At 49.9% G+C, this 69,257-nt stretch overlaps 2 protein-coding genes, 2 long non-coding RNA genes and 1 other non-coding gene across 8 annotated transcripts in view; 3 read left to right on the top strand and 2 right to left on the bottom strand.

The window, feature by feature from the left end:
• The window catches only part of LOC139034095 (uncharacterized), a 64,641-nt gene extending 48,190 nt beyond the window's left edge, over positions 1-16,451 (bottom strand). Inside the window, exon 1 of the long non-coding RNA XR_011486550.1 lies at positions 15,804-16,451. This is a non-coding gene — a long non-coding RNA (uncharacterized lncRNA). The remainder of the gene's footprint in view (positions 1-15,803) is intronic.
• LY6E (lymphocyte antigen 6 family member E) lies at positions 14,305-19,076 on the top strand. 4 transcript variants are annotated; one of them, XM_020892523.2, is made up of 4 exons: positions 15,113-15,259; positions 17,613-17,713; positions 18,041-18,160; positions 18,240-19,076. In XM_020892523.2, exons 2-4 carry the CDS (start codon positions 17,662-17,664, stop codon positions 18,458-18,460), a joined length of 393 nt encoding a protein of 130 aa, XP_020748182.1. In that variant the 5' UTR covers positions 15,113-15,259; positions 17,613-17,661; the 3' UTR covers positions 18,461-19,076. The 4 variants fall into 4 exon arrangements, with proteins under 4 accessions (XP_070320552.1, XP_070320551.1, XP_070320550.1 ...); XM_070464451.1 differs by lacking the exons at positions 17,613-17,713; positions 18,041-18,160; positions 18,240-19,076 and adding an exon at positions 17,389-17,606 and having other exon boundaries at positions 14,305-15,259; XM_070464450.1 differs by lacking the exons at positions 17,613-17,713; positions 18,041-18,160; positions 18,240-19,076 and adding an exon at positions 17,386-17,606 and having other exon boundaries at positions 14,305-15,259.
• Positions 19,077-44,595: 25,519 nt separating this feature from the next.
• LOC139029612 (uncharacterized) lies at positions 44,596-53,409 on the top strand. The gene is made up of 2 exons (XR_002311550.2): positions 44,596-45,219; positions 51,945-53,409. It is a non-coding gene; the product is annotated as an uncharacterized lncRNA (long non-coding RNA).
• LOC139034097 (small nucleolar RNA SNORA48) lies at positions 45,102-45,246 on the bottom strand. The gene has a single exon (XR_011486552.1). It is a non-coding gene; the product is annotated as a small nucleolar RNA SNORA48 (small nucleolar RNA).
• A 1,725-nt stretch (positions 53,410-55,134) lies between the features above and the next one.
• LY6L (lymphocyte antigen 6 family member L) lies at positions 55,135-58,116 on the top strand. The gene is made up of 4 exons (XM_070464286.1): positions 55,135-55,729; positions 56,077-56,166; positions 56,284-56,400; positions 57,452-58,116. Exons 2-4 carry the CDS (start codon positions 56,094-56,096, stop codon positions 57,676-57,678), a joined length of 417 nt encoding a protein of 138 aa, XP_070320387.1. The 5' UTR covers positions 55,135-55,729; positions 56,077-56,093; the 3' UTR covers positions 57,679-58,116.
• The last annotated feature ends 11,141 nt before the right edge of the window (positions 58,117-69,257 follow it).

The raw sequence follows: 69,257 nt of genomic DNA, 5'->3' as shown, positions 1-69,257 counted from the left end.
CTCTGGAGCAGCAAGCAGCCAGACCTGAGTTCAGTAACACATATGCACACACACAGCACACACACATCTGTCCAGATGCCCATATACAAACACATGCACATGTACGGATACACACAGAGATTCACACATTTACCTACACACACAGACACACCACACAAGGTGCACCTACGTGCAATCACTGACCCCTGCTGGCATTGGTCTCCTGGGATGTTTATAATCTTTGCTTTCTGAGTACAGGACTACCCCTCCCTCCTAGCCACCTCCTGACAGCACACTGCCTGGACTGCAGATGACATCTGGGGCTGTCTCAGCTATGTAAAATGCTTTTAACTTGTCATCTTTAAATCAGTTCATATTGACAATGACGTTTCAAAAAATAATAGTTTCTAGAAACACTTCCCTCATATTTCGCAAATGTTAACTTCTGTTAATAGAACCACAGCACCATGACCAAAACAGGAACTCCGCACCGGGGCCAGACCCTCAGGCCCGGCTGGAATCCCCTGCTGTCCCTCCGTCCTTTCCTTGGGTCCTGCACTGCAGCCCCATACTGTCTCCTGGTCTTCTCACCTGACACACCCTCCCCCCAGCCCCCCGCCATCCCAGAGGTTCCAGCTACTCCCAGCCTCCCAATGCCTATGGCTTACACTCCAGAGCTTTCTCTCCACCTTGTGCTGAGACCCTCAGATAATCATAACCTGCCCTGTTTGCCCTCCAGGTACCACCCACACTGAGGTCCCAGGTCCCACCCCTTTACCCCCCACCAGACAGCACACCCTGGGAATATCCGATTCTGCTGGGCCCTGGGATACAGGCCTGCACAGTGGCCACCTTGGGGCAGCTGGCTGACTCGAGTCTATCTATCCTGCTGGACCCGCTGCCCAGCCAGGAACAAGAGCCCACAGCCCTCTGCTCCTGCTCTTCTGTCCGGGGATGACTTCCTCATATCTCTCCATGGCCTGGATTCTGGTCACCCATGGAGAGAGCCTCCCACCATACAGGGCACTACAGGGAGCTGTGTGCTGTGTGCCTGTGTGTATCTGTGTGCCTGTGTGTGTCTGTGTGTACTGTGTGCCTGTGTGCTCTGTGTGCTGTGTGTGCTGTGTGCCTGTGTATGCTCTGTGTGTGTTGTGTGTGCTGAGTGCCTGTGTGTGGCTGTGTGTGCTCTGTGTGTGCTCTGTGTGCTCTGTGTGTGCTCTGTGTGTGCTCTGTGTGTGCTCTGTGTGTGCTGTGTGTGTGCTGTGTGTGTGCTCTGTGTGTGCTGTGTGTGTGTGTGTGTGTGTGTGCTGTGTGTGCTGTGTGTGCTGTGTGTGTGCTGTGTGTGCTGTGTGTGCTGTGTGTGCTGTGTGTGCTCTGTGTGTGCTGTGTGTGCTGTGTGTGCTGTGTGTGCTGTGTGTGTGTGCTGTGTGTGCTGTGTGTGCTGTGTGCTGTGTGTGCTGTGTGTGCTGTGTGTGCTCTGTGTGTGCTCTGTGTGCTCTGTGTGCTCTGTGTGCGCTGTGTGTGCTCTGTGTGCTTTGTGTGCTCTGTGTGCTCTGTGTGTGCTCTGTGTGCTGTGTGCTCTGTGTGTGCTCTGTGTGCTGTGTGTGCTCTGTGTGTGCTCTGTGTGCTCTGTGTGCTCTGTGTGCTCTGTGTGTTCTCTGTGTGCTGTGTGCTCTGTGTGTGCTCTGTGTGCTGTGTGCTCTGTGTGTGCTCTGTGTGATGTGTGTGCTCTGTGTGTGCTCTGTGTGCTCTGTGTGCTCTGTGTGCTCTGTGTGCTCTGTGTGTGCTCTGTGCTCTGTGTGCTCTGTGTGTGCTCTGTGTGCTCTGTGTGCTGTGTGTGCTCTGTGTGCTCTGTGTGCTCTGTGTGCTCTGTGTGCTCTGTGTGTGCTCTGTGCTCTGTGTGCTCTGTGTGCTCTGTGTGTGCTCTGTGCTCTGTGTGCTCTGTGTGTGCTCTGTGTGCTCTGTGTGCTGTGTGTGCTCTGTGTGCTCTGTGTGCTCTGTGTGTGCTCTGTGCTCTGTGTGCTCTGTGTGCTCTGTGTGCTGTGTGTGCTCTGTGTGCTCTGTGTGCTGTGTGTGCTCTGTGTGCTCTGTGTGCTCTGTGTGTGCTCTGTGTGCTCTGTGTGCTCTGTGTGTGCTCTGTGCTCTGTGTGCTCTATGTGTTGTGTGTGCTCTGTGTGCTGTGTGTGCTCTGTGTGCTGTGTGTGCTCTGTGTGCTCTGTGTGCTGTGTGTGCTCTGTGTGCTCTGTGTGCTCTGTGTGTGCTCTGTGTGTGCTCTGTGTGCTCTGTGTGTGCTCTGTGTGCTCTGTGTGCTCTGTGTGCTCTGTGTGTGCTCTGTGTGCTCTGTGTGCTGTGTGTGCTCTGTGTGCTCTGTGTGTGCTCTGTGTGCTCTGTGTGCTGTGTGTGCTCTGTGTGCTCTGTGTGCTCTCTGTGTGCTCTGTGTGCTCTGTGTGCTCTGTGTGTGCTCTGTGTGCTCTGTGTGTGCTCTGTGTGCTCTGTGTGTGCTCTGTGTGCTGTGTGTGCTCTGTGTGCTCTGTGTGCTCTGTGTGCTCTGTGTGTGCTCTGTGTGCTCTGTGTGCTCTGTGTGCTGTGTGCTCTGTGTGTGCTCTGTGTGCTCTGTGTGCTGTGTGTGCTCTGTGTGCTCTGTGTGCTCTGTGTGCTCTGTGTGTGCTGTGTGTGCTCTGTGTGCTCTGTGTGCTCTGTGTGTGCTCTGTGTGTGCTCTGTGTGTGCTTGTGTGCTCTGTGTGTGCTCTGTGTGTGCTCTGTGTGTGCTCTGTGTGCTCTGTGTGCTCTGTGTGTGCTCTGTGTGCTCTGTGTGTGCTCTGTGTGCTGTGTGCTGTGTGTGCTCTGTGTGCTCTGTGTGCTGTGTGTGCTGCTGTGTGCTCTGTGTGCTGTGTGTGCTGTGTGTGCTCTGTGTGCTCTGTGTGCTCTGTGTGTGCTCTGTGTGCTGTGTGTGCTGTGTGTGCTCTGTGTGCTCTGTGTGCTCTGTGTGCTCTGTGTGCTCTGTGTGCTGTGTGCTGTGTGTGCTCTGTGTGCTGTGTGTGCTGTGTGTGCTCTGTGTGCTGTGTGTGCTCTGTGTGCTCTGTGTGCTCTGTGTGCTCTGTGTGCTCTGTGTGCTCTGTGTGCTCTGTGTGCTCTGTGTGCTCTGTGTGCTCTGTGTGCTCTGTGTGCTGTGTGTGCTCTGTGTGCTCTGTGTGCTCTGTGTGCTCTGTGTGTGCTCTGTGTGCTCTGTGTGCTCTGTGTGCTCTGTGTGCTCTGTGTGTGCTCTGTGTGCTCTGTGTGCTCTGTGTGCTCTGTGTGCTCTGTGTGCTCTGTGTGCTCTGTGTGTGCTCTGTGTGCTGTGTGTGCTGTGTGCTCTGTGTGCTCTGTGTGCTGTGTGTGCTCTGTGTGCTCTGTGTGCTCTGTGTGTGCTCTGTGTGCTCTGTGTGCTCTGTGTGTGCTCTGTGTGCTCTGTGTGCTCTGTGTGCTCTGTGTGCTCTGTGTGCTCTGTGTGCTCTGTGTGCTCTGTGTGTGCTCTGTGTGCTCTGTGTGCTCTGTGTGTGCTCTGTGTGCTGTGTGTGCTCTGTGTGCTCTGTGTGCTCTGTGTGTGCTCTGTGTGCTCTGTGTGCTCTGTGTGCTCTGTGTGTGCTCTGTGTGCTCTGTGTGCTCTGTGTGCTCTGTGTGCTCTGTGTGCTCTGTGTGCTCTGTGTGCTCTGTGTGCTCTGTGTGTGCTCTGTGTGCTCTGTGTGTGCTGTGTGTGCTGTGTGTGCTGTGTGCTCTGTGTGTGCTCTGTGTGCTGTGTGTGCTCTGTGTGCTCTGTGTGCTCTGTGTGTGCTCTGTGTGCTCTGTGTGCTCTGTGTGTGCTCTGTGTGCTCTGTGTGCTCTGTGATGTGCTCTGTGTGCTCTGTGTGCTCTGTGTGCTCTGTGTGCTCTGTGTGCTCTGTGTGTGCTCTGTGTGCTCTGTGTGCTCTGTGTGCTGTGTGTGCTGTGTGTGCTCTGTGTGCTCTGTGTGTGCTCTGTGTGTGCTCTGTGTGCTGTGTGTGCTGTGTGTGCTGTGTGTGCTCTGTGTGCTCTGTGTGCTCTGTGTGTGCTCTGTGTGCTCTGTGTGCTGTGTGTGTGCTCTGTGTGTGCTCTGTGTGCTCTGTGTGTGCTCTGTGTGCTCTGTGTGTGCTCTGTGTGCTCTGTGTGCTGTGTGTGTGCTCTGTGTGTGCTCTGTGTGCTCTGTGTGCTCTGTGTGCTCTGTGTGCTCTGTGTGTGCTCTGTGTGCTCTGTGTGCTCTGTGTGCTCTGTGTGCTCTGTGTGCTGTGTGTGTGCTCTGTGTGTGCTCTGTGTGCTCTGTGTGTGCTGTGTGTTCTGTGTGTGCTCTGTGTGCTCTGTGTGTGCTCTGTGTGCTCTGTGTGCTCTGTGTGCTGTGTGTGCTCTGTGTGTGCTCTGTGTGCTCTGTGTGCTCTGTGTGCTCTGTGTGTGCTCTGTGTGCTCTGTGTGCTCTGTGTGCTCTGTGTGCTCTGTGTGCTCTGTGTGTGCTCTGTGTGCTCTGTGTGTGCTCTGTGTGCTCTGTGTGCTCTGTGTGCTCTGTGTGCTCTGTGTGCTCTGTGTGCTCTGTGTGTGCTCTGTGTGTGCTCTGTGTGTGCTCTGTGTGCTCTGTGTGTGCTCTGTGTGCTCTGTGTGCTCTGTGTGTGCTCTGTGTGCTCTGTGTGCTCTGTGTGTGCTCTGTGTGCTCTGTGTGCTCTGTGTGTGCTCTGTGTGCTCTGTGTGCTCTGTGTGTGCTCTGTGTGTGCTCTGTGTGCTCTGTGTGCTCTGTGTGCTCTGTGTGCTCTGTGTGCTCTGTGTGCTCTGTGTGTGCTCTGTGTGCTCTGTGTGCTCTGTGTGCTCTGTGTGTGCTCTGTGTGCTCTGTGTGCTGTGTGTGCTCTGTGTGTGCTCTGTGTGCTCTGTGTGTGCTCTGTGTGCTCTGTGTGCTCTGTGTGCTCTGTGTGCTCTGTGTGCTCTGTGTGCTCTGTGTGTGCTCTGTGTGCTCTGTGTGCTCTGTGTGCTCTGTGTGCTCTGTGTGCTCTGTGTGCTCTGTGTGTGCTCTGTGTGCTCTGTGTGCTCTGTGTGTGCTCTGTGTGCTCTGTGTGCTCTGTGTGTGTTCTGTGTGCTCTGTGTGCTGTGTGTGCTCTGTGTGTGCTCTGTGTGCTCTGTGTGTGCTCTGTGTGCTCTGTGTGTGCTCTGTGTGCTCTGTGTGCTGTGTGTGCTCTGTGTGCTCTGTGTGTGCTCTGTGTGTGCTCTGTGTGCTCTGTGTGTGCTCTGTGTGCTCTGTGTGTGTGCTCTGTGTGCTCTGTGTGCTCTGTGTGCTCTGTGTGTGCTCTGTGTGCTCTGTGTGCTCTGTGTGTGCTCTGTGTGTGCTCTGTGTGCTGTGTGTGCTCTGTGTGTGCTCTGTGTGCTCTGTGTGCTCTGTGTGCTCTGTGTGCTCTGTGTGCTCTGTGTGCTCTGTGTGCTCTGTGTGTGCTGTGTGTGCTCTGTGTGCTCTGTGTGCTCTGTGTGCTCTGTGTGCTCTGTGTGTGCTCTGTGTGCTGTGTGTGCTGTGTGTGCTGTGTGTGCTCTGTGTGTGCTCTGTGTGCTCTGTGTGCTGTGTGTGTGCTCTGTGTGTGCTCTGTGTGCTGTGTGTGCTGTGTGTGCTGTGTGTGCTCTGTGTGCTCTGTGTGCTCTGTGTGTGCTCTGTGTGCTCTGTGTGCTCTGTGTGCTCTGTGTGTGCTCTGTGTGCTCTGTGTGCTCTGTGTGTGCTCTGTGTGCTGTGTGTGCTCTGTGTGCTGTGTGTGCTGTGTGTGCTGTGTGTGCTCTGTGTGTGCTCTGTGTGCTCTGTGTGCTCTGTGTGCTCTGTGTGCTCTGTGTGCTCTGTGTGTGCTCTGTGTGCTGTGTGTGCTGTGTGTGCTCTGTGTGCTCTGTGTGTGCTCTGTGTGCTCTGTGTGCTGTGTGTGTGCTCTGTGTGTGCTCTGTGTGCTCTGTGTGTGCTCTGTGTGCTCTGTGTGCTCTGTGTGCTCTGTGTGCTGTGTGTGCTCTGTGTGCTGTGAGTGCTGTGTGCTGTGTGTGCTCTGTGTGTGCTCTGTGTGTGCTCTGTGTGCTCTGTGTGCTCTGTGTGCTGTGTGTGCTGTGTGTGCTCTGTGTGCTCTGTGTGCTCTGTGTGTGCTCTGTGTGTGCTCTGTGTGCTGTGTGTGCTCTGTGTGCTCTGTGTGCTCTGTGTGTGCTCTGTGTGTGCTCTGTGTGCTCTGTGTGCTCTGTGTGTGCTCTGTGTGTGCTCTGTGTGCTCTGTGTGCTCTGTGTGCTCTGTGTGTGCTCTGTGTGCTCTGTGTGTGCTCTGTGTGCTCTGTGTGCTCTGTGTGCTGTGTGTGCTCTGTGTGCTCTGTGTGCTCTGTGTGCTCTGTGTGTGCTCTGTGTGCTGTGTGTGCTGTGTGTGCTCTGTGTGTGCTCTGTGTGCTCTGTGTGCTCTGTGTGCTGTGTGTGCTGTGTGTGCTCTGTGTGCTGTGTGTGCTGTGTGTGCTGTGTGTGCTGTGTGTGCTGTGTGTGCTCTGTGTGTGCTGTGTGTGCTGTGTGTGCTCTGTGTGCTGTGTGTGCTCTGTGTGCTGTGTGTGCTCTGTGTGCTCTGTGTGCTCTGTGTGCTGTGTGTGCTCTGTGTGCTCTGTGTGCTGTGTGTGCTCTGTGTGCTGTGAGTGCTGTGTGTGCTGTGTGTGCTCTGTGTGCTATGTGTGCTCTGTGTGCTGTGTTTGCTCTGTGTGCTCTGTGTGTGTTGTGTGCTCTGTGTGTGCTCTGTGTGCTGTGTTTGCTCTGTGTGCTCTGTGTGTGTTGTGTGCTCTGTGTGTGCTGTGTGCTGTGTGTGCTGTGTGTGCTGTGTGTGCTGTGTGTGCTGTGTGTGCTCTATGTGTTGTGTGTGCTCTCTGTGCCTGTGTGTGCTCTGTGTGTGCTGTGTTCTGTGTGTGGTCTGTGTGCTATGTGGACACGTGTGCTCTGTGTTTGGTGCTGGTGTCCTGTGCACATGGTTGCTGCCCTCGTGTGTGCGTGCTGTGTGCTCAGGGGAGCTACAGCGCCGGGCATGCATGAGGGCATGGCCAGGGCAGCACTCCAGCTTCCCACCCTGGGCCTGGTCCAGCCTGGGCAACAGAGGAGAGGCAAGGGGCACCAAGAGGTGTGGGCAGTTCCTTTGGCCCCAAGGAAGCAAGTTAGGGGCTGGGGACCCTATGTGGGAGGAGCCACCCCTGCCCACCCAAAACAGGAAGATCTGGGCGAGATTCCCCACCCACCTTCCTAGCCACTCCTGCAGGCAGGGGCGGGGGCATCCTCCGAGGCAGGAGGAGGCAACACCTGCGCTGTGCAGGGAGAGCCAATTCCTAGGGTCGCCCTCAGGGTCACAGGGTCTGGTCTCTGCTGGCCCCTCCACAGCCTCCCTCCCTTGGAGGGAGGTGGCAGACGTGAAAACCCACTGGGAGCCGGGCAGCACTCACCCAGGATCCCTCGATCTCTGGTGAAGGGAGGGGAACCAGGGACTCCACTGCGACTGTGCAGTGAGGCTGAGCGGTCAGCCTCCCCCAGAAAGGGGCCGCCAAGCTCAGCCAGGACAGGGCTGTGGGGGAGGGAACTGGGCAGTGTAGAGGTGGGGCAAATTTGAAGGCCTGGACCCCCAGGAACTGAAGTTAGTGCCCTAACCATACTGGTGATAACAACTGAGTTGGGAAGTGGAATTAAAAGCACAGTCTCTTGCAAACTCAGAACACCCGTGTGTGTGGATTGTGTTGTTGAATCAGCATTCACCAGAGTGCAGTGTATACCACAGGCCATCCGCTAAGCTGAGAGACAGCAGAACTAGACAGGTCCTCTGCTCACATGGGTTCTCCAGATCCACAGTAACTGGCCCCTCACTTGACCTGCAGTGCTGACGCCAGCTCACCCCAAATTCACCTTGTAAAGGATTCAATGCCATCCCAAGTTAGCTCAGTTTTCAAGAGAGCATTCACCATGACCAGTTTTCTAAAGTGATTGTTCCAAGAAATGAGAGACAAGAAAGTTCCTTCCTTTCTTGCTCCAGGAAGAACAGGTTTTTGCCTTGTTTTGATGTGTGCCCCTTACGTGCGGAGAGCAAGGACTCTCTGCCTTCCTCTGTGCTTGTCCTACTCCTCAGTGCCATTCAAAGAAGGCAGGATCAAGCTCCCATCTAATTAAATCAAGTTCATTTCCACTTGACATGCCATTCCTTTTTGCAACTCAATGCTTTTATTACCTAAATAACTCTCTTTCCTATAGAGAGTTGTATTAATAATAAAGCATCTGAAAAATAAATGCCATGAACTGGGGCTTTGGCCTTAAAGCAGAAATGTATAGAATCAAAAATATCAAGTACCTGCCACACAGCAAGAATTTATATGTGTTGATCATAATGAAACCAACTGGTGTCATTCTAGAGGGCTCCGAAGCATGCCAGCTCCGTAGTCCTTTATGTCTCAGCACAGAAAGAATTCAGCAAGAGGCAAAGTAATAGATAAAAAGTGATTTATTAGAATAGGACACTTGTGAGGTTTGTAATGGGGCAGATGAGAAAAACAGCACCCTGAGAACTTACTGAGCTATAGTTCTATAATCAAAAGAAAAATATGGATGAGGCGGGGGTTGGCTGTGGGGGAAGGGGAATGGGAAGACCCTCTTTCTCTTGAGTAGACATCATGCGTCCATCATTAGCTCCTCCTCCAGGTTAGGCAGGACATTTTTCTCATCCCTACATGGTCATGGTAGGTCCACAAATTACTGTTTTTTATGTGTGCAGAGAGCATGGCCTAGGGGTCATTAATGTGCTGACCTCACAGGGCAGTTTGTGAGACTCATGCCACCATTATTTTCTTGTTTGGGAGGCATGTCTTGTGCTTCTGTTGCATGGTTTTGTTGTTAAGCAAGCCTGCTTGGTTTTGTGGTTAAGCAAACCTGCTTTCTTGAGTAATCATTAACTTACAGGGTCTCCCATAGAGAAAAACCTACTTACAATCCCCTAGTGGGATTAACTATGTAATCATCTACTTATCCCTTTACTGTAGCCCTAAGAAGCTGCTCCCTGGACTTGAAGTCCTAACATTCCCAGCAAATAAAATAACTCTCTACTGTCATGTTGCGAGTGTTTTTTAGTCAACAGTTTTGGTGACCACAAAGGGCCCGGGAGAGACTCCTCTGCCTGAGCTCCAAGAACAGCCGGAGTCTTGGGGTCAGCAAAGGCCCCCTGTGCCCATCTGCCTCCTCAGGGTCCAGACGGATGGACAGAGTCTCTCCTGGTTCTCAGACTTCCCATACTGACTGATGATCCCGAGTTTTGTTCGGTGGGCTAGAGCAATTACCTGTCCCACTCTGTTGAGTTTACCGAGGAATACAAAGGGCTCTGTTGAAATAAACCGAGTTTGCTCCACTGTAGGAGGCTGAACAGTCTAGGCTGAGTAGTTGGGTAAGGGCCTGATTTGACGCATTTCCTCAATTCATCTGCCTTAACAGAATTTGTTGGGATAAAAGTAAAGATATTCCATGAGAGCTTTGCTCTGAAGAAAAGGGACAACACTCCTGCCCTGCTGGTTATGGTTTTCCCAGGTGACTGAGAAATTCACGTGGGTGAAGACCGAGTCCTCAAGACATGCAGTGGTCACAGAGGCAAAGCCACTCATTAATTAAGACACTTGCCCGCCCTGGGGCTGCAAATAAGAACTGGCCATTCATTCAGCAATTTGAGCAACCATGGTGGTCTTAGACTGCCAGAGATAGACTCTGAGACACGTAAGATGAGCTACAAGGCCTCTGGGGTGACTCCTGGAAGAATCAAGCTCACAAGCAGCACACAGGTCCATAATCTCACCGGTAATTTTATCCCTGATGAATTCAACACAAAATGTGAAACAGATCAATATTGTTTCATAGTTGCAATAAACATACCATACTAAATCAGGAGGAAAAAAAAGTGAAACAGAATCTCTCAAAAACAAAGCAAGAGGCAGCAGAAAATCAACCTCTGACTAACATCCTAGCCAGAGTAATGCACAACGTATATGGAGCTCATACTTGCAAGTACCTAGTTGGTGGTGGTGGTGATGTTCAGTTGCTAAGTCATGTCTGACTCTTTGCAACACCATGAATTACAGCACGTCAAGGTTCCCTGTCCTTCACTAACTCCCAGACTTTCAAACTCATGTCTATTGAGTCAGTGATGCCATCCAACCATCTCATCCTCTGTTGTTCCCTTCTTCTCCTGCCCTCAATCTTTCCCAGCATCAGGGTCTTTTCCAATGAGTCGGCTCTTGGCATCAGGTGGCCAAAGTATTGGAGCTTCAGCTTCAGCATCAGTCCTTCCAATGAATATTCAGGGTTGATTTCCTTTAGGATTGACTGGTTTGATCTCCTTGCAGTCCAAGGGACTCTCAAGAGTCTTCTCCAGCACCACAGTTCAAAAGCATCAATTCTTCAGTGCTCAGCCTTCTTTACAGTCCAACTCTCACATCCATACATGACTACTGGAAAAACTAGCTTTGACTGTATGGAGCTTTGTTGGCAAAGTGATGTCCCTGCTTTTTAATATGCTGTCTAGGTATTTAATATGCTGTGTTGTCAAAGCTTTCCTTCCAGGGAGCAAGCACTTTTAAATATCATGGCGTCACCATCTGCAGTGATTTTGGAGTCCAAGAAAATGAAGTCTGTCACTACTTCTACTTTTTCCATGAAGTGATAGGACCAGATACCACGATCTTAGTTTTTTAATGTTTAGTTTTAAGCCAGCCTTTTCACTCTCCTGTTTCCACTTCATCAACAGGCTCTTTAGTTCCTCTTCACTTTCTGCCATTAGGTTGATATCATCTGCATATCTGGCTCAGTCTCTTGTGGGGGTCAGTGCTTCATTGCCTGGGTCCTGGTGCACACAAGGTTTTGTTTGTGCCCTCCAAGAGTTTCTGGTGGGCAAAAAAGGTCTTAATGATGCAGATAACCATGATGATGTGGTCACTCATTAGAGCCAGACATCCTGGAGTGTGAAGTCAAGTGGGCCTTAGGAAGCATTACTACAAACAAAGCTAGTGAAAGTGATGGAATTCCAACTGAGCTATTTAAAATCCTAAAAGATGATGCTGCGAAAGAGCTGCACTCAATATGCCAGCAAATTTGGAAAACTCAACAGAGGCCACAGGGCTGGAAAAGGTCAGTTTTCATTCCAATCCCAAAAAAGGGTAATGTTCAAACTACCGAACAATTGCACCTATTTCACACACTAGCAAGATTATATTCAAAATCCTTCAAGTCAGGCTTCAACAGTACATGAACTGGGAACTTCCAGATGTACAAGCTGGGTATTGAAGAGGCAGAAGAACCAGATATCAAATTGCCAACATCATTGGATCATAGAAAAAGCAAGGGAGTTTCAGAAAAACATCTACTACTGCTTCATTGACTATGCTAAAGCCTTTGATTGTGTAGATGACAACAAACTGGAAAATTCTTAAAGAGATGGGAATACCAGACCACCTTACCTACCTCCTGAGAAATGTGTGTGCAGGTCAAGAAGCAACAATTAGAACCAGACATGGAACAATGGACTGGTTCAAAATTGGGAAAAGAGTACATCAAGGCTATATATTGTCACCCTGCTTATTTAATTTCTATGCAGAGTATATCATGCAAAATGCTGGGCTGGATAAATCACAAGCTGGAATCAAGACTGCCAGGAGAAATATCAACAACCTCAGATATGCAGATGATACCACCCTAATGGTAGAAAGTGAAGAGGAACTAAAGAACCTCTTGATGAGGGTGAAAGAGGAGAGTGAAAAAGCTGGCTTAAAACTCAACATTAAAAAACTAAGATCATGGCATCCAGTCCCATCACTTCATGGTAAATTTTGTTGTTCAGTCACTGAGTCATGTTTGACTCTTTGCAACCCCATGGACTGCAGCATGCCAGGCTTCATTCACCTTCACCATCTCACAGAGCTTGCTCAAACTCGTGTCCACTGAGTCTGTGATGCCATCCAACCATCTCATTCTCTGTCATCCATTTCTCCTCCTGCCTTCAATCTTTCCCAGGATTAGGGTCTTTTCTAAGGAGTCGGCTCTTCAAACCAGGTGGCCCAAGTACTGGAGATTCAGCTTCAGCATCAGTCCTTCCAATGAATATTCAGGATTGATTTCTTTTAGAATTGACTGGTTTGATCTCTTTGCAGTCCAAAGGACTCTCAAGAGTCTTCTCCAACACCACAGTTCAAAAGCATCAATTCTTCAGTGCTCAGACTTCTTTATGGTCCAACTCTCACATCCATACATGACTACTAGAAAAACCATAGCTTTGACTAGACGTACCTTTGTCAGCAAACAATGTCTCTGCTTTTTAATATTTTGTCTAAGGTTTGTCATAGCTTTTATTCCAAAGAGCAAGTGTCTTTTAATTTCATGGCTGCAGTCACCATCTGGCAAATAGAAGCGGGGAAAATGGAAACACTGGCAGATTTTATTTTCCTGGACTCCAAAATCACTGTGGACAGTGACTGCAGCCATGAAATTAAAAGACGCTTGCTCCTTGGAAGGAAAACTATGACAAACCTAGACAGCATATTAAAAAGCAGAGACATCACTTTGCCGACAAAGGTCTGTATAGTCAAAGGTATGATTTTCCCAGTAGTCATGTATAAATGTGAGAGTTAGACCATAAAGAAGGCTGAGCACCTAGAATTGATGGTTTCAAATTGCGATGCTGAAGAAGACTCTTGAGAGTTCCTTGGACTGAAAGGAGATCAAACCAGTCAATTCTAAAGGAAATCAACCCTGAATATTCATTGGAAGGACTGATGCTGAAGCTGAAGCTCCAATACTTTGGCACCTGATGTGAAGAGCCAACTCACTGGAAAAGACCCTGATGTTGGGAAAGATTGAAGGCAGGAGGAGAAGGGGATGACAGAGGATGAGATGGTTGGATGGCATCACCAACTCAACGGACATGAGTCTGAGCAAACTCCGGGAGACAGTGAAGGACAGGAAAGCTGGCATGCTGCAGTCCATAGGGTCGCAGAGTCAGACACACCTAGCAACTGAACAATAACAACTACATACATAGAAAAGAGCTAAATTCCTTAACTTGGAATATCTGCTTTTCTTTAATTAAAAATAATCTTTTGAAGTTCAGATTACCTGCCCTTTGTTGCAAATTTCTATATAACATGGCACACACACACTCTTCGCCACCCTGGTGGAGTTCTCTCAGGGTTACTTGAGATGCAGACACCCAGGCTTCCTGCCTAATAAAACAGAACTCTCAACTTTAAGGTTGTGAATATCCTTTAAGTCCACAGGAGGGAGGGGAGAGGGAAAGGAAGCAGAGAGAGAGGCAGATGTATCTTCAGAATGACTAGATGCAGAAGTGGGAGGCACACACCTGGCCATTCCAGCAGCTGTCAAGTAGGCAAGCAGCAAGTCCCCAGAGCAAGAGGTTGAAAGAGGGAGCCTGAGTTGTCCCTGCCCCCGCCCCCCAGGGCTGGGTGAGCCTTTAGGAAAGCCCCCTGGCATAACTTTGGTTGATGAGCCTGGCTATACCAAGCCTAAGGATACCGGGCCTGGATACAAACCCAGAACTGCCATGGGTTCAAGGGCGTGTCTTTCTGAGTGCAGCAGGCTAATTAGGCCACCCCACCCCCACCCTATCAGACAAGTCCGACTGGAGTGTGGGCTGAAACCAAGCATCAAGCTCAAGGGAACCAGCTGGGCTCTTTGCCTCAGTTTTCAGGTTATGTTGGGTGTGGCCAGAGCTGGTGCAGTCCCTGCTCCCCAGACCTGAGACCCAGAAGGAGACTAACCAAGGGCCACGGCCTATGGCATGTGCCTGGGCCCCAGCGTTGTGTAGTTCCCAAGGATGTCATCATACCTGAACTGTGACATCTCAGGACACACAGAGTCTCACCTTCAGCCTCTAAGGAAAAAGCCCCAGAAGCCTCTCCAAGTTGATCTGTCCCACTCTCCTGTCACCTGGACATCACAGAAGACCACAGAAGCGGAGCCCCGGCAGAACTCTGCACACACAGCCCACTCACCAGGCAATCACACACACTCACGTCCACGCATAACCACATGGTGCCCAGGGTACCCCCACCCTGCCCACAGGACTGGGCCCCTCTTACAGGGTCCCTCTTCCCACCCTGCCCCATCCTGACCACCCTGCCATCCTGCCTCAGCCCCTCCCTCTTGCCACCTCTCTCCGCGGGTGAATGGTTAAGAAGCCACGTCTCCTGTGCCCTACCCCCACCCCCCACCCCCGTCACCACAAATGTCACCCAGAAAGGGTGTGAGAAAAGGTCAGGTGACCAAAAAAAAAAAAAAAACCAGCTCCAACAGGAAATGTGCTGTGAAAGTAAGAAGTGTGACTACTGGGGGCGCTCCACCTGCAGCCCCAGCGCAGGCAGGCAGGCGGTGCGCGGGTCTCCATCCGCCCCGCCTCCCCGCCCGCAGGAGAAGCAGGGGTTAGGGCCGGGGCAGCTACAGAAGCTGGCCTGGCTCACAGGCCCGGGAGGCGTCGGGCCAGGCCAGAGCTGCACACCGTGGATGCTCTGTGAACGGTTGTTGAAGCGCAGGCAGTTAATGGCACCTGAGACAGAACACCAGAAAGGCACTGACGCCAAACCCAGGAAAGCCCGCTTCATGAAGGATGGTCGGCGGCCTCTAGGCTCCGCTGGGAGGGTCAGGTCCGGCTGGCTTTGGGACCCAGCCCGCCCCAGCCGGCTGCAGCGGAGCACCCAGGAGGCTCACGAGTCCTCCTGGGCGGAGGGTTTAGACACGGGTGCGGCCGGGATCTCCAGCCGGTCCGCACTGTGGTCCACAACCACTGCCCCGAAACCCCCTCCTCCACCCCTGGATCCTCATCCTGTCACCTCCCCCCACCATGGGACGGCTGACGGCCGGCGCGGGGAAGGCCTCCTCTCAGCCTCCTGGCCGCCCGCACTCCACTTTGAAAAAGGGGTTCTGGGCACCGCCGCCTCGGCCTCCTCGGCCGCCTCCCCTCCCCTGTGCTCCACCGGAAAAGTGTCGGGCCACCTGTGGGCCTCCCCCACCCCTGCCCCGGCTGCCGCGGGTGCGCGCGACGCCTCCGCCCCCGGGACCAGACTGAACCTCGGCAGCTTGCGCTGCGCGGGGGAGAGGGGCCGGCGGGCGGGGCCTGGGCGCCAAGCCGCGCCCCCCGCGCTCGAGCACCGCCTCTCCCGCCCGGACTGCGGGCTGCGGCGGGCTCCGGCTACCGGGCAGTTTGGGCTGCTACGCCGCCAGGCCGGGTACCTGCGTCCGCCGGCGGTAAGTCAGGGCCGGGCCGGCCCGGCGGGCCGGGGCGCGGGTATGGGGCCCTCCCCGGCGCGGAGGGGGAGCGGGCGAGTGAGGCTCTGGGCAGGCTGGAGGAGCCTGCGGGAGGGAGCCTGGGGGTCGGGGTTGTGAGCGGCCAGGCCCCAGGGCTCGCCTGCCCGCCTGGCTCCCCCGCTCCCCGGCCCTCCCCAATATTTCTGACGGACGAGGGCGGGAGCGCACGGAGACTGCAGCGGGCTGGGTAGTCCAGGGTTGCGCAGGCGCCGGGGGCCCATCGCCCAACTCTAGGTTCCACGACCCCTCACGTGGGAACTGGGGAGAAGCAGCCTTCCAGACTTGAGAGGGCTGGGATCTTGGCGGCTGGCAGGAAAGAGAGAGTTAACTGCCCAGGAGGGTGACCACGGATACGGGAGCCCGCCAAGGGAAGAGGTGAAAGCACCTTGTTTGGCATAAATTATGCAAGCACTGGAGATGCCTAGGAGCCCACTCCCTGCGCTGGGCCGCCCTTCCTTCCCTGGGGCCCAGGACCAGCTCCTACCTCTCTTGCCGGTGCAGAGTCACTGAGTGCCAGGCTTCGCCAGAGATCAGCCCGGTCCGTGCGCCTGGCAGACAAGTACACAGTCCGCGATTGGCCGAACCCCACCCCCAAACTCACTGGCTCCTCTCAGGGCTCCTCTCCGCGTGACCCCACTAGTGTGGATACGTTGGTGTCCAGTGCCTGGACTCAGCCCGCTGGGGGGGAGGGGGAACCTGGCAGCAGTCAGTGGTGATGCTGGCCATGCCAGCCGGGGCCGGCGGCTGTGGGCACCAGAGCTTCCTTCAGGACCGCTCGGAGCGCCTCGGCGGAATTCTCACTTTATGGAGGAGGAGACCGAGACTTCTTCCTCCCTGAACTGCCTGGATCCGGGCACAGGCCCCAGGGGGGCTTGGCGCTGTTCTTGGACATCTGCGGCTCCTTCTCTGCGCCCCAGGACATCAGCCCTTGGGCAAGAGAGACCTGAAGCCCATTCTCGGGGTCTCCGCCAGCCCCTCCCAAAATCTGTCCTCTCCTTAGCATTCTCCTTCCTCCCAGTGCCTAGGGACTAGTGCCCTCCCCCACACACAGCTCTCCCCTGCAGAAAGCGCCAGACTGCTCCTCCCACACCTCGCCTGAAACAGAAGTCCAGAACCCCAGCTGGTCTCATTCTGAGAGCTTTCTCCACCCCCTGCTAAGGATCTTTGCCCAAAGGAGTGTCCTGGAACAGGCTTGCCCCCATCCGCCTGAGCCTGGGCCTGTTCCCACTGGGGTGACTGGTGGCACACTGCTGGGTCCCCATGAGCACCCCGCCCTCCCCTCCCCCCCCCCCCCCAGCCACCAAGAGCAGCAGATGCTTCTGTGGTCCTTGTCTTCAGTGCTGCCCCTGGACAAATGGGAGAGCCCTGTACTGGCTCCCCCAGCACAGATGCTGCCCGGGGGATGCTTAGCTAGATAAGCCCTGTGCCCCCAGTCTAGCTCTCGGACTCCATGGCAGGCATGGCACTGGCCCCATGGAAAGTTCTGGATGCTGGTCAGCTAATATTACCAGCCACCATCCCTCCAGGGCCCTTGAACTCGAGAAACTGATAAGAGACCAGATCAGAATTCCAAACAAGTCTTTACAGGTGCTGAAACTGCAGCACAAGGAAGCAAAAACAAGAAGCAGGTGCCCTCACCCGCTCCCCGAGAGGAGCTGCTTCCATCCTGAAATGGAGAGACAACAGGGGCAGGTCTGTGGGGGAGGCAGGAGGCATCGTTTAGGTGGTCTGTCCCCCTGCTTGGTGCTGTGGGGGGATCCTGAACACCACCCTGCTTGTGCTCCCAGCACCTCAAAAATGTAGTTTGTTTGTGGCTTCTTGTATCCTTTTGCCCAGGGGGTGCATAGGCATTGTGATTTTTAGTCACTTGTAGTTTCTTTGTATTGTGTTGCTCACTGGGACGTTTGTCCAGGTGCGAGCACTCTGGTAGAGGACCCCAGGTCCTAGCCCGTCTCACCCACACTGCCAGGACCACAGTCAGGGCCCTCTCCCTTTGTCTCCCTTTCTGGGGGATTCTGAAAGCCCTAATGACTTCCCTTATCTGACCTCTGTCCCCCCTCCCCCAGCAGCAAATGCCACAGACTTGAGGAAGGGTCTCAGCCAGGAGCCTATGCTGAGTGAGGGGTGGGTTCAGAATGGAGCAGAAAGACCCGTCTGCACTCTGGCCTTGCTTCTGGCACCTCCCGCCCCCCATCTACAAAGTGGGGTCACCAGCTGTCCCCCAGGGCCAACAGCTCTGACCCCGTTGGAAGAAGCAAGGCCCGCCCCCCAGCACACCATCTCTTTGGAGCAGGGCTGACTTCAGCTTCCTGAGAGCCCAGCCAGACGCCTGTCCCTCCAGAATGAAGGTCTTCCTGCCGTTGCTGCTGGCTGCCCTCCTGGGCGTGGAGCAAGGTGAGGTGCCCCAGGCCCCAGGCCTCCAAGACGGCTGTGGCCGTGTCACCGGTGCCACTCACTGCCTCCCCGCCGCCCATGAGGCATCACTCCTGCCCCCACCTCCCCTGGAGGCCTCAGGCCTGCCCCAACACTTGGACATCACTGGAACCCCTCCAGGGCCAGGGTCTGGTGTGTCCTTGTTCTTCCAGGTCTCCAGCCTGGGTCCCGTGTGCCATAGGGACCCCATCAGTGCCTGCGCAAGAGGGGGTACCCTCAAGCCTCTGGGTCGGGGCTGGGAGGGGGCACCAGAAGACCTCCTGGCCTGAGACCACGTCCTTCCTGCAGCCCACTGCCTGATGTGCTTCACCTGCCAGAATCAGAAGAGCAACTGGTACTGCCTGAAGCCAACCATCTGCTCCGACACCGACAGTTACTGCGTGACGGTCTCTTCCTCCGCCGGCCTGAGTGAGTGCGGGTGCAGGGCGGCCAGGCTCCCCCAGCCTCCCCCCCTCCTCCACTCACAGCCTCCTTTCCGGTGACACAGAGAACGTGATAGACTTCGGCTACTCCCTGTACAAGTCCTGCTCCCCGACCTGCAGCTCCTCGAGCATCAACATCGGCTTGGCGTCCATGGACATGTCCTGCTGCCAGAGCTTTCTGTGCAACATCAGCGCGGCGGACGGCATGCCGCGCGCCAGCACCTCCGTGCTGGGCCTGGGGCTTCTGCTCAGCCTGCTGGCGGCTCTGCTGTGGGCTGGACCCTGACTGCCCAGCCCAGGCTCCCAAAGCTCAGGAAGGAAGGAAAGCCCAGACCCAAGAGAATCTCAAAGCCGCCGCCTCTGACTCCTCACCCTGCTAGTCCCACCTTCTCGGCCCTGGGTCCCCACAGGCAGGCCTGGCCCCCTGTACCCACACCTGCCAGCTCCCCTTACTCCAGGTCAGCCTTGCCAGGGGAACCTGGGAATGGAGCCTGAGCGTCCGGGAGTCAGAACCGAGTCCCAGGGACACGCAGGGAGGGGCTCCTAATCCCTGCTCCCTCCCTGCCCCCAAGTGCAGAAGATGTGCTGTGTGGACAGGTGTGTGGTCCATGTGCCCAGCTAGGCATGTGTGAGTGTGTTTGGGGGAGGGGTGGGGGTCTGAAGTATGTCTGGAGCCCCAAGTGCCAGCACAGAGCCCCAGTCCCTGGTATCTCTGCATATGTCCTTGTCATTTCACTCACTTAGAGGGTGGCCCTTTGGGGAGACAGGGCTTCCCCTGTTCCCAGGTCTAGGCTACCAACCCAGGAATCTGCTCCCACCCCAGATCCCACAGCCGCCCACCCCCTCCCTCCACCCCACACTCCTGCTGCTTCATTGCCTCAAATAAACACATTTCCACCCTTTCTGGCTCTGGTGTGGCCCTCAGCTTGAGACCACCCCTCCCATCGGGGTCCTAGTAGGGGGGGCAGCAGAGATCCAGAGCCTCAGGTGTAGAGGGGTCTGACGGTTCCCTGTGATGAGCCCCCACCCTGAAGCCCACTTGGAGGCCCTGAGGGAGGGGTCACCCAAGTTCACAGCTAGCTGCCCTCAACTGGGTGGAATCATTTGATCCTCAGGACAGGACTGGAGTGGACAGGGAGACTGGGGCGGGGCAAGGGAGGTGGTCAGCCCAATTCTAGATGGGAGGCAGGACCCTACAGAAAGAGGGATGGGATTGGAAGGGAGGAGACCACCCTGCACATTCTGGGACTTGGGTAGGGCTACCTGGGCCAGTCGGGCTGCAAAGGACACACAGCATGGATGGGGGGGGAGGGGGCGTGCAGGAGCTGAGTAAGGGGGAACAAGGCCCCTGTCTCACGGGCATGTGAGAGGGACTCCCCTGGAGAAGGGCTGGGATGCTTCTCCCTGAGTGGCAGCCCTCCCTGCTCGTGCCTACTCCCCGGCATGCCCCACTGTGGTCTTCGGCCAGCCATGGACCCCTAGCGTCTGCTGTGGGGCCTGGGTTCTAAGCCAAGGGGATTCTTTGATTAGGTTGGTGGCCCAGGAGCAGCGGATCCAGGACTGCAGGGTGGCCCAGGCTGACCAGAAGCTCCCATGTGCTTGAGTCCAGAGTCCAAGGATCACTGTGAAGCAGGGCAAGACAGTGGTCACCGCGGGGCTCCGGTTCTGGCCCATGTCCTGGACCCTGGTCACAGGGTCGGTGAGCAGCTCAGCACAGATGGGCCCTGTGACACCACGAGTGCAGTGTCCTCATCACTGCCACCAAGGAAGACTCCAGCCTACACTTGAGGTTGGGGACCAAGGCAATGATAGAGTTCCAAGGAGGGACAAGAGGAGGAGTCTGCCCTGGGAAGTCAGGGTGGTCCAGCAGGATGAGGAGGGGAAGGAGATCCAGGCCCAGCCTATGTATTGTGGAAGGATCTAGAAGCACATTACAGCAGTCTGGTTGAGACTCCAGGGTGGTAAAAATGTTGAGATTTGAGTGAGTCATTTGAGTGGGTCAGACCAGCATTAAAAACCAAAATAAGAAGCAATTAAAGGAGAAGAAATCAGAACGTCCCCCAGGAATTCTGGTTACCCCTGGAGTCCTGAGTCCTGAAAGCAGAAAGTTCAAGGACTTCCCTGGTGGTCCGGTGGTTGAGACTGCACATCCATTGCAAGGGGCACAGGTTTGATCCCTGGTCGGGGAACCAAGATTTCACATGCTATGCGGTGCAGGGAAAAAAAAAAAGCAAAGCCAGAACACTGCTCCCCACCAGTCCTGCTCCACAAGGGTTAAATTGCAGCCCGTTGCAGCACAGGAGGAAGCCTTCTGTGTTTTGGATGCGCACTCTAGGTAGCGAAGATGTGGGTCTAAGGAAAAATTTCAATGACCCCCAATTCTTACATCTTCCCATATATAGAAAGCACTAAAATCATTAACATGAGATGTCTGTCTTTTGTGATTCGCTGTAATCTACCTGATGCGAAGAGCCGACTCTTTGGGAAAGACCCTGATGCTGGGAAAGATTGAGGGCAGGAGGAGGGGGTGACAGAGGACAGGACAAGATGGTTGGATGGCAGCACCAACTCAGTGGACGTGAGTCTGAGCACGCTCCAGGACACACGGAAGGACAGATGTGAGGTCACAGGCAGGAAGGCCAGGGGCCCAGAGGAGATAGGCCGCAAGTGTCGGACGCTTTGGGAGAAGGCAATGGCACTGCACTCCGGTGCTCTTGCCTGGAAAACCCCGTGGGCGAAGGGGCCTGGCGGGCTGCAGTCCATGGGGTCGCTAAGAGATGGACACGAGTGAGCCACTTGTCTTTCACTTTTCACTTTCATGCATTGGAGAAGGAAATAGCAGCCCACTCCAGTGTTCTTGCCTGGAGAATCCCAGGGACGGGGGAGCCTGGGGGGCTGCAGTCCATGGGTCGCAAAGAGTCGGACACGACTGAGCGACTGAACAGCAACACTTGACGACCTGTGTTTCCCAATCAGAAGGATTCAGGTAGATCCGAGCTCCTCCCTACCTTTTCGAGACGTTTCCTCAGAGCTACTGAGAGCCCGTCTCCCAGGCTAGAGTCCTGAGTACAGTCCTGGAAAAAGACTGAAACTGTGTAAGCAGATAGGTTAGGGAGTCCCTGGAGAAAGAGTCAGGAATGGCTTTCTTGACATAAGAAAAGCCATTTTGTGATCTAAGCCTGGTCACAGCGCTTGCCCTTGAACACTGTCAGTAATCAATGATCTTCAGGGGACAAAGGAATGCTGGGACAGAGGAAAAGCGGTCAAACAAGAGTACAGTGATAACATAAAGCAGGGTCCTAGTTCCTCCTCAAGGGAAATACATAATAATATGTCTCTGAGTTTTGTAGGGCTTCCCAGGTGCCACTAGTGGTAAAGAACCCACTTGCCAATGCAGGAGATGTAAGAGACTCAGGTTCATCCCTGGGTTGGGAAGATCCCCTGGAGAAGGGCATGGCAACCCACTCCAGCATTCCTGCCTGGAGAATCCCATGGGCAGAGGAGTCTGGTGGGCTCCAGTCTATGGGTCCCGAAGAGTCAGACACGACTGAGCAACTAACACTTTCACTTTGAGCTATGTCATCCTTTTAAAGCTTGTGCCCTGCCCACTTCCCTCCTGTTTTAAGACCAGCAGGGCTGGGCAGTGCTGGTGACAGGGACAGAGTGAAGAAACGAAGTAGGTGATTAAATAGTTACTCGCAGTAAGGGAGCATAAGTAAGGAAAAAAGTACGGGAGGCCTCGGTAAGTCAATGATCACTCAAGAAAGCAGGCTTGCTTAGCAACAAACCACGCAACAGAAGCACAAGACATGTCCCCAGACAATGGTGGAGTGAGACTCACATCCTGTTAAATCGACTTTTAAAAAATGCACAATGTGACAGTTTCAAGTGAGGTTTCATTTGGGGCAAAATGAGGACTGCAGCCCAGGAGAAACTGCTCCAAAGAGGCAGGTGGAGAAAGATCAATACATAGGTGATTTTGGTGAAGGGGAGTTCCTGCAATCAAGCACATATTTTTGCAGGTTTCGCTAGTTCATGAGAAGCAGATGTCACCATGATGGAATTCAGTGCTTTTCCAGATATGAGGAGACGCAAGAATTGGGTTGATAATATCAGCTCCTGAAAACATCTTACTGAAGATGGCAGTTTCCTGAGGGTACAGAATGCCTCATTCTTGATCTCCACCCTGAACTCCTTCAGGGAGTGTTGGAGGTCAGCAGCTGCAGCAGCACATGGTTTAATCCTTGTAGAGGGAGATGGCCAGTGCCAATTTGTAGTTGACAGCGACCACCTTTTTGGCCCTTTTGCACATTTCCATAGCACCAGGACAACCCCAGTTCAACAATGCAGAAACAAGAAGGCTTCTCTGCCAGACATGCAGGAGGAGCTGGTGAGGAAAGTTTGACATCTACTCAAGAATGAGTAAAAAGATGGTCTTTTTTCCCTTCCCAACTTCTTCTACACTATAAAAAATGACGCCCACCCAGCTTTCATGGCAAGGCTCCCTTACCTGTCCGCTAGTATCCCTCACAGTGTCCTACACTAACAAGCCTCTGCCCTTCCTGTCCCTCTGCCTCTCGCTGGATTCTTTCTGCACTGAAGACCCCACACTCGACTGAGTCCTGAAACACAGGCCAGGACAGAGGAAGATGCCCAGCTGGACGTGACCATCACAGTCAGGGGACACCGGGAGCCCGGGGGCAGACGGCAGCAGAAGGACAGCTGTGTAACCAATGCTCTATTCCTGCGCATGCTAACCCCAGCTTCTATATCTGTGCACTGACTATTTTGCAGGTGATAATAGTCTGTTATTACTCTACCCACAACTACACCGAGAGATGAAAAGCAGGGCTCAGCGCTTCGAAGCCTCCTGGTGACTGTGATCCTTGGAGACCTCCTGGGAGCAGCTGATGGCTCTCTCCATTCCTGTTGCCCCTCCCCCGTGTTGGGGGAGGCTAGGAGGCCCAGACTCTGCAGGAGCGGAGGGAGGAGAGGAAGTGGGGCTGGGCGGGGGAGGGGCGGGAGGAGGAGCCCAGGGCTCTGAGTTTCCATTTCCCACAGCCCGAGAGCGGGCAGGTAGGAAAGGGAGGGGCAGGGGAGCCCCAGGAGCGGAAGGGGAGAGGAGGGGAAAGGACGGCATCTCTCGGGCTCTGCTCAGGACTGTCTCTCCCCTTGGCATCTGCCCAGGCTCAGCTGTCCAGTCCAGGCACACTCTGGTCGGGAGTCGGGACTCCCCAGTCTCAGCGCTCAGGAACCCGTGTGAGGCCTGCGTTTCCCTGCAGCCAAACTCAGCTCCGTCCGGTCCGGCCCCGCCCCGTCGCCTGCCCCTCCCAGGGAGCCCTGAACCCGCTGGCCGCAGGGAGGCGGACAGTCCTGCCCAGCATCTGGCCTCCTCCCATGATGCATGTTTGGTGCCCACAGCCCAGGCCAGGCAGGACTCAGGGCCCCCTCCTCTCCAATCTTAGCATCACCTGCATTGCCCTGATGCTGCTCACCTGTGACTTCCAAGGGCCCAACCTGCTGGCTGGGGCGTCTCACTGGGGCTGTCTGATGACCCTGGATGCCCAGCAGTTATGGCCGGACCTGACTCTGCCCTGCCGTAGCTTTCGGAGTACCTCTGGCCCCTGCCTGGCTCTCCTGGTCTGGGGCAGGCAAGGTGGGACACTCCAGACCGTCCCCTGGGCTGGCGAATGAGCCACAGCATAGTGGGACTCCCCTGTCTGAGCCCAGACCACGGGCACTTTCTGAGACCTCTGAATAAAAGGGTAATAACCTCAGCAGAAAAGACCCTGATGCTTGGAAGGACTGAAGATGAAGGAGGAAACAGACAGAGCTGGACTCCATCTTAGGCCAGGCTGCGAACATTAGGCTACACGCATGGTCACCCTCCCAATGGACTCTGAACTTTGTGCCCGGTGTCTATAGAAATGGACATGTATATCTACCTTATTTACATGCTAGGCGGACAAGATCTGTGTTTCAATGGTATGAGTATGTCGATGCCTTATTCGTATCCTCTATAGGCCTTGACTAATTTCACAAAACAGGCCCTCCTAGATAGAACAAAAGCCATCCAAGCCTTAAATGAAGAGCAAATCCAAATGAGAAAAGCAGTAATTCAAAATAGAATGGCTTTGGACATACTCACAGCTGCTCAAGGAGGGACCTGTGCTATAATTAAGGTTGAATGTTGTGTATGCATTCCTGACTTATCTGGCAATGTATCAACTGCTTTAGATGACATGAAAAACCAGGTAAAAGCAATGTCAAATGAAAACATTCCTTTCTGGACTTCGGTCCTATCTTGGGTGAAGGGCGATTGGTGGAAAACTATATTTACCATTGTTATAGTTGCCTTGATAGTTCTGCTTTGTGGACCCTGAATTTTACAATGTATTATGAACTTTGTAACCCAAAGGTTGATGTCATTCTCCCAAATTGGCGGTCGGAGAGCCAGGGTGCAATATATCCCTATGAATGATGCTCATAATATGAGTTAAGAGCATCAAGAGGGGGAATGAAGGAGGAAACAGACAGAGCTGGACTCCATCTTAGGCCAGGCTGTGAACATTAGGCTACACGCATGGTCACCCTCCCAGTGGACTCTGAACCCTTTGCCCGGTGTCTATAGAAATGGCACACCAATGGGAAACCAGACCCCCCGGATAAAAGAGCCTCAGGACTTGGACTTAGACTCTCAGTTGCCTAAAAGAATATGCTAATTATCTCTGTAACAGAACAAAGTGGTAAATTCCATTATGTTTATCGGGATATGACCACAGGCCTATTGATAAATATCCACTGTTTATCTAGTCTTGTGACACATGAATCATGGGTTAACTTTGATCGTATCTCTCTTTTACCTTGTCCAGACTAGTTTCAAGGAATTTGGGGAGGTGGGTTTAAGCAGGCACACTTAGGGTATGTAAGGCTTTCACATAAACTGGTTGGGGTCCTTGGCTAAGAGGAGACTCTGCCTTGGGCCCACTGGTGTAGTAAACTGGACTCCACTCTCTGCATTGTCCTTCTGAGTGAGTTTGTTCCCCAGAACGCGTGGCTACAACAAAGGCAGGAGGAGAAGGAGACGACAGAGGATGAAATGGTTGGATGGCATCACCAACTCAATGGACATGAGTTTGAGCAGGCTCCAGGAGTTGGTGATGGACAGGGAAGCCTGGCGTGCTGCAGTCCATGGGGTCTCAAAGAGTCGGACACGACTGAGGGACTGAACAACAAGAAACCTCAGCAGAGGGTGCACTGTGGGAGGACATGCCCCTGGAGAAATGTGTGACACAATGAAGTCCTGGGAAGAAAGCGTTTAAGGTCTGGGTGCCAAGTGCCAGTGAGGGGTGCTCTAGGTGTGGGAGTCGCTGGGACATGGGTTAGCCCGAAGGTCCATCAAAGTAATGTCTCTGCTTTTTAGTATGCTGTCTAGGTTGGTCACAGCTTTTCTTCCAAGGAGCAAGCATCTTCTAATTTCATGGCTGCAGTCGCCATCTGCAGTGATTTTGGAGCCTGAGAAAATAAAATCTGTCACTGTTTTCATTGTTTCCCCATCTATTTGCCATGAAGTGATGGGACCAGATGCCATGATCTTTGTTTTTTGAATGTTGGGTTTTAAGCCAGCTTTTTCACTCCGCTCTTTCACTGTCATCGAGAGGCTCTTTAGTTCCCCTTCACTTTCTGCCTTAAGGGTGGTGTCATCTACCTATCTGAGGTTATTGATATTTCTCCTGGCAATCTTGATTCTGTTGCTGGAAGGAAGCCAATTCTGACTCCACATTGGAAATTGTTTCTTTGACTTGCTTTTTGTTGCTTTTGTTATTATAATGATACTTGATGGCTTGCCTGGAGGACCCTGCCAGCTGGCCAACTGTAAATGGAAGTGTCTGTTCAGCTCTAGGAGGGGCCCTGCTTATCTGAATAGCAGAGATTAACACGCCCCTCCAAAGGCAGGCCATCCCCTTGAAGACTGAAGACCCTTTCCATTTACTTCCCCGCTGCCTCGCCCTCCCTATTCCGCCTTTACTTTAGTTCCTTCCTGCTTCTTTCTCTCTGATCTATAAAACAGCCTGGCACCCAGACCCCAATAAGATGGCTATCTTAAGGTGCTAGCCTGCCATTTTTTCGGTCAGCTGGCTTTCCGAGTAAAGTCGTTTTCCTTGCCTCGACACCTCAGATTTATTGGCCTGTCGTGAGGCGAGCAGAGGGAGCCTGGACCTGGTAACACTTCTAATAGCTGGCTTCCTCCTGAGGGCTGGAGGGGTCGTCCCCCCAGGACCACCCCGTTTGCCTCTCAACCCTCAGGTCCTCTGCTGACGGCCCCCCCACCCACCTCGGGCCCCCATAGGGAGCCGAAGAAGCCACTGGGGACACACAGGTGGCCAGAGGAGCAGGCACCTGAGCCTGGGATCAGCTCTCACTGGACACACACTAGGTCCCAGGGTCAGGACTTGGAACACGGAGAGCCCCCAGGCCTGGGCTGGGGATGGGCAGGAGAGGGGCTCAGAGGCTGGAAGTGAAACCTATATATGGTGGTGCTGGGGCCAGTGTGAGGAAAGCAAGAGAGACTCCATCTTGAAGCCTGTCATCCGTCTTAAAGACAGGATGTGAACTGGGCCTGAACCCTGCCCAAGAGTGAGGAAACTGTTGCTAGTGAAAACCAGCTTTCCTGGAGCCTTCCCTCCCTACAGGTGACAAATGGTGATTGTAGTTGTCAGGCTGCCCATTAGGTTAACCATGGAGACATTCCCCCTTGATGTATAATCATTATTCCCCCCTTTAACCCTAATCGTTTGTTCTCCTAGCACCTACTTGTTGTAAAACTCAATCATATACAACAAAAAGTTGCTAACATGTAACCAGTCATGTAGTGGGGGGTATAAAACTGGGCCTCTCAGAAACATCAGGGTCCTTGTTGGGAACTGATTCCCCTTGGACCCGCTGGTGTAATAAACTGTACTCCACTGTCTTGAGTGTCCTCCGAGGTGTGTTTTGCGACTCCGGATTCCACAACGGTGTCATTTCAGGGGGACTCCGCAGAGCTCCAGTACCACAGTCTCTTAAGTCTCTGTAAAGAGATTCAGCGAGAGTAAAGTGGTAGATAAGTGATTTATTAGAATAGGACATTTGTGAGGCTTACGAGGAGGCAGGCAAGAAATGCCACACCCAGGAACTTAGTGGGCTACAGTTTTATAACCAAAGGAAAAGTGGGGAGGGGGAGAAGACCTTCTTTCTCTTGAGTGGACTTCATGCTTCCATCATCAGCTCCTCCTCCAGATTGAGCATGGGAGTTTTCTTGCCCTATGTGGTCAAGCTAGGTCCATGAATTCTTGTTTTTTATGTGTTCAGAGACCATGTCCTAGGCATCATTAACATACTGAGCTCATTGGGCCGGTCTCCTGCTGCCATTGTTTTATCTTCTGGGGGCAGGTCTCGTCCTTCTGTTGCATGGTTTTGTGGTTCAGCAAGCCTGCTTGGTTTTGTGGTTAAGCAAACCTACTTTCTCGAGTGATCATTAACTTATAGGGATGTCCCATATTTTTCTGGGCTTCCCTCATAAGTCAGTTGGTAAAGAATCTGCCTGCAATACAGGGGGGCCCAGTTCGATTCCTGGGTCAGGAAGATCCCCTGGAGAAGGAAATGGCAACCCACTCTAGTATTCTTGCCTGGAGAATCCCACGGACAGAGGAGCCTTGTGGGCTACAGTCCATGGGGTCACAAGGGTCGGACACGACTTAGCAACTAACTCACCACCACATTTTTCTACTTACAATCTCCTAGTGGGATTAACTATTTAATCGCCATCTCATCTTCTGTCGTCCCCTTCTCCTCCTGCCCCCAATCCCTCCCAGCATCAGGGTCTTTTCCAATGAGTCAACTCTTCACATGAGGTGGCCAAAGTATTAGAGTTTCAGCTTCAGCATCAGTCCTTCCAATGAACACCCAGGACTGATCTCCTTTAGGATGGACTGGTTGGATCTCCTTGCAGTCCAAGGGACTCTCAAGAGTCTTCTCCAACACCACAGTTCAAAAGCATCCATTTTTCAGGTGCTCAGCTTTCTTCACAGTCCAACTCTCACATCCATACATGACCACTGGAAAAACCATAGCCTTGACCAGATGGACCTTTGTTGGCAAAGTAATGTCTCTGCTTTCTTAATATGCTATCTAGGTTGGTCACAACTTTCCTTCCAAGGAGTAAGCGTCTTTTAATTTCATGGCTGCAGTCACCATCTGCAGTGATTTTGGAGCCCCCCAAAATAAAGTCTGACACTGTTTCCACTGTTTCCCCATCTATTTCCCATGAAGTGATGGGACTAGATGCCATGATCTTAGTTTTCTGAATGTTAAGCTTTAAGCCAACTTTTTCACTCTCCTCTTTCACTTTCATCAAGAGGCTTTTTAGTTCCTCTTCACTTTCTGCCATAAGGGTGGTGTCATCTGTGTATCTGAGGTTATTGATATTTCTCCCAGCAATCTTGATTCTAGCTTGTGCTTCTTCCAGCCCAGTGTTTCTCATGATGTACTCTTCATATAAGTTAAATAAGCAGGGTGACAATATACAGCCTTGACGTACTCTTTTTCCTATTTGGAACCAGTCTGTTTTTCCATGTCCAGTTCTAACTGTTGCTTCCTGATCTGCATACAGGTTTCTCAAGAGGCAGGTCAGGTGGTCTGGTATTCCCATTGTTATAGCCACGTGTTCCAGGAAATAAACTCACTCAGAAGGACAATGCAGATAGTGGAGTGCAGTTTATTACACCAGCGGGCCCAAGGCAGAGTCTCCTCTTAGCTAAGGACCCTGACCAGCATTTGTGAAAATCTTTTATACCCCATGTGTACGTGTCCAAACCCACCACCCCAAATCCCTTGAGGCTTACAAAGGAAGGGTAAATACAATCACAATAACCCCATCATTCACGTGTTATGTGTTCAAACAGTTAATAATCAATAAGCCCGCGGTTACATTCCAACCAGTTAATAACCGATAAGCCTGTGGTTACATTCCAATAGATACTGTCCAGAGGCAGGGGTGATTAGTGTCTGTTTTCTCTTAGGTGATGAGTAACCTGGATACGATCTTCAAGGTTCCCCTGTCCGGAGGGGGTCTTATCCTTCCATTGTCGTTCCCACAGGCACTAAGCAGAGAGTTCAGAGTCCACTGGAGAGGTGGCCGAGCACGATCAGCACGGACAGGCCTCAGATGGAGTCCAGGCCCTATGAATTCCTTCTTCATTCCCCCCTCTTGATGCTCTTAACTCATATTATGAGCATCATTCATAGGGATATATTGCACCCTGGCTCTCCAACTGCCAATTAGGGAGAATGACATCAACCTTCGGGTTACAAAGTTCATAATACATTGTAAAATTCAGGGTCCACAAAGCAGAACTATCAAGGCAACTATAACAGTGGTAAATATAGTTTTCCACCAATCGCCCTTCACCCAAGATAGGACCGAAGTCCAGAAAGGAATGTTTTCATTTGACATTGCTTTTACCTGGTTTTTCATGTCATCTAAAGTAGTCGATACATTGTCAGATAAGTCAGGAATGTATACACAACATTCAACCTTAATTATAGCACAGGTCCCTCCTTGAGCAGCTGTGAGTATGTCCAAAGCCATTTTATTATGAATTACTGCTTTTCTCATTTGGATTTGCTCTTCATTTAAGGCTTGGATGGCTTTTGTTCTATCTAGGAGGGCCTGTTTGTGAAATTAGTCAAGGCCTCTACTTTAATCATAATATTTGTTGTCCCTATAGAGGGTACGAAAAAGGCAGCAATATACTCATACCATTGAAACACAGATCTTGTCCACCTAGCATGTAAATAAGGTAGATTTACTGGGGCTTGTTGTAGGTTAGGCTTTTGTTACACTGGCATTTATATCAAATGTAACCCCATGACCCGAGTCTATTGACTGTAGGTCTTACACCAAGAGAGCAAGGAGAGGTTATGATTGACAAGAGAGAGGAAAGTCTCTTTTTGTCATCCCAGAAAAGAGCAGAGTGGTTTAAAATCTCCTTGGCGGAGCGGTGACACCCACCAAGGAAGTCCATCCATCACAGACAGAGGCATAGTCCTACATACCCAGAAGTTGTAGGTGTTGTGGAAGTCCGCGTAGGAATGTGCCCATGAGGTGAAAACGTTGTCCTGAGTTGAGACAGAAGTTAAATTCAAAATCACGTTGATGAGGCCAAGCAGCAGGAGTTGATTGTGCAGCTTCATCCTGAAGGGGCTCGTCCGGGATCTTTTCCTTCTTCTTAAGGATGGTCTTAGTCTCTCGAGGATCAGTGGGGTCCCTCTGTGCAGTCCACTCAGCGTTTTCTGAGTCTGCGTGGTATGCTGTCTTCACCCTCGTATGATGGATCAAGGGACAATACCTGCAACTTTAACTGCAGTAGGGGTAGTTAGAATAACATAAGGGCCCTTTCACCAAAGGGCTAGCAAATCATGTTTCCAATCTTTGATCCATACTTGGTCACCAAGTGTAAACTCATGAATCTGTTCCCCAAGGTGTGTGTATGGGGGCGGGGGGGAAATGGCACCCTTTCTTGTACAAACTTAGTTACCCGATTTATTACCTTACCCAGTTCCATCTGCTGTGAAATCCTATCCCCCCTTACCTGAGGCAAATTTGTTGACACCTGTTTTATTATGGGAGGAGGCCTCCCATACACAATTTCGTATGGAGAATAGCCTTGGGACTGTGGGGTCATCCTGAGTCTGAGCAGAGCCGTTGGAAGCAAGTCCACCCAGGAGCAGTCAGTCTCTCTGATCCACTTGGAGAGTCTCTTTAAGTGTCCGGTTGGTTCATTCCACCATCTCAGAACTCTGGGCCTATATGCAGTGTGCAGTTTCCATTTGCTTACTTGTTGTACTAAATCAGCTACAAAAGCTGGGCCATTGCCTGATCCAATGCTGGTAGGAAATCCAAATCTGGGAACTATTTCCCTAAGCAGGCACCGGGCTACTTCTGATGTTCTTTCAGTCCAGGTAGGAAAAGCTTTTACCCATCTTGGGAACGTACATACCATGACCAGCAGGTAATGGTAGTGTCGGTGAGGTTTCATTTCAGTGAAGTCCACTCCCAGGTGTTCAAGGGGCAGCGTGCCTTTCAGCTGAATACCCGGAGGTTTTTGTCTGAATACCCCGAGAGGCAGCATTAACCTGTGAGCAGGCAGCATGGCCTAGGTGGGTCGCTTGGTGTGTTTGGCTTACCAGAGTGTGTGCCAGCTCCTCCGGTACCAATAATTTGCCACTTGGCATTCCCACCATCCCTTTTCAGTCTTGATGGCCCCTTCCACTTTGGCTAACCTGACAGCCATTGTCCTTGTTTTATCAGGCTAGTGCCATCAGTATATAGGACCCAATTAGGGTCTGGAACCTTGAGCCCTTCTTTAAAACAAACCCCAGATACCTTACCTCCTCTTTGTAGATCTGTGCCTTCTTCTTCGACACCCGGTAACCTGCTTCCATCAACAGCTGGAGCAGTGCATTTGTCCCTTTCCAGCATTTTTCCTTGGTCTCAGGCAGCCAGCAGCAGGTCATCCCCGTATTGTAGGAGCCGACATCCATACTCTTCCGGATGGAATGAGTCCAGGTCAGAAGCCAAGGCTTCCCCAAAGATGGCTGGGGAGTTCTTAAACCCTTGTGGGGGAGTCCAGATGAGCTGTTGTTTAGTGCTCCCAACGACTGGATCTCCCCATTCAAAGGTGAAGACGGGCTGTGACGCATGGGTGAGGCGTATGCAGAAGAAGGCATCCTTGAGATCTAGGCAAGTGTAAACTTTAGTCCTCGGCGGGAGGAGGCTAAGTAAGGTATAGGGGTTTGGAACAGTGGGGTGTAAAGTCACAGTAGCCTGGTTGACTAGCCTGAGATCTTGTACAGGCCTATAGTCCTGTCCTCCTTCCTTTTTGACTGGCAGGATTGGCGTATTCCAAGCCGACTGGCACTCTACTAGAATGCCTGCTTGTTTCAATCTATTGATGTGGGGCAATATGCCAGCTCAGGCCTCTATCCATAGCGGGTACTGGCACTTTCTAACCGGGATGGTGCCTGGTTTGAGTTCTATTATCACTGGGGCATGATGTTTAGCCAGCCTGGGGGGAGGGGGGGTTGTCTTCCACCCAGACCTCAGGGAATAATTGAGTTAGCTCTCTCTCATGCTCTTCCAGCCCACCCGGTTCTTCCTTCGGAGGCTCATGCAACCTCCACTCATCTTGGGGTGGTATTGAGAGAGAGAGCAAATAAGTCATAGTGTCCATCCAGAAGGTGGGCCTCTCCTCAGGGGAGAAAGTCACTTGTGCTCCTAGTTTGGAGAGCAAGTCTCTTCCCAACAGGGGTACTGGGCACTCAGGAATGTAGAGGAATTCATGAATCACTTGGTGCCCCCCCATCTGACATTTTCTGGGCTGGCAAAACGATTTAATCATCTCTTCTCCTGATACCCCAGTTACAGCGGTAGTCTTTTTGGACAGTGGTGCCACAGGTTTTGTTACTACCGACAGTTCTGCTCCTGTATCCACCATGAAGTCAATGTTTTGGTCCCCCACTTTTAAGGTTACCATGGGCTCTCAGGGACCTGATATCTCTGAGCCCCGGCATCCCTATTTAATTTCCAAGTCAGCAAGCCCCACAACTGCGGACGCTTCCTCTTCCTTCCTTGCCTTAGGACGTTTATTCTTCCAGAGGTCAAAACCTCAGCACCGGGCACACTAGTTTGGCTGTAACGGGGACCGGGACCTCCGTTGGGACCGGTTGAAGGACTGTCCTGTCCCTGGGGCAGAGGAGATTTTCCGGAGGGCCCAAGATAGACTTTCCCAGAGCAGCAGCTAGCACTGTAAGTCTCTTGTCTGTTCTCTTTCGTTCCCTCCGGCTCTCTGGCAGAGCGCAGTCTCTGCTTAATTCCAACGTCTCCCTCCCCTTCTTGTCAGTACTCACCGGGAGAGGCGGGTATAGCTTGGGCGGTTCGGTTGGAGCCGGATCCTGGAAGTGTTGGCCAGAGGCTTCTGTCACTGGGATCGGAGCCTGCCCAAACGGCGGCTCTACGAACTCCGGGAGAGCTGGCGGAAGAGCAGCGGCTGCTGCAGGAACTTCACCTGGCCCTGGATCGGGCATTAAGGCGGCCTCCGGTCCTGGTGAAGCACTGGGAGGCAGGCGCGTCATTATCCAGCATGGGGGAGGGGTCAGGTCATCCCCGTCCAAATCCTGTAGAATTTCCTTTTTTATCATCAGTCAATTTTTGTGCCATTAATATTTTTCCCTTTCCCTTCTGGATACAGAACCTTGTCCAAGTAGGAGGGTCTTGAGCTAACCCTAGCCATGAGTCAATAGATGGATATTGATCCAGGTGTCCTGGCTCTCCTGTGACTACTGTGTAGACTGCTTCCACTATTTTTGAGTTCACGGTGTTCTCTGGTGGCCATCCTACTCCCATAGGGGGCCATTCGACCTCACAGAGTATGTGGAGGCAGTTAGGCTTCATCTTCACCCCATAGTCTCCTCCTAATCCCTTCTTTAAATTTTTAATCATGCACTCCAATACAGTTGCCTTAGATTCACTTCCCCCCATCTTGCTTACCTTCTCAGACCTTCTACTTTTCCTTTTCGTTCTGTCTACGAAGTTCTCAGTACCCTATGTACTTCTGATATTTCCACTCAATGACACTTAAATTGCCATTCTGCCTCCTTCCTAATTGGGGTGAGAAGAGCCTTACCTGCCAGATCCCAGAGGGAGAAGGGGGATTGGCGTGTCTTCACCTGCCGGTCAGCACAGCTGAACCAGAACACCACATGGTCCAAGACTGTTTCTCCCTTAAAGTCCATTCTGCCTTGGTGGGCTTGATCAGGTGCAGATGAAAACACAGATGGGTTAAATATCCCATGTCCCAGGCCATCTCCGGAAAAGCCAATTCATACTCACTTATGTATCCCCCTCCTTCTAGCCTAACAATTCCGAGGGGGTCAAGAATTTCACAGCAGACGGGACACCTCCTGGGGGAGGGCAGAATACGAGCATACAAGGACCAGTTTCCTATCCTAAAAATCCCCTGGCGATCGCTGGTAATAATTTTCCCTGAGACGGCATGGACACACCTCCTAAATGACCTTCACAAATTTCCTTCCTAAGCCCTAGCACGCTCGTCAACCTGTGTACCAAGCAATCGCTGCCACCTGCCTATTCCAGGCTCCTGTGGGTCCCCGCCCCTTCTAGTCCCTCCCAGGGGGGTGATCAGGCCCCCTCTTCCACCCTGCTGGGTGGGTTCCTCCTCACCTGAGCGCTCAGTTCCCCTGCTGCCGTCCACTACCTGCTGACGTGAAAGGTCCGGGCGTTGAAAAGCAGAATCCTTCCAGAGGGGCGAGGCGCCTTCCCCCCTCTAGGAGATTCAAGCTACAAAGCCTCGGGGTGGCCTCAAATGAGACCTGTCTCCTCAAAGTGAGGAGTTTCCCGGCCCATGCACCAAATGTTATAGCCACGCGTTCCGGGAAACAAACTCACTCAGAAGGACAATGCAGATAGTGGAGTGCAGTTTATTACACCAGCGGGCCCAAGGCAGAGTCTCCTCTTAGCCAAGGACCCTGACCAGCATTTGTGAAAATCTTTTATACCCCATGTGTACATGTCCAAACCCACCACCCCAAATCCCTTGAGGCTTACAAAGGAAGGGTAAATACAATCACAATAACCCCATCATTCACGTGTTATGTGTTCAAACAGTTAATAATCAATAAGCCCGCGGTTACATTCCAACCAGTTAATAACCGATAAGCCTGTGGTTACATTCCGATAGATACTGTCCAGAGGCAGGGGTGATTAGTGTCTGTTTTCTCTTAGGTGATGAGTAACCTGGATACGATCTTCAAGGTTCCCCTGTCCAGAGGGGGTCTTATCCTTCCATTGTCGTTCCCACAGGCACTAAGCAGAGAGTTCAGAGTCCACTGGAGAGGTGGCCGAGCACGATCAGCACGGACAGGCCTCAGATGGAGTCCAGGCCCTATGAATTCCTTCTTCACCATCTCTTTCAGAATTTTCCACAGTTTATTGTGATCCACACAGTCAAAGGCTTTAGCATAGTCAATAAAGCAGAAATAGATGTTTTTCTGGAACTCTCTTGCTTTTTTGATGATCCAGCGGATGTTAGCAATTTGATCTCTGGTTCCTCTGCCTTTTCTAAAACCAGCTTGAACATCTGGAAGTTCACGGTTCATGTATTGCTGAAGACTTGCTTGGAGAATTTTGAGCATTACTTTACTAGCGTGTGAGATGAGTGCAATTGTGCAGTAGTTTGAGCATTCTTTGGTATTGCCTTTCTTTGGGATTGGAATGAAAACTGACCTTTTCCAGTCCTGTGGCCACTGCTGAGTTTTCCAAATTTGCTGGCATACTGACTGCAGCACTTTCACAGCATCATCTTTCAGGATTTGAAATAGCTCAACTGAAATTCCATCACATCCACTAGCTTTGTTCATAGTGATGCTTTCTAAGGCCCACCTGACTTCACATTCCAGGATGTCTGGCTCTAGGTGAGTGACCACACCATTGTGATTATCTTGGTCGTGAAGATCTTTTTTGTACAGTTCTTCTGTGTATTCTTGCCACCTCTTCTTAATATCTTCTGCTTCTGTTAGGTCCATACCATTTCTGTCCTTTATTGAACCCATCTTTGTGTGAAATGTTCCCTTGGTATCTCTAATTTTCTTGAAGAGATCTCTAGTCTTTCCCATTCTGTTGTTTTCCTCTATTTCTTTGCATTGATTGCTGAGGAAGGCTTTCTTATCTCTCTTGGCTATTCTTTGGAACTCTGCATTCAAATGGGAATATCTTTCCTTTTCTCCTTTGTTTTTCACTTCTCTTCTTTTCACAGCTATTTGAAAGGCCTTCTCAGACAAACATTTTTCCTTTTAGCATTTCTTTTCCACAGGTATGGTCTTGATCCCTGTCTCCTGTACAATGTCATGAACCTCCACCCATAGTTCATCAGGCTCTCTGTCTATCAGATCTAGTCCCTTAAATCTATTTCTCACTTCCACTGTATAGTCATAAGGGATTTGATTTAGGTCATACCTGAATGGTCTAGTGGTTTTCCCTACTTTCAAAGTGTTCGTTCAGTTCAGTTCAGTTCAGTTCAGTTCTGTCACTCAGTCGTGTCCGAAACTCTTTGCGACCCCATGAATCGCAGCACGCCAGGCCTCCCCGTCCATCACCAACTCCCAGAGTTTACTCAAACTCATGCCCATCAAGTCAGTGATGCCATCCAGCCATCTCATCCTCTGTCGTCCCCTTCTCCTCCTGCCCCCAATCTCTCCCAGCATCAGGGTCTTTTCCAGTGAGTCAGCTCTTCGCATGAGGTGGCCAAAGTATTGGAGTTTCAGCTTCAGCATCAGTCCTTCCAATGAACACCCAGGACTTATCTCCTTCAGGATGGACTGGTTGGATCTCCTTGCAGTCCAAGGGACTCTCAAGAGTCTTCTCCAACACCACAGTTCAAAAGCATCCATTTTTCGGCACTCAGCTTTCTTCACAGTCCAACTCTCACATCCATACATGACCACTGGAAAAACCATAGCCTTGACCAGATGGACCTTTGTTGGCAAAGTAATGTCTCTGCTTTTTAATATGTTATCTAGGTTGGTCATAACTTTCCTTCCAAGGAGGGAGTGTCTTTTAATTTCATGGCTGCAGTCACCATCTGCAGTGATTTTGGAGCCCCCCAAAATAAAGTCTGACACTGTTTCCACTGTTTCCCCATCTATTTCCCATGAAATGATGGGACCAGATGCCATGATCTTGGTTTTCTGAATGTTAAGCTTTAAGCCAACTTTTTCACTCTCCTCTTTCACTTTCATCAAGAGGCTTTTTAGTTCCTCTTCACTTTCTGCCATAAGGATGGCATCATCTGCATATCTGAGAAGAATGCAGAAGCGCGCCAGCTGCGTCGGACTGCACAGAAGCGTGGCTGTGAGGAGCTACCCCTCGCCCAAGGTCAGGGGTAGCGACCGAGAGCACCAGGCTGCGACAGCGCAGGAGCGGCGGCCAAGAGGAGCTTCCCCACGCCCGAGGTCAGGGGCGGCGGCCGAGAGGAACTACCCCACCCCGGAGGTCAGGGGCCCCGCCCGAGAGGAGCTACCCCACCTCCAAGGAGCGGCTGCTGCACGGGCGCAGGAGGGCTGAGAGGAGCTACTCCACGTTCAAGGTCAGGAGGGGCGGCTGTGAGAAGATACCCCTCGTCCAAGGTAAGGAGCAGCGGCTGCGCTTTGCTGGAGCAGCTGTGAAGAGATACCCCACGTCCAAGGTAAGAGAAACCCAAGTAAGATGGTAGGTGTTGCGAGAGGGCATCAGAGGGCAGACACACTAAAACCATAATCACAGAAAACTAGCCAACTTGATCACAGGACCACAGTCTTGTCTAACTCAATGAAACTAAGCCATGCCGTGTGGGGCCACCCAAGACAGTCGGGTCATGGTGGAGAGGTCTGACAGAATGTGGTCCACTGGAGAAGGGAATGGCAAACCACTTCAGTATTCTTGTCTTGAGAACCCCATGAACAGTATGAGGAGGCAAAATGATAGTGTTAGGTAGTTAGAATAGGGAAAAGAGTCCAAAATGGCGGTGGCTAAAAGACCTGGAAGGGAAAGCCCGCGAAAATAGAACAAAGGAAGGTCCGAGGACCGGAGTGAGAACCTCAGGTAAAACAAACAACGCTCCTGCCTAAGCCCAATTTACATAAGACAGGCCCAGGGACAGAAAAAAACATATAAAAAGAGGAGCCAAAGCCCTCTTCTCTCTCTCCCACACGATGGGGCGCTCTTCTCTTCCCGTCTTTGGATCGAAGTGCCCTCACACCTCGAAGATGGATTTTCCTGCTATCATCTAAATAAATAGAGCTGTAACACTGAGCTGTAACACTGATTTATTTAAGAGCTATAACACGGTCTGTCCTCCGAGAGCTGTGACCCGCCAAGGGGCTTTAATGTCCGTCACTCCAAATCTTTGTTGTGACGAGACAAAGAACCGAGGAGCATACACTCGCCTGACAATAGGACACTGAAAGAGAAACTCCCCAGGTCGGTAGGTGCCCAATATGCTACTGGAGATCAGTGGAGAAATAACTCCAGAAAGAATGAAAGGATGGAGCCAAAGCAAAAACCAATGCCCAGTTGTGGATGGGACTGGTGATAGAAGTAAGGTCCGATGCTGTAAAGAGCAATATTGCATAGGAACCTGGAATGTTAGGTACATGAATCAAGGCAAATTGGAAGTGGTCAAACAGGAGATGGCAAGAGTGAATGTCGACATTCTAGGAATCAGTGAACTAAAATGGACTGGAATGGGTGAATTTAACTCAGATGACCATTATATCTACTACTGTGGGCAGGAATCCCTTAGAAGAAATGGAGTAGCCATCATAGTCAACAAAAGAGTCCGAAATGCAGTACTTGGATGCAATCTCAAAAATGACAGAATGATCTCTGTTCGTTTCCAAGGCAAACCATTCAATATCACAGTAATCCAAGCCTATGCCCCAACCAATAATGCTGAAGAAGCAAAGTTGAACAGTTCTATGAAGACCTACAAGACCTTTTAGGACTAACACCCAAAAAAGATGTCCCTTTCAAAGGGTTACACACCACCAAATGGTGTATTACTGACAGTTCACACAATCTAGGTCTACACATACAAAGTGAGTAGTGAGTCGTGGTTTCAAGACAGTCAGTTAGCTAAATGTGAGCAGAGCAAGTGGGGCAAAGGGCCACATGGTAGGAAACCATGCATCTTGTAAACAGTGGGTGTTTACAAGAAAACAAAGCAGATGAAGAAAGATGGGAAGACGTTGGAATCTCCAGAGTCCTAGAAAACGTTTTGCTCTTTATGTTCTCAATAAGATTAGCCTCGCAGATAAGATGTACCCATCAGGCATGAAGGCATGACACTTCCAATCAAGGCTAAATAAGGATTCCTGCCCCACCCCCACCCCCTTGGGAAGGTGGAGCTGGGAAGAAATCAGGGAAATGTGACCCCAAGCCCTCACCTCCCCAGTGAGTATTCTGCCCTTAATTTCTCCAATCCACATAATCAGCTTGCCAAAGAGACTCAGCATAGCTATTCACCCAGCTCTCCCACATTGCAGGTGGATTCTTTACCAGCTGAGCCACCAGGGGGAGCCCAAGAACACTGGAGTGGGTAGACTTTCCCTTCTCCAGCAGATCTTCCCAACCAGGGATTGAACCCAGGTCTCCCACATTGCAGGTGGATTCTTTACCAACTGAGCTACCAGGGAAGCCAAAGTCACAAGTAAAAAGCAATCCCACCAAACCCTAGGGGACCCTAAGTCATCACCCTTGATCACATAAAGGCAGAACCCCAGGCCAGTGCTCACTCTCTCCCCTCAAGACCCCACACTGTGCTTTCAGGGGCTCCTGGTAAGCCCAGAACTTGTGAATAGTACAAGTGGTCCTTTCAAAGCTCCCCACGGGTCATCGCTGCTGCTGGGCTTCCCTGGGGCTCAGATGGTAGAGAATGTGCCTGCAGTACAGGAGACCTGGGTTCAATTCCTGGGTTGAGAAGATCCCCTGGAGGAGGGCATGGCAACCCACTCCACTATTCTTGCCTGGAGAATCCCCATGGACAGAGGAGCCATGGACTGTCCATGGAGTCGCAAAGAGTCAGACATGACCGGGCACAGCGCATGCTGCTGCTGCTCACTGCCATCCCAGTAGGAACCACAGGGCTGGTCTGGCCACAACACTGGGTGTTGACAAGTTGGTCCAAAACCTAACAGGTCATGGCTACCACTTTTCCCTTTGCTTTTATTTCTCTCAACTGTTTTTTCTCTTCCTGCATTTTTTGGAATTATGGAATATTTTTCATATTTCCTTTTCTCCTTTATATTTCTTATATGATTATCACAATATGCACTTGTTATAGTCTAGCTTAAGTTACTACATTCACCACATCCTGAACAGCTCAAGAATCCTGCAGAGTATAAGTTCATTTCCTTCCCCTGTGAATGAAAAATGTTGCTGCTGTATCAGTAAACAAAGGACGTTACAGCCCTCAGCCACTGCCACCACCCCGGAAGGTGGGCCCTGAGAGAGCTCAAGGTAGAGACAAACTCACGCCCACTGCCAAGCCCTTGGCTACTGCAACTGCCCCAGCGGTGCACCCTGAGGGGACTCAGGACAGAAAAGAACAGGATACTGGCCCTGGCCGATGAGGTGTCTATGAAAGGAATGACTGCAGTGAGGCCAGACTTGCATCTTCCCATACAGAGAAAAGCACCAAATTCCTTGAGATAACTGGTCTTCTTTAATTAACAATAATCGTTTCAAGTTCTGACTACCTTATCTTTGTCAAAAAAAAAGTCCTACATATCCTGGCTCCTCTGAGAATCTGTCCTCTGGGCTTGAAATCCTCAGAAATTCCAACAAACAAAACATCATTCTCAACTTTTCAGTTCAGTTCATTTCAGTTCAGTTGCTCAGTCATGTCTGACTCTTTGCGACCCCATGAACTGCAGCACACCAGGCCTCCTTGTCCATCACCAACTCCCGGAGCCTACCCAAACTCATGTCCATTGAGTCGGTGATGCCATCCAACCATCTCATCCTCTGTCATCCCCTTCTCCTCCTGCCCTCAATCTTTCCCAGCATCAGGGTCTTTTCAAGTGACCAAAGTATTGGAGTTTCAGCTTCAACATCAGTCCTTCCAGTGAACACCCAGGACTGATCTCCTTTAGGATGGACTGGTTGGATCTCCTTGCAGTCCAAGGGACTCTCAAGAGTCTTCTCCAACACCACAGTTCAAAAGCATCAATTCTTGGGTGCTCAGCTTTCTTTATAGTCCAACTCTCACATCCATACATGACTACTAGAAAAACCATAGCCTTGACTAGATGGACCTTTGTTGGCAAAGTGATGTCTCTGTTTTTTTAATATGCTAGGTTGGTTATAACTTTCCTTCCAAGGAGTAAGCATCTTTTAATTTCATGGCTGCAATCACCATCTGCAGTGATTTTGGAGCCCCAAAAAATAAAGTCAGCCACTGTTTTCACTGTTTCCCCATCTATTTTCCATGAAGTGACGAGATAGGATGCCATGATCTTGGTTTTCTAAATGTTGAGCTTTAAGCCAACTTTTTCACTCTCCTCTTTCACTTTCTCAACTTTTAGGTCACACATTTCTTTTTCAGTCGACACTCCCCACTGTACTTCTGTTATCTTAGTACTTATTTATAGACATATGTTATAAACCCCACAAGATGCTGCTGCTGTTGTTTTACACTGTAAATATTCTTCCATATTTACCCCAGTGTTACCAGAGGCAAGCCCACGTACCCAGCACACCTGGAGACCAAACAAACCTAAACATCAGAGTTTGAGACAAACAGTTTTATAGCAGGGCCAAGAAAGGCAAACAGGCGGATCCTCCTAAAAAGCTGAACTCCCTAAAGTGTTTCAGCAAAGCATTTTTAAAAATTTATTTTGTTGAAGTACAGTTGATTTACAGTGCAGTGATTCAGATACACATATATTCAAATACACACACACACACACATATTTGGTATTGAATATAGTTCCCTGTGCTATACAGTAGGACTGTTGGGGTCCTTTAATGGACCGGAACCTGGTGGTCGGAGTCGACGATAAGAAAGTGAAAGAGAGAAAGAGGCTGATAGCCCCTGGTTTACACAGAAAACCAATAAAGCTCTTGACACAGAGCTTGCATCGCTCAGGAAGGCACCAGGCGCCCCCTCGAGGAGGGGAAGGCACAGAGCGCCTTCTCGAGAGGGTCTTAGAAGCGCAGGCAGGAGAGTGAGCCCGACGGGTCTCCACGCCCCAGAGAATCAGCCAGAGAGAGAGAGAGACAAAGACGACACGGGGACCTAAGCGCTGATGGAGCAAAGGTGCTCTAATGATTTTCCTGTGAGTATATATGGGCTGTGGTACAAGAAGTTCCTTACGACAGTGATAAAGTTCAGAAAACCAAACGTACAGCAACCGTTACCAAGGGAACAAGGGGTAATAATGGTCACAAGGTCAGGAGACAGTCCATAACTCAAGAAAGGGGATGGAGACTAAGCAGTTTTGTCGTAAAGAGAATGTTTACTGAAGGAGACCCAAGCCCGTCTCACACAGTGACCTCAGTTCCTGGGAGCAGCCTGCTGCTCCGCTTGAAAAGAAACAACGGACTTGAGAGAAACAGCACGTAGGAATCCTCCGGTTAAACACTCCCCGACAATTCCCCCTTATTTATTTATAATATTTGTAAAAAGTGTTCTGACCATTAAAGTTTGTTTAGTTTTAACAATCTTTGCATGAAGGCAACAGTAGATGACAAATATAATTGTCAAGACAATCACCAAAATTATAGTTCCAGACCCGATGCTGTGAGTAATGCTTTGAAACCATCTGCGTGGGTCTAGCCCAGATAATTGATCAGCTAGTTGTTCAGCTAAAGTTTCCAAATTAGTGGAAGAGGGCAGATTTTTAGAAAAGGTTTCAAAGATTTCTTTTTGTAATAATTGTACATTCAGAGAGGCATTATCATGTATGTTTTGTAAATGAAATTTGATTTGTTCCCAGTTGTAGGCACTATTATTGAATTGAACAGGAGTAACACAAAATTGAGTAGAATTCCAATCACATTTTAGTATCACCTGTTTTTGTACATCTATTAATTGATCTCCAACCCATTTGATGGCTGTTTTTAGTTCCTGTATTTCATCTTGAATATCCTCATCTATCTGAGCCTGAGTGGATAAAATTATGTGTTTGAATTGAGGTTTGTAAAGTAACACCAGTGATGGCAGCAGTGGTGCAAATAGCTATTAATCCCAAAATGCCAAAAATCAGCCATCCAATGAATCGTTTAGATCACTGGAGCAATTTAGTAAGTAACCGGGAAGCAAGTCCAGCCATGGGACCTTCTTCCCAGGGCCGCTGGAGATTTATTGGTAACCACAGATTATGTTGAGATCGAAGAATCAAAAGGGAGTCATTTCTCAAGGAAATAGAGGAGTTAAGACAAGTATATAATTTATGATTTATGCAAGTTACAGAACGTAAAGTCTTATTGAATTGTAAATTTCCTATAGCTATAACAAAAGGAAGGGGAACACAAGCTTGTATGAAATATGATTGATTATAATGAAAGAAATAGTTACTATGACTACGATTGGTCCCTGTGAAATGTCCAGTCCAAGTCCCAAGTTCTTCGGTGTTTGCAGCAAGTTTCCAGATGTCCCATTGTTTAGGCCCAATCTGTTTATCAAGGATGATTCGAGGACGAGGGGGGGCCATTCCACCGTCAAGCCACCCAAGAAGTCCTCTGTCATGGTGATGCTCCATTGTAGTATTAGTAACCTTCCATGCTACTTGAGTAACATAATCACACATAGTGCTGTTAATATCATCTGAGCAGTTAGATAACCACATACCATGGGGTCCCCAATCGACAACTGTATGATTAGCCATAAACACTGATTTTACTGATCTGGCCTGACTTTGTCCCAATGGACAGGAATATATTTAAAGTTCTTATTAGTAAACCCTTTGCATGTGTTCTTTGTTCTTTCCCTAATTCTTTCCCTAAAGTTTCAATAGTATAAACATGGTTCACTGACAAAGAAAGGGCAGTAAATAATCCAAGCAATGTGTGGATGTTCTTTTTTGGAGGCAGGACGAAAGCCCAAGTTTGTCGATTAACATTAATACATAATTTTGTTGGGCCCATGCATAAAGGAAGGATTTCATAGCCTAGAGAAATGTTAATTAGTCTTCCTTCTTTCTCAGGATGAGAGGGCCCCTCCAAGCTCCAAGGAGGGGGCATATGTGTTGAGTCATTAGTGGATACGATTGGTCCTATATCTGTCCATTCTAGAACTACAATAAAAAGGGGGGTTAGGTACATAAGCCCAATAAGTGTGATCAATCAAGTCAGCCTGAGTGGGGGAAGCAAAAGCAAGCAAAGCAAGCATAGTTAAGAAAAGTATTTTCAGGATTCTGAGGCATTCCCTGTTGAGAAATCAGATTTTCAGCTTGATTAGTAAGGGTTTTTATCTGTCCCCAAGTAGGGAGATCATAAGGTCAATGACGTCAATGTGGCGTTTTTTGGAAATTTTTAAAGCTGCCATGGCTTGTATTGGAATTTCTTCCTCCTGGGGTTTTTGTTGTTTCATCTCTAGTTTGAATGCTGGGGGCCCCCTTAGGTTGAATCTTCTGAAGAGGAAGCCATGTGAGTTCGTTGGATCCATCTGGAGAAATAGAAGCATACCCCTTTCCCTGTAAGATTAGTTTCTTAGATTTCCATTGATTAGTTAACCCGTCTTGATACCAAATGGGCAGAGGAAGGGAGGTGTCCTTTAATGTCTCGAAATGTTTTTCTGCTTTTGTCAAAATATCTCCTTGTGCAGTAAGTTTAAAAAATTTAAAACAAATAAAGCTATATTAACAATAGTTATAGAAAGAAAGGAAAACAACAATGATGAAATTGACATTCCTAGGAAATATTTCAGTCCAAAAAAAAAAATAATAATAATCTAGAGATCTGTTTGGGGACTGGTATTTGGCTGTGGTTTTGAATTAATGGGTTGATTTCTTCCTCATTCAGTACATACATTTTTTCTGATATAAAAAGAAATGGGATCTGACTGTGTTTTAAGTGGTTTGTGTTATTTGGGGCAAAGGATTAGGAGCAAACATTCAAACATTTTTTCCTAAGTGAAATTATTGAAAAGCTGATGCAGAACAACTTGACAAATGAAACATTGCTCATATCCAAATATATTTGACCTTGTCCTTGGAAAAGAAACGCAGCCTGGCAGCTGTTGAATCTCTATTCAGTGTGTTAAAGAAGGTGATTATACTTTCAAGACAGACCTGAAAAGAAGGTGAATACTTTGCACTTTTTTTTTTCTCTTTTATGTGCCCCAGGCATGAAATAGCTCTGGCCACCAATCCAGGCATCAAGCTAGGATGAACAAAGGACTAGACATCTGCTTTGCCCCTGACTGATATAAGAGCAACACCACCAATCAGGTGCCTCTTTGCCCATTGCCAGGGAGTTACTTTGCACTTTTGATACTCTTAGGAACAAATAACTTATTCAGGAAATGGTGTCCTTTTTTATGTTGTTTTTGTTTTGTATTGTGAAACAGGCATTGAAGTTGATGTTATTTTAAGAATCTTACAGACTGGAAACTGAAATAAAGCTATATTAACAGTAGTTAGAGGCTTAAAGAATATATTGCATTAGAATCTAGTAAAGTTTGCTCTGGATAAGGAAGATAAAAGTGTTCCTGTGTATTCCCCCTTATTTAATTTTTTATTTGCAGTTACAGTGTGTGATGTGTTTGTTTAATTATGTCTTGTGCTTGTGGACTATAAGGAATGTCTGTGATCTGTTTAATAGAGAATGAATGTAAAAATTGTTTGAACTGTCTAGAAATATAGGCAGGGCCATTGTCTGTTTTTATAGAATTAGGTGTTCTCATTATTGCAAAGTAAGTTAACAAGTGGGTTATAACATGTCGTGTAGTTTCACCTTGGAGAGGTGTGGCCCATATAAAAGAAGAATTTGTATCGATCGAGACATGTAAGAAGGAAGAGGAAGAAAGTTCAGGGCAATGAGTTAAATCCATTTGCCATAAAATTTTCTTTCATTTGTCATAAACCTTTTTTATATTTTTGTATTCATCATTTTATTTGCCATTTCTTATATCTTTTTATTAAAAGTATATATCTTACTTTTCTTTAGCAACTATGAAGTGTCTTGTATATTAGTATTTTATAGATTGGTGAATATATTTATTATATCATATTATAATATATGTATTATATAATACAATATATAATATATTTATTAATAGTTTGAAATCTCTTTAGTTTTTCTGTAAGAAAAACTTTCTGTAAGAGGAAGTTAATGTTCAGTAATTAATGTTTTAAAATCTTATTTTATTTGGAAATGACCTAGCTATTTAATAAACTTTTATTATTTAGTTTAGTATAACTCTAGAAATTTAAGTTACCCCAATCCTAAGAGATTATTTTAGATTATAATATATTATTCTATTAAAAATATAATTATTAATAGAGTTTATCTAAAAGTTTTCATCTTATTTATATATATATATATATATATATATATATATAAAGAGTTACCTTTCTGTTGACAAATTTAGTTTACCTTAAACCTAGGCATAATAAAAGTATTATGTAATGTTGATGATTTAAGACATGTCTTAATTAGATTAGCAAACAATTGAATTTAAATAGAGCTCATTAACTTCATATTATCCAAAAACAAAGACATACATTGAGACATAGATAATTTTAGATATACAGAGGTAGTTTTCTGTTTGAAATATCTTTTCTGCTTTAAAATATCTTTTATATATATATATATATATATATATATATATATTATTTTTTTTTTTTTAGTTCCACCAATTTGCTGATTGCTGGAGTCCTAGATAGAGTGGGCTGCGTATGCCACTGTCATGATAAGAGTTAACTTAAGGTTTTTTCTTAGGCCTATGTTTGTTTCCCAGGCAGAACTGGAGTTCCAAAAAAAAAATATTTTAACAAGTTAACCTTTTCCTAACTGCACGTGTAAGAAGAATCGGTTTTGTAATTTTAAAAAAGATTTTATTTTAATCAGTTTTCTCTGGAGTCTAAAGAATATCATAGCCATTCAGTGTCAAAAAGATCCTTTCTCCTTTTTGTAGCTATAGTATATTATTAATGATATATGCATGAGGGAATTTTTGTCACATAGGACGTAAAGCCTTGGCTACAAAATTTTGACAAATGCTAGGACTGTTAAGCATACCTTGAGGTAACATAGTCTATTGAAATCTTTTATGAGGCCCGATATGATTAGGATAAGGGAGAGAGAAAGTGAATCTCTCCTGGTCTAAAGGGTGTAAAGGTATATTAAAAAAGCAATCTTGTAAATCAGTAATAATAATGTGCCAATTTTGAGGAATAGTAATAGGTGATGGGATCACTGGTTGTAATGTACCCATAGGTTTCATAGATGCATTAACTTTTCTAAGGTCTGTTAAGAGATGCCATTTGTTAGATTTCTTTTTTATAATAAAAAGAGTTCTAAAGAGAATAAGATTCCTCAATATGTTTCAATTCTAATTGTGTGTCTATAAGTTCTTTAGCAGCCTGTAATTTTTCTTTCATAAGGGGCCATTGCTCTGTCCAAATAGGCTCATCATTTCTCCAAATTATTTTAATAATTGTTTTGTTTGTTAAATGAGCAGTGGCCCCTAGGAAAAATGTGGAATGTATATTTGAGTTTGCCATTGCATAAGTAAGACCCTTCCTATTAGATTAAGGGGTGCATCTATCACATAAGGTCTTAATGTTGCAGGCTGGCCTTTTGGTCCTTCACATGGGTAGATTTGAACATTTTGATAAACTTCTTGTACTTTGGTTTGAGAAATTTCTGCAATTTGGCAAGAGATTTTTTGTATAGGCCAGGATTTGGGCCATAAATGTTTGGAAATAATAGTAATATCAGATCCAGTGTCGAGGAGACCAGAAAATCTTTTACCATTAATTTTGATATTTATATTTGGTTGGACATATTTAAATAACAATGATGTCCATAAGGATTGTTTTTGATCTGTACTGTTGAATCTATTTGTCCATACATTATTAGAGGAGTTAATAGAAATGTAAGGTAAAAGAAGTAATTGAGCAATTTTGTCCCCCTTTTTGAATTGCCATAGAATCTGAAATGACATAATTTGAATTTCTCCTTTATAATCTGAATCAATTATTCCAGGGTGAACAGTAATTCCTTTAGAAGTCAAACTAGATCAGCCAAGTAAAAGACCGAAAGTTTGTGGGGGCAGGGGTCCAAAAAGTCCGGTAGGTATTCTAGAAGGGACTGCTTGAGGGTAAAGGAAAAAAAATCATTTAGGGCTGGTATATTAATGGCAGCACTGCTGGACGTTGAGGGTTTGAGGAAAAAGATAGAATTTGCCCCTGGTTTTTGTTGTAGGGGACCGGGGGGGGGGGGGGGGTGTCCCCTGTTTGGAGTTTCTTGGAATAGGTTTCCTTCAATATCAAATTTAGATTTACAATCTTTGGCCCAATGCATTCCTCTATGGCAGTGAGGGCAAATTCTTGGAGGTTTTTTGTATTAGCCTTCTTAGGGCAGTCCCTTTTTAAATGGTTTTTATCTCCACATGTAAAGCATCCTTCATTTCTCTTTCTAAAGCAAGCAGCCATTGTCTCAGCTAGCATTTGCATCTTTTGAGTTTCTGATCCTAGATTGTGACAAGCCTTCAAATAATCAATAATAGTCCCAGTCTCACGAATTGGAGCAATAGCTTTTTGGCATTCCTGATTTGCATTCTCATAAGCAAGTAATTTCTCTAGCTGTTTTTTGGTTTCTTCTCCAATTACAGTATGGGAAATAGCAGTTTCTAATCTAGCTTAAAAATTAGCATAATTTTCATTAGGTTCCCACAAAGGAGAGACTTTTGGAGTTGAGCCTGTTGGCAGAGGAGGAGCATTTGGAGCAGCCGGGGCAGGGCTAGTAAGAACATTTTGAAATATTTTATGTTGTTCTAATTGGGCCTTTTGTAAAGTTTTATCATTTAATTTATATTCATGTAATAAGTGTTCTGTCTGTTGTCCGAATATTGGGAGGGCTAGAATTACCTTGAAATGGCAGAATTACAGCTTTAATGAGAGCCCATAGGGGCCAGAAATCAATTGGAATATTTTTTCCTTGCTTGGCGGCTTGTTCAACATTTTCTTTGACCTGGTGCCAAATTTGTAAATCAAAATGCCTCTATCAGGGAACCAAGGATTACATTTAACCACTGTTTGAAAGCAAGCCTCTATTCATTAGCGCGAAACCATAAGTCCCTGAGCTTTAAACAAATGGTGAAGTAAAATAGAGAAATGATGGGGCTTTCCAGCCGTTTGACCCATGTCTTAGTACTTACCGACCTCAATAGGTCCATGAGTCACTCCACCCTAAATGCCACGTATACCAGTGTCCCTGTTCTGGGCGCCACTTGTTGGGGTCCTTTAATGGACCGGAACCTGGTGGTCCGGAGTCGACGATAAGAAAGTGAAAGAGAGAAAGAGGCTGATATTCCCTGGTTTACACAGAAAACCAATAAAGCCCTTGACACAGAGCTTGCATCGCTCACGAAGGCACCAGGCGCCCCCTCGAGGAGGGGGAGGCACAGAGCGCCTTCTCGAGAGGGTCTTAGAAGCGCAGGCAGGAGAGTGAGCCCGACGGGTCTCCACGCCCCAGAGAATCAGCCAGAGAGAGAGAGAAACAAAGACGACACGGGGACCTAAGCGCTGATGGAGCAAAAAATCTAATGATTTTCCTGTGAGTATATATAGGCTGTGGTACAAGAAGTTTCTTACGACAGTGATAAAGTTCAGAAAACCAAACGTACAGCAACCGTTACCAAGGGAACAAGGGGTAATAATGGTCACAAGGTCAGGAGACAGTCCATAACTCAAGAAAGGGGATGGAGACTAAGCAGTTTTGTCGTAAAGAGAATGTTTACTGAAGGAGACCCAAGCCCGTCTCACACAGTGACCTCAGTTCCTGGGAGCAGCGTGCTGCTCCGCTTGAAAAGAAACAACGGACTTGAGAGAAACAGCACGTAGGAATCCTCGGGTTAAACACTCCCCGACATCGGACCTTGTTATTTATCTATCCTATATAATAGTTTGCATGTGCTAATCCCAAACTCCCAATCCTTCCCTCTCCCAGCCCCCTCTCCCGTGGCAACCACAAATCTGACCTCTACAGTAAGGCACTTTTAAAGTCAGCTGAGGGAGGGCTCTCAGGGTCTATGATCAGTTTGGGCACAGTTCTCTGATAGGTTGATGCATGGGAGAGGACACGGTAGTGGGGGGTGGGGTGGGAGGAAGGACCATACAGTCCTGCTCCGTTTCACTAAGACCATCATTTTGGCTTTCAGCATCTTGATTGCATTATCACCAGCTGGGATGACATTCTTTGCACTTAGCCTGCTTAGGATTTTCTGTGATCCATGAATCTGTGGGTTATCTTTCATGAATTTTGAAAAATATTACATCTTCAAGTATTTATTTAACCCCTCTTTCTTCCTATGGCACTCCAATCTCATGTAAAGTTAGACCATTTGACTGAATCTCACAGGCTCTGATGCTCCAATTAATTTTTTTTCTATTGTTTTTATTCTAAGTTTCCCTTGGGCTATTTTATACTGTCCTGTCTCTACCTATGTTCATAGTGTCTTTTGCTCCTAATTCATCCAAACGAGTTCTTAATTTCAGATATTTTATTTTTTACTTTCTGAATACAATGGCTAACTGGATGTATTAACTTGACTGAGCCACAGTACTCCAATATGTGGTCAGACACTATTCTGGATGTTTCTGTGAGGATATTTTTGGATGAGATTGACATTTTTAAAATATGTATTTATTTATTTGGGGCTGCATCAGCATTAGGGATGTTTGTTGCAGTGCACAGACTCTGGTTGTGGCTCAGTTGCTCTGTGGCATGTGGGATCTTAGATCCCCCTCCAAGGAATCGATCCTAAATCCCCTACATTGCAAAGGTGAATTCTTAACCACTGGACCACCAGGGAAGTCCCAGGACTGACATTTAAATTGGTGAAATTGGAGTGAAGCAGGCTGCTCTCCATAATGTGGGAGGGTCTCATCTAATCAGTTGAAGGTCTGAATAGCCCAAAAGACTGATTTCCTCCAAACAAGATGGAATTCTGCAGCAGTCTTTGGACTTTAACTGTAGCATCAGCTCTTCCTGGGTCTCTATCCTTCTGGCTGTAGGGGAGCAGAATTTGCCACCCTAAAATATGTCTCTTTGGCATATTAGTTGTTTCAAGCTAGTTATTTTCTGGGAAACAGCAGACATGGGAAGTGCTCTGAAAACCAAGTAGGAGTTGACCTTTTGTAAGAAACATTTACATGTATAAAGGCAATCTCCATTTGGGATGACTAAATATCTAGAAACTCATACTGGTGGAGAACTCAGTGACTGCATGACTGCATCACTGATCTGCATCACTGATCGACCCCCCTTAACTGACTCTCCCTGCCTTCAACAACCCGTGTTTTTCTCTGGCTGAGGATGGTATTAACGTGAGGGCTTCAGCCACTTCGGTGAGTTACTCAGCTTCCCTGGGTCTCTCCCATGTAGATGTGGCACTACACTTCTGTTTGATCTCCTGTTCATCTGTCTCATGTCAATTCAATTCTTAGGCTAGCCAAAAGTGTAGAGGAAAATTTTTTGCTCCCCAACACAGCCCACCCTGGAGTTTTTTAACTTGCAGCCTCCCTAAGGTCATGAGCCCCATCCTTAAACTTTTTGTTTACATACACATTCTATTGGTTCTGCTTCTCTGGAAAATCCTGGCCAATACATGGTATATTTTTTTTCGATTTGTTTTATAAAGTCCTATTCTCTGTTTAAATTCTCAGTTTTTCAAGTCTACTATTGAATACACTTAACATAAAGTCCTTTCCAGCTGACTCCATTATCTGGATCATCCCCGGGTCTTTCCCCCTATTGTTACTGCCACCTTCCGGCGTCGTATAAATAAGGGCCAGAGGCCACGAGTACTAGAAGGTCTCTAGTTTCCTCTTTTACCAGATCAAGTGCACGAGGTGTTCTCCAGGTCAGCTCCATCAGAGTCGAGCTAGGTGGGGCTGGACCCCAGAGTTAGGAAGGCGCATCTGACCTCCCATCCCTCTCCTCCCAGGCTTCCAGCAGCGGCTCAGCAGGCCCTCTCCTCGTCCTGGAAAGTGTGGCAAACGCATTTCCGCACCTTCGTGCCCTTAAGCCTCGCACCGCCAACTCCTGCTGCCTTACTTCAGACTGTCGAGTCTCTTCAGAGCAAGATCAGCCGTGTGTTCGGAGCAGACCTCTTTCCTCCGGTGGGAACTTGGTCCTGAGAGCGGTGGGACGCCGCGGGTGCCCGTCGTCCTTATACACGGTCCGCCCTGGGTACCACCGCCAGAATGCGGGACCCTGCGCGTGCGCCGGGCGCTTTCCCAGACGGAGCATGCGTAGACGACTCCGCCGCTCGGCCGGGTGTTTGGGTACAGTCGGGGTGGTGGCTGGATAGGCCCCCGCAGGACGGGGCTGGGGGCCGCGGAGGCTCAGCTCCCCACTTCTGGAAGCCAACCACTTGGTCCTTGGTCCTCTCAGCTCCCCAGCACATTTAAATATGACAGCTGCAACCTGCCTGGTATTGTCTTCTTGGTCCCGCGGTAGAACGTGTCTGCCGGCCTCCTTCGTCCTGACACATCCCGGACGCCCTCTGATGGCCACTGAGTTTTATATGTTAACCTTGCATCCTGACTCATTACTGATTGTTTTCGAAATTTGTTATTTGTATTCTTTATTCTCCAGGATTTCCAGGTATACTACCACCTCATCTACAGATGGACCTGATTTTACTTCTTTCCCCATTCTGAAGCCTCTAATTAATATTTTATAATTATATCAGTGAATACTGGCTGAATTTCAAATAGTGATGGGAATACTTTTCTTACAAGGTGATGACTTTAAGAGATTATATTTTTCTTGAATATTTTTAATTGAAGGATAATTAGTCTATTCCAAGATACTTCAAAGTCTATAGATTTAATCCTATGACATTTATTTTCATATCTATTAAAAGGATGAATTGTATTAACAAATTCTGTGATATTTAACTATCTGAATCCTAGTAATATATCCTACTTTTTCTTCGTGTGTTTTCTTGATGTACTGTTGGATTCTGTTTGTTAATATTTCTTTAAGATTTTTGCAATGATAAAAGATGTTGGTTTGTAATTGTCTTTCTTTTTACAATTTTTATTAGGTTGGTTATCAATATTATACTGGCTTTACTAAAATAATTTGGAATTCTCTTTTATGTTCTCAAAACAGTCTGTGTCATTAGGAATAGTTGGTCTTTGAAGATTTTGTAGAATTTGTGAATTTTGTAGAATTATTTCAGATTGTGAAATAATCTGATCCGGGCCATTTGTTCTGGGATAGTTTCTTATTATGTTTATTTTATACTGAAATTGATCTTTTGAAGCTTTTCTCTCAACTGGGATAAATTTTGCCTAAGCGTATTTTCCTAGGTAGTTATCCACCTCATTTGAGGTCCCACATTTGCTTAATAAGGGTATATGAAATATTCTGTTATCATTTAAAATTTTGTCTTTCAATAATTGCTTCACTCAGTATTTATTATTTGTATATTTGTACTGCCCCTCTTTTATTGATTGGGTTAGTCAGTTGCTTATCTAGTTCTTTCCATTTTTCAGAGAGCCGAGTTTTTGCTTTATTAGTCATGTCTGGGTGGTGGTCTCTGCACCATCTACTTCCGCTTCCAGCCTGATGATCTTCTCCATACTCTCTTCTGCTGGCTTTGGCTCCTCCCTGCCCCTCCAGGATTTTTGAATTGGGAATTTGAATTCATGTATTGTCATTTTTTTCCCTTTTACTAAAAAAATCAAACTTCAAGTTTTTAAAAACTTTTCTTATAGTATTGATGCTTGATTATATTATTGACTATATTTAAAATACTTGGTTCAAATTTTATTTTCTTGAGTTTTTCTTCTTTTAATAATTTCTGCATCTTGAGAAGTCTGATATCAACCTTTTTTTTTTTTTTTTTTGTCTTTACATATATGGGGGGATTGCACTAAAGGGTGCTTCTGTATCTTTTACATTTTTTACTAACGTAGTCTTAGCGCTCACTTTTCTGGGTCATTTTTCCAGAACAGGTGAGCACTTTTAGTTTGAAGTTGGGTCGTTTTGTCCTCTTGCTTGCCGGCCCTCATGCTACAGCTTCCAACTTAGGGTCTCACGTGCCTGCCCCCTTGGAACTCGTAAGTGTGAGCTCACTTCTAAGCTGGTCTACTTACGGAGACCATAAACGGAGATTTTCCTCCAGTCGTTCCTCACGTTCGTCATTTTTCATCTCGTCTTCTTTTTATTGCCTATTGTTCTGATGCCTATTGTTGTTCTGATGCAAGGTGCTCCTTCACACTTTCAAATGTTTTAATTCGGGCAGGAGAGTTTTATTCTGCTCCCTAGTTGGATGTCGGGGACATTTTCCAAGAGCAAGGATTTATCTTCTTCTCCCCGCAGATTCGCGCGCTGCAGATTCGCCTGCAGGCGCGGGCTCGCCCTCTTCCGGCTGCGCGGTGAAGTGCAGCTGCCCCTGCGTCCGCGCTCGAGTGGTGGGAGGGGTGGATGTCCACCAACGTCGAGAGTCTCTCTGGCTGCCGCAGCTCTGAACTTCCCCTTCTCCCTCCCTTCTTTCCATGTGCCACCAAGCCTGCCGAGGGTGTCACCTCCCCACCCCCCACCCCCCGACTTGTCTGCTTCGGAAGAAAGGATGCGTCTCCCACTGCTCTCAGCCGGCAGTACCAGGGAGCCGTCCAGGGAGCCTGCCCCCGGGGTGCGGGGACAGCAGACGAAGGCAGAAACATCGCTGGGGGCAGAGACCTCCCTGGCCCCAGGACCTGCGTCCCCGGCCCAGAAGAAAGGACCTTGCCGAAACATGAGCTCACAGGTGGTGACTCACCCTTAGCCAGTGGGGCCAAGGCTTTAACTCGAGACTACCCTGAGGCGTGGGGTCGTGCAAAGCTGTCCCGGCTGCCCACCCCACGCCCACCCAGCCTGCTTAATCACACCCACATCCAACACCACCCTGCGGTTTGAGGTCCCAGACTCACATTCAATTGGATCACTGCATGAAAGGGCAAACGAATAAACAAGCAATGTAAACCAAGATCCGCACCCCAGGCGGGTCCAGTCCCACCCCTTCTGGGCCCACCTCCAAGCCCGGCTCACACCCGGCCAAAGGCAGGACAGCTAGAGGGGCTGGAGCGGTGCCCAGTTTACTGGACCGGAGGCTCTGGGTTCTCCACCACCCCCGACGTGGAGGCTGGGACCTGCCAGGCAAGACGGGGCGGGGGACAGTCCTGGTTGGACTACTGGGAGGGGAAATGATCCCAACCAGCTGCACACCCTTGTCAACAGCCAGCACATCCCCTCCCTGCGGTGACGGGAAACTGGGCCTGAAGGGGGTGCTGAGGCCCGGTAGTTGCTGGTGGAGGTGTCGCAGAAGTCAGTTGGGGGCCAGAGGCAGCCCCCTCTCAACCCCCCTTTGCCTAGTAGTCACCCCCTTTGTCCTTCTACCCACTCTCCTGCTGGACCCCTGGAGGCAGGCATTTCCCCTGCTGCAAATCCAGATCCAGGACCCACACCCTGCCCGCCTGCTCCTCACAGGTGCTCAGCGGGGCATGATCAAGGAAATAAAGGCAAGAAGGAAAAAAGAAAGGGCCTGGGGAAACGTGCAGGCAGGAAGTGGTGTGAAAACCCACCTAGCTTCCAGACACCCAGGTGAGAGCCTCTGGGCTTTGGCTCTGCATTCAGGGTGCAGCCTCTGGAGACTGGGTCCCCGGGAGTCAGAGAAGAGGGCAGCATCTCCTGCCACGCCTGGACTCAGGCAGGGCCCCAAGAGAGGCCGGTCTCCAGGTAAGGTTGGTGGAGCCTGACGGAGGGGGTGAGCCACGGGGGAGGTGCCTTCCCTAAACCCCTCTCCCCTTTCTGCTCCAGCAGGAAGCGGCCATCCTCACGGACCCCAGGAGACCCTCCCCAGAGCAGGGCTGACTTTCCTGGAAGGGCAGTTCCCTGCAGTTGGGAAGGGAAGGGGCGGGAGGAGGGGTCAGGATGGCAGAGAGCGTCCCCTGAGAACTAAGGATCTGACTGACCTCAAATGAGGGGGGTCCAGAGAGGAGAGACCCAGAGGATGGGCGGGTGTGACTTGGGGAGCTCTGGGCAAAGCCTTCTCTGCCCCACCTCCCTCCTCCACTCCCCGTCAGGCTAAGCTGGTGGTGTCATGGGGGCGCTAGTTCTAGCCCTGTGGGCTCTGCTGCTGTCTTTGGACCCTGCTGGCGGAGCCAGAGAGCCAGGTAAGGACGGCCCTGTCGGCCGCGGGGGCTCCTGGGGGCGGCGGGCACATCCCGCGGCGATGGCCCTTAGCTGGGCGGGTGCGCAGCGCGCTCCTCCGCGCCGGTGCTGCCCCGCAGGGAAGAACCTGAGCTGCTACCAGTGCTTCAAGGTCAGGAGCCCGGAGTTTTGCTTGCCTACAGCGTGCTCCTCCACTGATCAGGTCTGCGTCTCCCACAAGTTGATCATCACCCTGAGTGAGTACTTGGCCAGCACGGAGGGGGACTCCGGGAACTTGGCACTGGATCCTTGGGGGTCTCAGTGGGGAACTGATGGAGGCTCCCCTCAGGGGACCCCAGCCTGCGCCCGCCTTTGCCTGATCCCCATCCTGAGCACAGGGGAGGGGCCAGCTGCTCAAGGCTGAGCCTGGGGGCTTCTGGAGCCGGCTTCTGGAGAGGGCCGGCCAGTCTCTCTCCTTCTCTGGGGTGTCACTAAACCGTGTGCCACGTGGCAGCCCAGGATATGATGTAAGGCAATGCATACAGCTGTCATATGTGTGTGCGTGCTCAGCCGCTCAGCTGCGTCTGACTCTTCGCGACCCCAGGGACTGCAGACCGCCAGGCTCTTCTGTCTTGAATTCTCCAGGCAGGAATACTGGAGTGGGTTGCATTTCCTACTCCAGGGGATCTTCCTGACCCAGGGATGGAACCCGAGTCTCTTGCATCTCCTGCATTGGCAGGTGGATTCTTTACCACTAGCACCACCTGGGAGGCCCCGTGCACTTGTCATATATACAGTACAATGAGGTTTAACATAGTGAATACCATGCACGCAATAGATACAGCACACACACACACACAACACAACAGCACAGCATGAGGAGGCGGTCTCCTCCAAGACAACCTTTTCTTCTTCAACTGGGTTGTTCTGAGTGTCCTGCTTCCCTCCGGAGCTTCCTTCCAAGGTCTCTGCACATCTCTGAGTGAACGGGGGACAGAAGCCCCAGCTGGGAACAACTGGCTCTCCGGTCGCCCTCCCTTTTCTCTCTGCTCATCTTCCCCCATCTCCCCAGAACTCCCAGGCCCCTGGCTGCCTGGGTGTCCAGGCTGTGCGTGGTCTCAGGGAAAAGCCCAGACCGGGGCCAGCAGCCCTGAACCTTGCCTTTGCTGTGACCTTGAAGGTGACCTTGGGCAGCTGTGCTCCCAGCGCGTCGCAGAGCCTGGCCTGTGAAAGGGTCAGGAGACGGTGTCGGTGCCCGCCTGGGGACTGGGCTCCTCCTCCTCCTGGATGCTGCCCCCTTCCCCGCAGGACTCCGGGTGAAGACCCTGCTCAGCAAGCGCTGTGCCCCCAGGTGCCCCAGCGCCAACATGGAGTTCAGATGGCTGTCGGACTCCAGGGAGCTCAGCAAGATTGTCCGGCAGTGCTGCTCCGGATCTCTTTGCAACGGGGCCCCCGCCCCGCAGGAGGGCCCCTGGGCCCTCTCCCGGGGGCTCCTGCTTCAGGTGGGCCTCAGCCTCCTCTGGGTCCTGCTGTGAGCACCTTCCCTCAGCCCAAAGCACACCCTGCCCCCGTCGCTCTCGAGACCCTGGGTGGGACATGCCCCTGAGGTGGTCGGAGGTGCCATCGCCTCGCCATGGGCCTGACCACCTCTCCTGTCCCCAGCAGGGGCCCTTCACTCACACAGCCTGGGATTGTAGCCCCCGCTATGTTGGAGGGGAGTGGGGAGTGCACACTTCTCAGCTTGGGGTAACAGCCCCTGCCCTGAATGGATGGTCCAGACCCCGGTGTTGTGGGAGCAGAGGTGGGGAAAGCCAGAGGGTGGCTCTCGCTCTGGCTCTGACCTGCTCTGTGCTCTCGGTCCCTCCACACCCACCATCCTGGCCACCTCTGTCCCTGGCTCAGGCAGAGTCCTGCAGGGGGACCATGACCATCACTCCTTCCAGAGACAATAAAGTCATTGCTTGACCACACCCCCTCCTGCCTCCTCCTCGTCTCTACCCGCTGTGCCCAGATTCCAGCTCTTCGGCCAGCTCTCAGCAGACCTCTGTGGTTGGGGTGACCCAGAGGTCTTTGGATGAGAGTCCCAGAATGCCCACCTTAAAGAGGGGCCTCTCTCCCCTTCACTCGGGGCGTGTATTTTCATGCTGAATTTAAACCCCGTCAGGTCCCCTGGGCTGGCCAAGCAGACTGGTCACCATCTACTGCTCCCGTCTCCCCGTGTGAGGTTCCTGGCCCACTGAGGCATAAGGAATCTCACTTCCTGAGTTTAGGCAGGCCCACGAGGCCAGTGCAGAAGGGAAACGGTCACCCGGTAGAGCTGGGGTCTTCCCTCCAAACTAGGATCTGTGTGTGTGACCTGGGCCAGAGGCCACCATGCCCTGTCTCCCCACTGCCCACTGTGCAAGCCAGTCTTTGCTTCCCTGTCCATGGAGAGGGGCACCTTGAGGGCTGAGCATCCTGGTCTCTGTTCTGTACAGGGTACCTGAGACTGTAGGCCTTCTGGGCACACTCTCAGCTAGAAATCAGAAACTTTCCTGAATAAATGGATAAACGAGTAAAGAATGAGTGAAGGAAAGATGAAGATGATTGACAACCACATGAAAAAGGTATTCCTGAGCAGTGAGTTTCATGGTGGCTGAGCAGGTGGGTTGAGAAGAAGCTGGAGCCGTCCTCAACCACGCGGCTTCCCCCAGTCCCTCTGACCTGAGATAATGCTGGGTCACAAGCCTCCTGACACCACACCTTCCCGCTTTCCCCAGAGGCCTAGCAACACATGGCCACCCAACCCAAAGCTGCTCTGCGCCAAGGTGCAGGCACCACTGTAGCCATCCTCAGCTTCAGGATTTTTGCTGCAGATTCTTTGGCCACTGGAGTCTTTTTTCACAGTCTCTGTTGGGAAACTCAAATCCGGCTACAGCCTCCACTCCAGCAGGTGTCCAGCTTCGTGCCGACACTCAGATGTGCCCAGTGCTGTCTCCATCTGATTACACCTTGCCTTTCCCTTCTGCCCCACGTCGTTCATAATTGAGTTTCTGATTATCCTAGTTTGTACTACCTTAACTTTAACTATAAAATGGATTTGGTGAGCCAACGTTCATAGATTCCCCGTCCCCTGACCTCTGTTCACCGGATCTGCCTGCAGGGTTCTCCCTGTCCTGGTCCTGTCGTGGGGCCTGATCCCACTGATGGAACCTGGGTGTCCCCCAGATGGCCCGCAAGAGGTCGGGGCTCTGAGAAGGCGGCAGGGGAGGGACTGTGAAGACCAAGGAGGGAGCGCCTGTGTGGGGGAATCCCGCCGCCGCTTCCACTCCAGTGCCCTAAAGAGAGACCCGAGCACTGCGCGTTCCCACCCGCCGCGTGTGGTCCAGCCACGGGTCAGGCCGCGTGTGAACGCCACACGCCGCAGAGCCCAAAGGACTCTGCTCTCCTTCACAACCTGTCCCCCGCCTCCAACCCCACCAAGGTCTTCTGCCCAACCTTGAACAGAACAGTCTCATACGCTCACGTTGTTCCAAATGTCCAGATTTTTATCATTTAACAATAAATTACCCCACAGGCCATGTTCTCTGACCATATCTGCTTAAACTAAACATCTATAACAAAGAAGAAAACTTTTAAATCCCAGCTATTTCTGACTTGTTACATTTCATTATTTCATCTGTTAAACAGGGAATTATAATATTTTTTTTTTAATTCCTTCAACTGAAGGATAATAAAATCAGGACAAACCTCTATTTTAAAAAGAAAGTGGGCAATGTGAGGAAAATGGATAGATTACAGGCTTATGTTATGAAAGAAGATGTGCTGAGACATCAAGAAACTATGTGCTTAAATCTAGAACCTGGAAAAAGAAAAATTAAACCAAAAGAAATCAAAATTAGGCCAAGAGTGTGAGTTAGTGAAATAGGAAACCAAAATGAAATAGAGAAGATCCGCAAAACTGAGGAACTAGCAAGCTGTCTTGACTGTGATGCTGGCTCTATCGGTGTTTACATTTGTCAAGCTCAACATACTGTCCACTTCAACGGGGTGATTATTCTTGGGTATAAATCACTTTAGCAGAGTTGATTGAATTGTCACCGAAGAGTCATTGCATGGAATAGGTATGAATATTCAGACGCAATGAAGTATTCCCTACTGAAAAATACAGATTACCAAATTTGACCCAAAAAGTAAAATTTCCAAGTTCCTTTTACAAAGCAAGCATAATACTGATAGCTAAACCTGATGACGATACTAAAAAAGGAAATTAGAGCATCTTGTGGATCAGTTCAACAACCTTAAATAAAGTAAAATATTAACAAACCAAACTCAGCAGCATATTATACAATAACATGACTGTGTGTATCAGCCCTGGAGGCAGGAGTTTAACTGTATAGGAAGGTGCTGGAGACAGTCATATAAAGGTGCTGGACAGAAGGATCGGTACTTCCCAATGTTGTATTTGAGACACAAGCAAATGAAAATAAACAAGGAAAACGAGTAGAGGCGAGAGAATGTGGGAATTACAATCTCTATTGCAACTAAATATTATGTTTCAAAAACCCTGAAACATCAATGGTAAAACTAGCAAAATCAATAAAAATCATACAATAAGTTAGTAGAACATGAAACTGAAGTGAAAATCATAGCCGTTTTATACACAGGCGATAGACCACCAGAGGCTGCAACGGGAGAGAAGTTTTTATTTACTATTGGAGAAGAGGGGCCTAATATTTAAAAATAAATCTGACTAAAAATATGCAAAATCTAGAGGAGGAAAATTCAACAAACTCCCAAAAGATGCAGCAGTAGCTTTGAACAGCTGTAAAAACACTCCTTACTCTAAATAAATGTCAGTTCTTTCTAATTTATAAGATTTTTAATTAATGTGATTACCATAAAAATAACAGTGGTCTTTTTTTCAATTGGACAAGTTGAAAGACAGGTAAACAAAAACATTCAAGATCAGTTAGGAAAAGAATTAAGTTGTGGGAGTAATTCACACTACCAGAGGTTAAAATATAACTTCTAAGAAGAAAAAATTTAAACAGTGTGTTACTCTCCTGTGAATGGACAATCAAATGAAGTAGAATAAAAAGACCAGAAATATACCCAAGAACATATGGAAATTTAGTGTATGATAAAGGCGGAATCTCTACTCACTGGAGCAAAGATGAACCTTTAAAAAATAATTGGTTTGTGAACAAATAAGTGACTACTTAGCAAAAGTCAAAATTGGATCCATACCCATGCATCCATACATCATACCTGAGAATAAACTAAATATTAAACAACTAACACTATACAAATACCCAGAGAAACAATATGGGAGTATCTTCATAACCTGTGTGTGGAAATAGGCTTTCTATATATAATTCAAAATCCAAATGTAAGCAAAGAGAGACTGATTTGTTTATGTACAAATATAAAGATCTTTCATGACATACACACCCCCCCCCCAGGATATAAACAAATTAAAAAATTTAGGGTGAGGGAAAGGGGCTGAATCAAATATGAATGATACATGAAAAAAATTAACAAAGATATATGAGATGACACATAAATATAAAAAAGTATGCTTGCCCTCAGTCGTGAAGTAAATTCAGAGAAGATGGCGCCATACCGGCCACAGAGGGTGTTGTGCAGAGCGTGGGGCTACAGGGTCAGGGCCAGCCCGAGCTCGGAGGGGACGGACGGACACTCTCCTCGCCCACTGGACGCAGCTATAAAACCAGAATGAAATACATGGGGAGGCCACATGAGGACTCCGAACAGAAACCAGTAGTAGAAAGACTGGGAAATAAGACTTCAAAGTGGCACCAAAGTGTGGTAAGTTTCCCCCTTTTCATTCCTTCAAGTTTTCTCTAGACTTGACCTATGACAGACAGCCCACTCCACACACCTTGCAGGGCTTTAGTTCCCTGACCAGGGACTGAACCCGGCGCTAGCAGTGAGAGCATTGAGCTCCTGACCACGAGCCGCGAGGGGATTCCCAAGATGGCCCACATCCTGAAAGTGAGCATGGACAGAAGACCTGACTCCCTCTCGGGCTAACTCAGTGAGGGGAAAACCACGACTTCAGCAGGCCACAACGCGCCCGAAGTTCTGAGAGAAGGGGACTGGCCTCTCCAGTGAGAGGATCTGTGACCCCAAGCCTGTGGGGTAAAAAACCCACTGACATTTTTCCCTAGATCTTCCCACCTCATGGCCCCAGGTGGGGCTGCAGTGGTGGGAAGTAAGCAGCACTGTGGAATAATCAAGCTCCAGCTTTCTGACTAGATGACGGAAAAGAGGAGACGCACGGAGCTAAAAAGTGCCAGAGGGACTGTGGGGAGTGAGAAGGCTGGGAGAGAAATCCCGTTAAGATGTTTTTGAAAAGATGGTCTTCCCAGGTGGCACTAGTGGTCAAGAACCCGCCTACCAACGCAGGAGATGTGGGCTCGACCGCTGGGTTGGGAAGATCCCTTAGCGGAGGAAACAGCAACCCACTCCAGTATTCTTGCTGGGAAAATTCCATGGACAGAGGAGCCTGGAGGGCTACAGTCCTTTGGGTGGCAAAGAGTCACATACGACCAAAGTGACTTGGCACTCAGCAGGCTCACCCCTGCGCTGAGCGGCCCAGTGACGGAGGCTGGAGCTGTCGACATCCCTCCCAAGCTCTGAGCTCCTATCAGGAGCTCACAGTGTGGACACGACCCTGAGGGAAGGCCTCTGGTGGTCCTTCCAGGTCCATGCCAGGCTGTGGGAGTCCTGGGGTGTGTTTTAGGCACCAGAGGGGGCTCTGTGTGTGAACGAGGAACACGTGTGTCAGAGAGACTGTGATAGTGTGAGTGTGTATAACTACAGTGCAAGCGTCTGGACCAAAGCCAACACCACCATGAACACAATCACATTTCCTCCACATAAACAAGCCCAAATGAACACACTTTCCACAACACAGTTGGCTGTCACTCTTCAAAAGTGCCGAGGCCCTGAAAGAAATCAAGACTGAGGCCTGTTCCAAACCAAAGGGAACTCAGGAGGCCAGACAAGCGGGTGGGACCTGAGGTTGGCTGTGTGGTGGGCAGGAGGAGGGCAAGGGGGGCTCAGGCAGACTCAGGAAGGGTCTGTAAACTGGATCATTGTTGCATGTCAGTGTTAACTTTGTCATTTTGATCACTGTACTATGGTTATATGCAATTTAAAATTGCATATAAATTGTTAAAATTTGGAATATCTGTGTAAAGGGTTGTATAGAACACTTCTATACTTGTTTGCAACTTTTTATAAGTCTGAAATTATATTCAAATGAAAAGTTTACGCTATGAGCCCCTCTTAACAGAGTCCTAGTCTTGTATTGCTCTTTCATATAACTAGAGAAGGATATAGATTTTGCCCAAACTACCACCCTTCACTTTATCCAAAACATTTGATAAGTAGTATTTTCCTTATCTATTCTGGGTCTTTCAAAAAATATTTAAGGATTTCTCTGGTAATCCAGTGGTTACGAATCTGCCTGCCAATGCAGGGACACCAGCTTGATCCCTGCTCTGGGAAGATCCCATGTGCCGCAGGGCAACTAAGCCGATGCACTGAGTCTGTGCACCACAGCTGGACAGCAGACCCCACTCCCCTCAGAGGAAGCCTGAGTGCAGCCAGAAAGAGACACGCATTTCTAAACCCAGCTAGTGTTAAAAATGCTAAAAAACATTTCAGATGTCCTCTTCTAAAAAAAAAACTATGCTACTTTGAAATGCTTTTTTTTTTTTCATTTCTACATGTGAAAAAATATTGTACTTATCTTTTTTGTTCTTGACTTCTCACTTAATTGCACCTAAGTCAGAGTCTATAGTCCCGAGGTATGACATAAAGAGTTTTGAGAAATGATAAAATCTGGACACTTTGAACAGATTCGAAGCACTGGAAGGTCTTGGTCAAGTCTTGGTTGCAGCACCTGAGTGCCAGGGGCAAGGGAGTTTAATTACTGCCGCAGAGCCGTGGGGCCGTCTGTTCTATGGAGTGTGAACTTGATACAATGAACTGTCCTTTCCCACCCCGTCCCTTGGCCCCCACTCTCTTGGGCACTTGGGGCTCTCTGTGGACCCCACAAACCTCTCCCCCACCTCTCCACGGTGTGGGCTCCCTCCCTGCTCCACGGGGCCAGTCACATCAGAGCTGATGGCTGAGTCTGCTGCTGGCCTGGGTGGGTGGGCCTGCAGGTGGGGAGACCCTGCCCCCTCCCTCCCACCCAGCTGTAAGTCAGTTCCCCCCCACGGACCATGGGGTCCTCAGAGGCTGCATATTTAAGACCCCCAGGAAGCCTTCGTGAGAACAGGGTTGCTTCTTACTTGCATCGGGGTGGAGCTCAGGTCTGGGGTTCAGGTGAGGGTGCCTGGGACCAGAACCCACGTCATCAGGACAGACGACCAGAGAAGCCATGAGGACAGACATACCTGGGCATCAAGGGTGTGCCAGGTGCGGGGCTGAGGGAGATGGGGGCGGGGAGAGCAGGAGCAGGAGAAGCCTGAGGCCAGAGGTGTGAGGGTAGGCAGCTCCTCTGCCTGCCCCCTCACAGGCCTGGCTGACCGTGGGGTCCTCCTGAACCTGTGGTGCGCCCCGGTGTGTGCACAGAGAGCTGAGGCCAGCAGAAGTGGAGGGGAGCCTGCAAGGCCTCTTCAGCGTGGGTTCAGGGCTGTGGACAGGAACCACAGAAAGGGGGGATAGTGACGCAGCCTGCAGGTGTTGACTGCTGAGTGTCTGAGCCGGGTCCCAGGAGGCACTTGTGCTCAGGGCTGAGGGTCAGCTGGGGCACTGGGAACCTGTGGGCACCAAGGGTCTTCAGCGGGCAGTGGCAGGGTGGTCGGTCCCTGGTGCACCTGAGTGGACAATGTCCCACCCGGCCTCCCCGCAGACCCTGGCCTCCCAGCAGATCCCAGCCTGCAGTGCTAGCACGGCCAGAAGGCCGACTCCTCCCCTCACTGCTTTAAAGCTGCCTGCCACCCCCCCCCCCCCCCCCAGCACTCCTGTTGCTTCTCCTCCAAGGCCGCCTCCGGGTGGGTGAGTCCAGGGCGGAGCTCAGCTGTCAGCCTGGGGGTCCCTGGTGGCCCTGTGAGTGGGGTCAGGCATGTCCCCCTCCAGACACCCCATGCTCTGCTGCTTCCTTCATGCAAAGGCCACGGGGACATCCCAGAGTGAAGGAGGGGTGACCTGAGTGACCTCAGGAGGGCGTGCTCTGGACGGGGCGTCAGGCCAGGGGCCAAGAGGCCCTCAGAGCCCCACGGAGACCCCTCCATTTCACTGGGCTCAGAGGCTGCCAGTGCTCCGCTCGGGTCCTCTCCCCACCTCTGCTCTGAAGGAAGTGGCCCCAGGGAGCCCGTGCACCTGGAGAAGCTGGTCCTTGCTTCTGTCCCCCCCTCATTTCTCACGTGTCCTTCCACTTCTACCCTCCTCGGGGGCGGGGGTGACAGACCCCTGGGGTGAGCCCCAGAGCGGGCACAGGCTGCCTGGAGCTGCGAGCCTTCAGGCCCCGGCAGCTGCCCTCACCTGCCCCATTTCTGGAAGAGGGGTCCGCAGGCCTCCTGTGGGTGTTCCAAGTTGTGCTCCAGCTGGAAAGCCTCTTTATGAGGTTGGGTCTCTCCTACCCCACCCAGTAGGAGCCGGGGTGGCTGTTTGGTGATTTTCTCCCCATCTGTGGATTGTCAGAGGGACCCCTGCAGGCAGGCCCCGGCAAAGATGTCTAAACATCCCTGTCTGGTACTGGTGAAAACTGGGCCGAGCCTGCCCGGCCCCCTGCGGGTGCTGGGCAATCCCCTGCTCCCCTAAATTCTGCACCCCCACCCCATGGCATGCTGGAGAACGGGGCTATGGGGCTGCACGGCTCACTCTCCAGGACCTGCCGAACCCGCAGGTGGTCAGGAATGCCCTGCCTTCCCCGCGGCCCAGAGGCCTGGCTGGGAGCAGCCTTTTTCTCCATCTCAGGTTCTGAAGAAGAGACGGTGATCCCCAGAGGGTGACCCTCAGAGCAGGATCAGACCCCCAGAGAAACATCAGTGCGCCCGGGGCACCCGCTGCCCCGTGAGCCTGGGCAACTGCGGGCCTCTACCCTGCGCAGTGGGCTCCTGCTCAGCCAGGGGCCCGGCCTCTTCCAGGCCCCGCTCTGAGCGCCCTGCTTGCCCGCCCCCCGGCTCCACAGTTGCTAAGGCTGAGCTGCCGTCCATGGACCGTGCGGGGTGGGAGGCAATTGGCACCGGTTGGAATCCCGAGCGCAGGAAACAGGACCGGTACACTTCCTTGTCCTGGGGCCAACACGGAGCTACTGCCCTAGATGCCAAATCACAACCTGCGTCCCACACAGGAGAGGGGCGGGCTCCCTGTGACTCCGTGTGGGCCGGCAAGGGGACAGGGCGGGGCGTGGGCCGGGCCTCTAGACAGCATACTGCAGTCAGTTCAGTGAAGCCACGCCCACCGCTCTGTGCCTGGCTATGCTGTGGGCTGGTTCTGGGCAACAGTGGGGTCCTGGGACGTCCCCTCCCGTGACCTGGACTAAACTAGAAGCAACTCAGGAAATACCTGGAGTTCAGTCCTTTGAGCCAGTGACCATGGGCCTTTTCTGACCATGACATCTCCAGAAACATGGCATGTGAATACACACACACATACACACACACAGACTCACAGTCACATGAATACATACATATATACACACCTACACACATCCACACATATCCACGTTCACATAAACACACACACATACATACACATATATACACTCACAAGTACATGCACATACGGATAAGCAAGATTGTAACACACACACATACATGGAAAGGCAGGGTTAACGACTGATCCGCCTTCCTCCCTCCCCTGAGGACGCCTTGGAGAAGGGGAAAAATTAGAAGAGGGAAAGAGGAAGCCAGCAGGCAAACATCCTCATGAACTTGCCCCTCAGAGCCTCATAGCAAACAGACAACGGGGTATCCTTACCTTGGCCTGGTCGACGTATAATAAACACATCTGGAGCTGCAGGGCCTGGCCCTGGGAAGCGTCAGGTCCTCCCCTGAGATGACTGGCATCTGAGGGGGATGTTTGTTTCAGAGGAACCACTCAGTCCTGGCTGTGGCCTTGCACACCGCCGAGCGCCCCCAACCTGGACCCCAGCGAGGGAAGCGTCGGGGAGGTGCTCGGTCCCTGTGCTGCCCTGCCTCCCACAACAGCTGGACAGTCCAACTCCCGAACTGCCTCCAGTCAGGGCTGTGATAGGATCGCTTTTGTTAGGATGACAAGAAAGCGTTAGTTGCTCAGTCGTGTCCAACTCTTTGCAATCCCATGGACTGTAGCTAGCCAGGCTCCTCTGTCCATGGCATTCTCCAGGCAAGAATACTGGAGTGGGTTGCCATGCCCTCCTCCAGGGGATCTTCCTGACCCAGGGATCGAACCCACATCTCTGTGTCTCCTGCATTGAAGGCGGATTCTTCACCACTGAGCCACCAGGGAAGGCCCTTGGTGACAGAGAAGGGAGCGGGAAACCGAGGCCCTGGGAGCCAGGATGCCGGAACACACACCCTTGACAGAGGACCGCGGAGCCCTGAGGCAGCCATGGGGGCCAGGTCCCACCAGAGTGGGAGACAGACCTGGACCCACGGAGCTGCCAGGGGACAGACAGAGGGGCGTGAGGAAGAGGAGTTTATTCTCTGGCTGCTAGCCCTTTAGACGAGCTGGGATAATGAGAAAGAGGTCCGACCAGTTTTCTACTCAATGGAAAATCTTTTCTCTTGTGACCCATTAAACAGATGCCACTCTCTGGTAACTCAATTAAGAACTGATTACTCAAAAACCCATGCTGTGGTGGACGGCCTTGCCAGGTAACCATGGAGTCCCACAGCTGTCTCATGCAAGAGCAGGCTGCTTTGGGGAGCAGTGGCGGTAGAAGACCCCTCACCGCTTTAGCAGTGGAAGGGTGCAGGGGCTTTGTCAGTCCTCAGCTCCCTGCCATGCACTTGCCTCGGCCCAAAGTAGCAGCTGCCTTTTTATGCCACTTCTGGAGCCTGCTGGGTCCGCTTCTACCCTCTGAGTGGTCAAATACCTCGATTTGTTAGAGTTCCCTGACATTAAACTCCCCGTGTTGAGACAACCTGGGTGATTTCTGTCTCCCCAACTGGCACCAGCCCAGCCACTAAACAGACGACTCGTTGGGGTGTTTGAATTTGGTGGGAAAATCACTTTCCTCATCCAGGAATCCTGTGATTTCTGCTTACAAAGCAGCCGGGGAAAAAATCTGAATGTGAAACGGGCCCTGAGCATAACCAAACCTCAGGACTCTCAGGGGACATGGCCCGGCAGTGTCATCAGCAGACCACACCGCGCTCAGGCAATATTAGAGCGGCTGCGTCTAAGGGGGAAGAGGCACGGCCTTTGCTGAAACCAAAACTGCTACTGGGACTCCAAGGCTGCCTGAAGAGCTCCTCTGGAGCCCCGGGGAGAGCCCTCCAGCTAGACTCCTCCCCCCAGCAGAACCCTTGAGCTGGACCCCCCAGGGAGAGCCCTCCGGCTGGACCCTCGGGACCCTGCCGTCATCCTCACTGCTTTGCCAGCGGCCACAGCTCACCTGCTCAGCCACCTCACAGTCCATGCCCCAGGGACCTCCTGCATCAGAGATTGGGTAGCTTGGGCTGGCTGCTCTGCTCAGTCCTCAGGGACTGAAATCAAGGTGTGGGCCAAGCTGGGCTATTGTCTGATGCCCAGGGGCCTCATCAGGTTGGTGACAGAACTCTTTATCTTGTGGGGCTGAGGGCCCCCTTCCCTTGTTGGGGGCCACTGGAGACCCATTCCCTTTGGGTGCATCTGTCTCGCTGATGCCCCTTCAGCAGGGTGCATGAGGTTCAATGGGCTCCCGCACACCTGTGCACCTCGGGGTAGGCGCCATGTCTGCAAATCCCTTCAGGGCATGGAGCCCAGTGCTTGCTTGGGTCACTGGGACAGGAATCCAACTCAGATTCCTGCTGACTTATGCACTCTACCTCACAGCATCACCTGGACCATCTGAGTGTGAAAGGGAAGCAGTGTGCCTTGGTCCCTTGATTCCTAGACCAGCTGGAGCCGTTCAGCACACCATCCATGACTGCGCTGCCATCTGCTTTCCCCCTGACGACCTGCG

The sequence above is a fragment of the Odocoileus virginianus genome, unplaced genomic scaffold, assembly GCF_023699985.2.
Source record: "Odocoileus virginianus isolate 20LAN1187 ecotype Illinois unplaced genomic scaffold, Ovbor_1.2 Unplaced_Contig_23, whole genome shotgun sequence".
Classification (NCBI taxonomy): Eukaryota; Metazoa; Chordata; class Mammalia; order Artiodactyla; family Cervidae; genus Odocoileus; species Odocoileus virginianus.
The sequence above is the reverse complement of the archived record's forward strand: the minus strand, read 5'-3'. Positions and strand labels throughout refer to the sequence as shown.

What these genes read in the sequence shown, in the direction of transcription:
- LY6E (XM_070464449.1), top strand. Translation starts at nt 14,315, where the DNA reads ATGTGCTGTGAAAGTAAGAAGTGTGACTACTGGGGGCGCTCCACCTGC. An exon ending in GGTACCTGCGTCCGCCGGCG is followed by an intron (nt 15,260 to 16,906) that starts GTAAGTCAGGGC and finishes AAGTCTTTACAG; the next exon opens with GTGCTGAAACTGCAGCACAA.
- LY6L (XM_070464286.1), top strand. Translation starts at nt 56,094, where the DNA reads ATGGGGGCGCTAGTTCTAGCCCTGTGGGCTCTGCTGCTGTCTTTGGAC. An exon ending in TGGCGGAGCCAGAGAGCCAG is followed by an intron (nt 56,167 to 56,283) that starts GTAAGGACGGCC and finishes GCTGCCCCGCAG; the next exon opens with GGAAGAACCTGAGCTGCTAC. An exon ending in CAAGTTGATCATCACCCTGA is followed by an intron (nt 56,401 to 57,451) that starts GTGAGTACTTGG and finishes CCTTCCCCGCAG; the next exon opens with GACTCCGGGTGAAGACCCTG.